At 33.3% G+C, this 72,089-nt stretch overlaps 4 protein-coding genes, 1 long non-coding RNA gene and 2 pseudogenes across 9 annotated transcripts; 3 read left to right on the top strand and 4 right to left on the bottom strand.

The window, feature by feature from the left end:
- Window positions 1-1,410: 1,410 nt before the first annotated feature.
- Window positions 1,411-4,094, bottom strand: LOC120211182 (annotated as a pseudogene).
- A 15,630-nt stretch (window positions 4,095-19,724) lies between these two features.
- Window positions 19,725-20,901, top strand: LOC120211192 (cyclin-dependent kinase inhibitor 7-like). Of its 2 annotated transcripts, none has more exons than XM_039209794.1 (4): window positions 19,725-20,097; window positions 20,289-20,341; window positions 20,474-20,623; window positions 20,734-20,901. In XM_039209794.1, exons 1-4 carry the CDS (start codon window positions 19,759-19,761, stop codon window positions 20,807-20,809), a joined length of 618 nt encoding a protein of 205 aa, XP_039065725.1. In that variant the 5' UTR covers window positions 19,725-19,758; the 3' UTR covers window positions 20,810-20,901. The 2 variants fall into 2 exon arrangements, with proteins under 2 accessions (XP_039065725.1, XP_039065726.1); XM_039209795.1 differs by having other exon boundaries at window positions 20,477-20,623; window positions 20,734-20,897.
- Window positions 20,902-29,828: 8,927 nt separating this feature from the next.
- LOC120211199 (B3 domain-containing protein At3g19184-like) lies at window positions 29,829-31,005 on the top strand. The gene is made up of 5 exons (XM_039209797.1): window positions 29,829-29,895; window positions 29,998-30,172; window positions 30,280-30,486; window positions 30,627-30,765; window positions 30,998-31,005. The coding sequence occupies exons 2-5, from the start codon at window positions 30,137-30,139 to the stop codon at window positions 31,003-31,005; spliced, it is 390 nt and encodes a 129-aa protein (XP_039065728.1). The 5' UTR covers window positions 29,829-29,895; window positions 29,998-30,136.
- A 247-nt stretch (window positions 31,006-31,252) lies between these two features.
- On the bottom strand, window positions 31,253-44,700 carry LOC120211198 (annotated as a pseudogene).
- A 2,391-nt stretch (window positions 44,701-47,091) lies between these two features.
- Window positions 47,092-49,304, top strand: LOC120211219 (pentatricopeptide repeat-containing protein At2g15690, mitochondrial-like). The gene has a single exon (XM_039209814.1). It carries the CDS (start codon window positions 47,177-47,179, stop codon window positions 48,992-48,994), a length of 1,818 nt encoding a protein of 605 aa, XP_039065745.1. The 5' UTR covers window positions 47,092-47,176; the 3' UTR covers window positions 48,995-49,304.
- Window positions 49,305-50,727: 1,423 nt separating this feature from the next.
- Window positions 50,728-52,627, bottom strand: LOC120211188 (protein disulfide-isomerase SCO2-like). The gene is made up of 3 exons (XM_039209792.1): window positions 52,131-52,627; window positions 51,912-52,038; window positions 50,728-50,804 (listed from the first exon to the last, which is right to left on the bottom strand). The coding sequence occupies exons 1-3, from the start codon at window positions 52,599-52,601 to the stop codon at window positions 50,731-50,733; spliced, it is 672 nt and encodes a 223-aa protein (XP_039065723.1). The 5' UTR covers window positions 52,602-52,627; the 3' UTR covers window positions 50,728-50,730.
- A 15,459-nt stretch (window positions 52,628-68,086) lies between these two features.
- On the bottom strand, window positions 68,087-70,387 carry LOC120211205. Of its 4 annotated transcripts, none has more exons than XR_005524582.1 (7): window positions 70,169-70,387; window positions 70,019-70,081; window positions 69,885-69,936; window positions 69,212-69,320; window positions 68,936-69,015; window positions 68,623-68,697; window positions 68,087-68,495 (listed from the first exon to the last, which is right to left on the bottom strand). It is a non-coding gene; the product is annotated as an uncharacterized LOC120211205 (long non-coding RNA). The 4 variants fall into 4 exon arrangements; XR_005524584.1 differs by having other exon boundaries at window positions 68,087-68,276; XR_005524583.1 differs by having other exon boundaries at window positions 68,087-68,697; window positions 70,019-70,095.
- Window positions 70,388-72,089: the final 1,702 nt, after the last annotated feature.

Raw genomic sequence — 72,089 nt, 5'->3', positions numbered from 1 at the left:
TTTTATTTTGGTCCTCCTACAATGATTAATATACGTGTCTTATTTTTTACAATGCCAATATTAGTGCAACTTTTTAATAGAAAATCCTTCAACATAAAATAAATCACTTCAACATTATTTAGGATAATATTAGTGAGTACATAATTGATTAAATTAATTAATGATATTATAAAACAATGATCAAATTTTATCAAATTAAAATATAAACCATTAAGTATTAATTGATTGAACTAACTAATGAGAGGCTAGATAATATTGAGACCAAATTTTTAATTTGAAACAAAAGAAGAGGGCCAAAAGCAGAATTTGACCCCGTATTGCCGTGCCGTGCCGTGAGTTGAGGCGGGAGGCCACTTGGTTGTCGTGTGGGGTCATATCATGCCGTCTAAATAGATGTGTTTTATTTTTATTTTTTTTACTTAATCTTTTATATCTCATTTATTGACCGATTAATTCAGATTGGATACAGCAGAGATGAGTGCGTCCCTCTCAACCAAGTTTGCTCCATTCGTAAACGCCAGAATTCGAACTTCTGACCTTTCATAAAAGATCTAATGTCTTATCTCACTAGATCAACTGTCTTATCTCACTAGATCAACTTATTGTTAATATCTACTTTTTATTATTTAGAATACTAACAAATAATGATTAGTTTAAGTAACATAATTTACACCACTTGCAATTATAAAATCCACATTGTAAACTTTATCATTTTCAATAAAGCATTAGATTTAAAGGTTTGATCAAGTCAAGCTCGGAGTAATATAGACATGGACTTCTTTAGTTGTTAACCTTAGTTTGACCATTTTTAGGTCCAATCTTTATAATATATTTTAATTTACTTATTTATTTATTAAAGATCTTAATATAAATGATAAAATAATTAAATTATTATAATAATTTTTTTTTAAAAAAAAACTGAATTTATGGTTTATGTAGGGGTTATTATTTCATTTTAATCCTAAATCTCACAATCTAAAACCCTAAATAAAACTTATAAATCTTAAAATAGGCATTTATATATTAGATATTTTTTGCTTATATAACTAAATAACAGAATTTTTTTATTGGAGCAAGCAAGCCCTTTTAAAGTAGTTGCGTATATTAGAATCATAATTATTTTAGAGAAAATGATAAAGTTGAGGAGCTGGTGGTCAAAAAGGAGGGCTGTGGGAAAAATAAAGAGACCCAATTCCCCAACCAAGAGGCTGCAAACCCAACCCTGGAAATGGAATGTCAGACGCGTTAATAACGTGTTTCCACGTTCTTATTTGTTTACCAAATACATGATGGTTACGAGTTATCAACATATGCATTGCACTTCTTTTTCCTCTGATTGAAAACATACAGCATAGTTGATGTGTTGAGAGGCCAATGAATGAATAGAATAGTCCGTGTGAACCTAATTTTAAACAATATGGCCAAAATTCCAAGAGGGTGGCTTGATGGGTTACCCTACCCTACCCCCCCCCCCACCTCCTGTTGGCTCCCGTCATTTCGAGATCGAAACCGAAAAGAGAAAAAAAAAGGGTCAAGAATAGAATGTACATCATGCTGATGCTTTACCTCCTGTAATCTCCATGTAGGTAACTTCCATAATGCGTTCCGTTGAGTGCTTTTTCTACATCGTTCCAGTTCTGGATGTGTTTCAATAACGATCCCTTGTGTATCTTTACCTGTCGACTCCTTAACTTCTGCATAACACCACAAGTAACAGAAAATAATTCTCTTAATAACCCTGGATTGGATCAATATTCACTAAGAAAATATCTCAATTTTTTTTTTTGGTATTTGTTTTCTTACAGTTCGGTTCTTAACTATGTCCTTGTAGTAAAGTATGATATGCCGGGTGCTTTTGATGTACTCCAAAGCTTTTTTAGTTGTCTCTTCAACCTGCCTTATATTTGGAAAGAGTGATGTTGCATTGATTACAGGCTTGTAAATAGCAAGTATCTCAGCCTGAAAATCGTTATGTAAGAGTGTTTAAACTTTTAGATAGGTGCATGAGTACAACAGAGAAAGAGAAGCAGAGGGATGAGAACCTCATGAGGCGAATGAACAAGAGACTTGTGGGTTCCATTCAGTAGCTTAGCATCCCGATCATAAGAATTTGTTAGTATTGAAATCATCCTCTGCAAAAGATTCCTTCGGAAGAGAAAAATAGCTGAAACACCCCGAGTATTAAAGTATTCCACTATTTGTTTATGGTGCTGCATCAGTCCCTGCAGTAAAGGTGATCATGAACACGTCAGAGACGAGCATAATCACAAATTTAAATTATGAATTCAATACTAAGAGCGATGTCTGTTCATAAAATACCATCTTTATAATGTTCTGAACATAAAGAAAACTGTTTTCATTAATGAATATTCACACCAGTGCCAATTGTTCTCAAGTCATGAAGAAGTTGATAATTCAAAGGCTCAGAAAAGAAATATGACTTTACTAAGAACATTGAATACATTTTCTCGAGTCCCCATCGTGTCAAATAAGGGGATAATCTCCTTTTGATACACATTTTCTCAACTTCCCAGCACAGATTTCAACTATCTGAGTCTGACAACCTCAGAATTGATTAACCTCTGCCATCGCTTCTTTCTTCTGTTTTCCTTACATGGTTTTGCTAATGTCTCCAATGCATTCATTCAAGATTACAAAATTTTATAGTTGCTCCCCATCAATACAATGGTAAATATTTTCCAATAATTGTGCTTCTCATTAGAAAATGAATAAAACCAAAAAGTACAAAGAGCTTATGCAACTTCTCTCTTTAGTGAGGCACTTAAGAGTTATTCCCTAAATTATTCTCAGATGTGAAATAATATATGGTATCTGATAATCATACCCAACTTCACGCAAAAAGAACTGGAACATGCTGTCCAAGTCAAAAAGAGTGTCTACATGCTAATAAGGCTCCAATTAGTGGCAGTTATACAGAAAGCCATTGGCTGGATTAGGAATGTATTTGATTGGTGGTATTTTGGAATAATAACAAAATGAATAGGATGAACGGTTTTTTTTTTTGGGAAAACAAGCTAGGGTGGTCATACTTTTGGGTAGCAACAGGGGCTGTGTTTCTAATTGCAGGGCAAATACATCTGAATGCTAAGAGAATTGCAAAAAAATGAAGCTAGAAACAAAGATTGTGGATAAATTTGAATAAGAAAAAAAAGAAACACGAAAAGAGATGATCAATTCAAGACAATGCTCTAGAAACCATTGAGTTTCAAAGTTGCAGTCACCAAAAGACTATAATACTATAAGCACAGGTGTAACTATGAATATAAAGGACGTTTTGGGTGTCTTCTGCTCATGCTCAACGAACTGAATGTAGAGTTCGCTTCAACCCACTATATTAGCCATTCCTAATATGAATCTAACTGTAATAAATACTGCTTTGTATAGCCAATACGGTAAACCATTTTTTAGTTTAAAAGGTTACTCAATTCCCGTTCGGACTCGTGAGGCAAAGAATGTAAAGGCATTTCAATAAGGACACAGATTTCTGTTATAACAATGTTAGCAAATTGCGACTAAACTTTAGAAGCTACATTTCTGCCATGAAAGAAAACTTAACTGATTAAGCATCTACTTCAAGCCAACTGCAGCTTTGCACTCATTTTTCGAGGCACTGCTCAACCAGTCCAAGTTATAAACTCTGTCCAAAGTCTCAAATATTGTCGACACATTACTCCTCCTAACTTTGACCGAGAATATCTCCCCATTCGAGCTTATGTTAGTATGATTGTTCAACAACTTTTCAAACCATCCACTCCCAGATCTCTGCATCGACATAATGGCAAAATACCGGACAGGATTGCGCACACTCAGCCCTAATCACACACAAGAAAGCTCATAATTAAGTCATAAAAAAACAAAACAAAACTCGGGAGCAATAAAATCAGTTTCGAACCTGCTAAAAGTTTCGGGGTTCGGATGGTGCACGTAAGGAATTTCCCATGGCTCGATATTAGGTTCCGGACACGGCTTTGGATCACTCCAATGTTCAAGAACTCAGACGTGCAGTTAGTGCTAATTTGCTTCAAACAAATCGAGCATATATAGACACCACAAACCATTACAAACAACACAACCATCCTCAACACCAACGGAGACTTCTTTGGCAATTTTAGGGCGAAAGAATCCTGAAATTTAAAGAATTACCCAGTTATTAAAAACAAAGAAAACATACCATTTCCTCACTGATGATAATCATTCAATGAGGCTCTTGGAAAGATATGGTCTGGGTACTTCTGTAGCACTAAAGCCTGATCTAATTTAGCTAGAAAATCTCAGCTGTGTGCTGAACAAGACACTAGTTTAATCAAATTTGAACATTAATTAATTGATTAATCACGTTTCACGTGAAAAAAAAAACACATCAACATCGAAACTACAAGAATAGAACACACATCTTTCATGAAAATGAAATCTGGGAGTTGCTTGTATCATAATGAAGCGATAAAAAGGAAACAAACCCCCCTAAAATCGTGCGTGTTTTAATTTAAAAAAAAAAAAGAGTTTTCGTTGTACAGAAAGCCAAATAAAGTATATTTCACATGGCACTCTAAAATAAAAAATAATAATAAAAGAATCTTCAATATCACTGGATACGAAAACAACGTAACCAGCTAAACATACCCAAAGGGGGAAAAAAGATACACTGACCTTGCTGAAGAAGAAACACAGATCGTCGGCCATGGCTCTAAACCTCAAAAACTAAAGCAATCAAAAGGGGCATTGGCAACTATTTCTTCTATGGGATTTTTCTCCTCTTTTCTTTTTGTTTCTCCAAACTGATTAATTCTGGTAAAGAACAAAATGATTAGGCTTCTTTTCTTCCTCCGAGAGACCGTTGCCGTTGATGGAGCAGACGCCCGTTCCTCTGTTTTCTTTTTATAATATTTTTTAATGATTAAATGTATGTATATTGTAAAAAGAATTGTGTTGGTGCTTCCCTGCATTTGCGTCGGAGAATTGCCTTTTTTGTATATATTATTCTTATTATGGTATTTTTTTTTTAGATAAGTAGAATTTATTATCCAAGTAAGAAAGGTTCAGCATACAACAATCATCCCAATTGGAATTATAAACACGTATTTACAACAACAACAAATGTTTAGTCTATACCCTAATAATTACATAGTCTAGAATTAACATAATTTATTCTATTAATTTTTCTGTCATTAAGTTTGATTCGAACAAGCTTCTGTATAGACTTGAGAACTTGATTTGCTGTTCTTGATCCTCTGTTGAAAATTCTTCTGTTTCTTTCCTCCCAAATGAATTACATAAAAGAAGTCCTAGATATCCTCAATATGGTGGAAAGTATAGGTTTACCCTTCCATTTTTTAGTAGCCCATTCAATCCTTGATTCCCAAGTCCTATGAGTATATTGCATGTTAGATAGATTCATAATAGAGTTCCAAAGAGAAGAGGCATTGATACAGTCAACAAACAAATGATTTCTAGATTCATGGTCCTCATTGCATAAGATACATCGTCTATCAGAAACTATTACCATTCTAAACAATCTATCAGGAGTAGGGAGGCGATCCAGGATAGCCATCCATGAGATCATGCTTAGCTTAGGAATGTGAAGGGGAAACCAGATCACTTTGTGCCATGAAACCTTGTCTCTATGAACTCTAATTTCTTCCCAAATGTCTTTGGTTTTCATGATTCCAGCAATAAGAATTGGGAGGGCTTCACTTCTTATTTTCAAGAGTTTTCTGATGGTCCAGCTGTAGGAAGAGCTAACATTGATGTCACTTAGGTCATTATTTTTAATAACATAGCAGTGAATCCATGCGACCCATAAAGATCCCTCTCCAGCAAGAATTTTCCGAATGAGTTGAATCATACAGGCTTTATTCCAAGATTTTATGTCCTTCAACCCGAGGCCTCCTTCAAATTTGGGACAACATAATCTTTCTCAGCTAATCATTGCACCCTTTGCAGCTTTGTCAGTTCCTTTCCAAAGAAATCATGAGCGTAGCTTGTCTAGACGATTAATAACTTTCTGGGGAATGATAAATTGCCTACACCAGAAGTTAGCTATACTGTGTAGAACAGTTTTAATAAGCTCAAGTCGCCCAGCATAGTTTAATAATTTTCCTGACCAGTGATGAAGCCTAAGTTTAGATTTATTATTGTATTACTAATTCATAAAGGTTAGATTTAGGTTGACAAAAGTTAGATTTATTTATAAGGTTGAATATGTAATATATTTAAGGGTAAACTATACAGGTGACCACTAAATTATTGTCTATTTTTATTTTAATCACCGACGTTTTAATTTGATCAATCAGACTATCCAAATATCTAAATGCTTCAATCATATCACTTACCGTTAATTTTTAGCATAGATGGTAACGTGTTAGTCAAGAAAATTGACATAATTATATATTTGGTCCTTAATATTTACACATCCTATCAATTTAATCACTATTCAAATTTAGTTAAATAAATTTAATATACAATTAGATGGTGACATGCGTCGTGAAATGATTGGAGGGTTTTTTTATTTTAATTTATTTAATCTAATTTATTTAGTTTCTAATAAGGTGACATGTCACAACCTTATAGAAAGAAAACAACCGAAAGAAATAATATGTTGATAGACGGACTTGAACCGGGCCGAGAAAATAGACGAACACATGAATAAATCATTCAACCAACTCTAATTCTTGGCATAATAAAACAATATAATTTATATATCATGTTACAATTTTTGAAAGGGAAAAAATGGTTAAAATGAAAATGGGCAATAGTCTGACGGTCACCGTGTAGTTTACCCTATATTTAATTAAGAATGTAATAAAGAAGTATTCCAAAATTTCCTTTTACAATTTGTCAAAACAAATTTTCTTTTAAAAAGAGTTGACTAAATTAATCAGTAGTGCTATTATGTAAGGTAATGGAGCAGATGAATTTAATGAGCTAAAAAGGGAATTTTTGAACCAAACCCAACAACAGTCCTTGGGCCTGTTTGCAACAACTCTTATTGGGCAACAACGACGTCCATTGACATTTCTAATGTCGATTCTTGAGAGTTTTTGGATAGCATTAATATTATTATTATAAAACTATACTATATATCGACATCTATCATTTCTAAAGACTTTCAATTATTTGAAAATGAACGTTTAATCTCCAAATATCCTGCAGTTGTTGGTACTTGAACTGAAACTTCTAAAGATAACAATTATCTTTTTAACCACTAAAGTCACTCATTGTATGGAAAAAAAAAATTAGACGAGAGATAATTTTTCCTTTTTATATATCACATGGCTGAAACTAATGGTTTATTTATTTTAAAATTTTACGGCCATAATAATAATTAGTTGTTTATTGTAAAATTTTAAGGCCATAATAGTAATTAGATAATAATAATAATAATAGTGTAATAGTGAATTACACTAATAGTGATTATTCTAAAATGAAACCAAAAAAAATTTTCTAACAGCAAGCGACCAAAATGAAACTAAAATGTAACGTTAGTGATTATTCTAAAAAAATAATCGAGTGACCAAAATGAAACCAAATTAATATTCGGGTGACTAAATACATAGTTTACTCATTTTTATAACAGCTAAATTAATTTTGTTCCAGACGTATTGGTGGTACGCCAGCTGGTTATCGTTTAAACTACAGTAGCAATTAACTAATTTTGTACTCTCTCTTTTTTTTTTTTTTTTGGTTACAAAAAATTGTACTTTTCACCTCTATCTATTTACTTCCAACCTAGTGTATAGGTGGAATTACCTCTTCGCCTTTCTCTCTCTTTAAGAAAAAAAAGGTATATGCTAATGAAGAACTAGTTTGAGTTAGATGGTTCATAAATGTGTGCATGCAAGGAGAGTGCTTGGCAACATGTGCAAGCTTTCAAAGCCTTACCTGATTTACCAGAGCTGTGACAGTTGATATGTCCATGGGACCAGTTGTGATTGCCTATCCAAAAAGTGGGTACATCTATTATGTATATTTGGTACTTTTTTTCATATTGGTGACCATCTTTTAACCTAAAACCTAGTCAATTTGTCTACTATCAATCATCTCTCTCATTCTATCCGAACATCTAGCTGGTCTACCCTGGAGTATGTTTCAGATGTTTAATATGTCATTCATCTGTATTTTATTTTCTGATTTAAGTTTCAATATAAAGAATCTGAAACTTAATATATTATGTTTAAAGGGTAATATTTTATGCGAGAACTAAATTATCTCAATGATTAAAGGAATCATTATTATTTTTAGACAACTCGAGTTTGAGCACCGGCGTCCGCAGTATAGATGATTAAGCATTCATTGTTAAATGGTTGAAAGTATTTAGAACATATTTATAATCATCTTAATTTAATAAAAAATGATATTTTATAAATTAAAGATTCGAGCCCTGACGTTTTTAATCTCATTTGTTCTATATCTGGCCCTGGTCTTGGAGTTTAAGCACTTGTATTTTTGCAGGCTGACTTGAGCTTTGGAATGGACTAACTATTTCTTTGTCTTGCTCCATCCACACATACGTACGCCCTATGAGTATAACCCTGTAGATATAGAACAATAGATAGATATATTTAGCTGTTTTGCAATCGTTTGAAAATCAGTCTGATTAACATTTGAATGGTCGATGAGCATGCATGCATGCATACAATACGATGCTAAGTTTCTAAGGCCTTTGTGTTTGTGATAGTTATTAATTATGTCTTTCTAGTTTTACGCAATGTAAAACTCTTAGTTTTACCCAAATTTAGGACTGTCGTATGAGTGAAAACAGATGATCGAGATTAAAAGTAGGAAATGAGAAGATATTTACTGGAAAAAAAGGAATCATTCTCAATCATCTATTTTCACTCATCCAACGGTTCTAAATATGTATAAATCCAAATAGTTTGACATTGTGTAAGTGAATCTTAACCTCTCTATATATAAGAGGAATCCACTTACATTAATATAAAAGTACTTCAATTTTACACATTTTAAAATTTTTTTATAATTAATTTTTTAACAATTTAATCATATTTCATACTCTATTCCTATCAAAATATATATTAAATAGAGACTATTTGATATAAAATAAAACTTACAACCCTTATATATCTTGAAAAATAATAAAATTTTCAGCCAATATAATGGAAACATCATATCATAATGAAACTTTACATGCAATGATAAATATAATATAATTATATTGAAAATATAAACAATTAAATTATTAAAATATAACTTGTATAAAAATAATAAAAATGTCTAAAATTAAATTGGTGTTATAATATGTAAATCCCCTCCAATATATATTTTCTGTCATCTCTGCTATCAATTCTGACAAAGGGCTTCACCTTCACGTTTAATTAAGGGACATTTATAGTCTTGTCTCGCCTCCTAACCCAAAAATAATTTGAGGTGTTAACGGTTTGAATTTATATAAACCTAATATGTTTTACAGAAATTAATTTACATCTCAAATTACTATTTAAAAACTAATGTATTAGGCCGGCTTGGGGTGGTTTTTCAAACACACTTTTAGTTAAAAAGTTCGTTTTGAACGTAAAAATAATATTAAATTACTAAAAAAAGAAAAAAATGTGTGGTGGAAACGATGGTTTTAAACCAACCGTAAAAGTTATGATTTGTAGCTTTTTCATTTTCAACTTTACGTTTGGGAGCAAGTTATTATTTTGCCCTTATTAATGCATAGACTCCACTCAATTATGTATTTATATTTAATTTTAATAAGTCAATATTAACATCTTTAAAATATATTATAGTTTAAAAATATTATTAATAAATTATCTTAAATATTTTTTATATTTTTATTATATTTTAAGTGATATATTTTATATATTATAGTATTAATAAGTGTAAATATAATTTAAATTCTATATTTTTAATTTACAATATAATGTCTATAATGAACATTTTATTTTTTCAAACTCACTTTTTAATAATAATCCCAAATAGTTAACTTTTAAACTGGACTTCTAAACATCACTTTTAAAAGTTATTTTCTATTGCACTTTTAAAAGTAACTTTTCAAAAATCCCGTCAAATTGGCACTTAATCAATTCGTCAAGCAGTATTATTAATAAAAGAGAAAATTGTTTTCATTACAAAATTTGAGTTAGTTTACGGGATGTATATACATTATTAATTGATTGAAAATATTCTCTTACATTTTAATTAACTCAGCATGTTCAAAAAAACAATGTATTAATAAATTATTAATATATTTTTTATATTTTTATGTTTAGGTTTGATGTTATTTCTCTTGTTATTTAAAATTTAAAAACATATTTTTTTAAATTATAATATGTTTTATGGCTGCATTGAACATTTGCTAGTATAAATTAATTTTAGAGTTATTGTATTTTTTGGTCCTTACTTTGGATTTGAGCTGCAAATTGGCCCTTGACTTTGACGGTTTCACGTAGAGTTGGAAGTTTGCCCTTAACTTTTACATTGAATTGAAATTTGACATTTAACTTCGATTTTAATATGTAATTTGGTTCTTGATTATAGTTTTTTTTTACAATTTCAAATAATGATTAGAATATCTTTTAAATAAAAAATATAAATTGATAAGATTTATATTTTAAAATTTAATTTAATATAAATTTCAAAAACAAGAGGTCAAATTACACATAACAAAAAGTTAAGGGTCAAGTTGCAAGAATCAAATTGCATATATATTGAAGCTAAAGTTAGGGGGAAGTCCATTAACACTTATTTTTACATCAATAATTTAATATTTTATAATTAATTCAAATAAAAAATAATTGAATTAATAAACAAAATGTCATTGGATTCAATTTATGTTTCACTGGTGAAGGTTTGTTTGGGAACAAATACAACTTGATTGGAGCATTCATTTTATGTATAAATTGCCATCTGCTACAATCCTAAATTCTTTTATGACGTCTTATCACTTTAACAACTCCAATAACTAGCCCACTTTGATATTTGCATAAAAACATACCCCACTCACATGCAATATATAGTATTTTAGATTATTCTATACATATACGAGATTAGACAATTAAAAGTTATTAAATTCATAGTTGTTACATGTCTCAAGGTTCCATCTACCGTCATTGATTGTATCATCTTATGTTATTCCTTACCATTTATGTGTCATCATATCCATCCAACATATTAGGTCCATTATTATAGGTTTCTCACATATCATGTTTTTTAATTGGAAAGAGCCTAAGACATTAGGTTAAGCTGATAGACAGGATTCTGCTATAATGAGGCAACGTCTAAGGTGAGAAGGTTGTCAACTTCTACGAGGCGAAACATGTTGCGTCAGGTTCAAGTGCTGGCCCGACACACGCTTGCTAATCCGATCAGCCACTCTACTTCCAGACCTTGAAATCCATTTGAAATTTTATTTCCCATGCAAGTATAACCCTACCATACCTAGTGTTACTATTAAACTATATATATATATATATTCATTGAACAATCTCAGTCATTAAATGATATTATTCTATTAAAGGTCAAGTTTAAACAGTTGTGTTTGTAAAGTTTGTATGTTGTCAATAATTAAGAAAATTGTTGAACAAATACTACCTTATCATTAGAGGTGTTCAAAAATATCAGACCAGGATGACTCGACCCGTTGACCCACCGACCTGAACCAAAAAAATCGACTAGTTCTCTAAAACATTTACCCGATTGGGTTGGGTATGTCACACCCCCAATTTAGGGGTCAAATTGTAAGTTTTTGAAATTATAGGCAGTTTTAGAAAGTAGCAGGAAATTTAGGGACTAAAATGCTTAATTTTGAAATATGATGGCTATTGTGCAAGCTTAACGATAATTGACCCCAACCCTAATTTAACCCATTTTTATTTGGTTAGTTAAAACCCGATTAACCCTCTAAATCCCTAAATTAGAAAACCCCAAATTTCATATACCAACCCTAGTCGCCATCTCTCCACCATGATTCGTTTCGGTCCTGCCGCCCTTGTCGCGCTTCGTTGCCACCAATCGAACTGGCGTCCTCCGATGTTTAGTCTCCAACCGTCAACGACCCCAATCGATCACCGAGAGTCGTTAATCGAATTGAGGAAATCTATTATGTTGTCGTCGCTTCTGTCCCCGATTTCGACCATTCCAGCTGTCGATGAACCTCACGTTATCCAGTGTTGTGTTCCCTGGTCAGTTCTGACCAAAACTTGACCAAAACCACCACCGATCGATGTGTCGTCGTCGATCATCGTTGGGGGTAAACTCAAGTTTATAGTTGGTTAATTTCCTTTCGGTTTTGGCATGGTTTTGGACCGATGTTTGGCTGAATATTACTTATAATTGGTTAATTGAAGTTGTAGGAGTAATCCGCCGATCACCCCGGGCCCGTCGTCACTGCCACGCGTCGCTGCGTACGCTTAGGGCTCCTCCTCAACCATGGTTTCTTTTAGAAATGGTCCAGGTGGACCGCACCACCCCGAATCGGTTTGAACCGTGTTTGTTTGACCCGACCGAGTCAACCCGAACTGAATCAACTCATCTGAGTAAACTCGTTTGAGTCAACTCGTACGAGTCAACTTGTTAACTTTGACCAACTAACTTTGACCGTTGACTTTGGCTATTTGACTAGCTATTGACTTTGACCAAAAAGTCAAATTTTTTGAAAAGTCATATTTTATGTTTTTCGATATCCCTAGTCTAAATCCGAAGTATATTTTACCAAATTCGCACTCGGTAAGCTATTTTTCAGTGTTTTATCTTTGGATTGAATTTGGTTTTTCGATTAAGTTAAGTTTCTGACGTAAATTCCTTTGTTATGTATTTGAGACATTGTGTGACATGTAATTAAAGTTCAAGGGCGACCGAACGGAGTTTAAATGGTCGATCGATATGGTTCTTAAATTGAGGTAATACATTACTACATTATCTATGCTTTATGGAGCATGTTGGCAATTGTTTATACATAGACGAATATGTTTGGATATCATTGATTGAGGTAAACCCGATATGATTACAATAAGAGGGTAGAAACTTTGATTTAATTTCGGTATAGGTTAAATGTCGGATAAACATGTTTAAGAAATTACGAAAATACCCTTAAGTTGTAAAAATGGTATATATGACCCTAATAGTGGAATTACCTCGAGAATATGTATTTTGACCCGATAAAATTTATGACGCACCTGTTAACCCCTAATTTATTTGGAGAATATCTTATAATCAATTTTAAACCTCAGAGAAAGCACAAGGCCTATAAACTCTGATTCTTGAATAAACACTTTAAGCTTAATTTATAGAAAGCAATGCTACTAATAGAATTGAATGTAATGACGATAATACCCTTAAAGTATAAAAATGACTATGTTAATGGAAACGACCTGAGAACTCATATTTTGATTCACTTGAACCTTGGAATCACCAATTAAATTCTCGATCTATTTGAAATGCCCCTGAAGTGTAAAATGACCCAAAGTACGTCTATGCCATGGAATAACTAATTACCCTCAAGCTCTGAAATGAATAAACAACCTCGAGACCTAGAATTTCTATTTCCTAAGCAAACACTCGGAGACATAATTACTGAAGGTACTTTACACGTTTGAATTTCTCGAATTAGTGGCACATAAGGTCGTGCCCACCATATGCACTACTTATACTTTAGTGCAATCTCGAATATGCATCCTGTTTGTTGGACTCTATGGCATGCCAACTATACCCTGTCCCTCAATGACTTAGTTGGACATATAGTCTATTTTTATTCCTCCATGACAATATATATTAATATATTTTAACCTTAGGCAATTCATACCCAAAATAACATTCACAACAAACATCATATATATTCATGATAAACATCATATATAATAATCAGTGATCAATGCATTTTATATTCAACCTTTGACATATTTACAATATGTCAAATATATGATAAATGGCATAAATATCATGCCAATATAAACAAGGTAGACTTATCGTAAGTCCACCCCAATGATGTATAAAACTTCCATGTATAATGTTATTCATGCATTGTACTCACTTTGAAGTTATACACAAGTCAAAATATAAGCCTCGCTAAGCTTTAACTTGATTATTTGCTTCTAATTTGGTTAAATCCCAACATTTTTCCTAATTTCATATCATGGTCTGCACTACCTTTAAAGAAATATTATTATGTATTAATCTACGTATTCAAAAAATCATTTTATTTATACAACTAGAAACTATACTCAAATACGAATCTAATCATATAAAGCAATTCTTCTAGTTAAATATTTAAAATTTATAATGAATTTTAAAAATTGACCGACAAAATTTGTTTTGAGCAGAATCTACTGCCCTATTTTCTGACCTATTCTTCGTTAAAAATTCATATCTTTTTTTATATATACATCAAAATCAATTTCTGTTTGTTCTAAACAAAACTATACTGATATAATAATCCAACGATATAAAAACAGTCCTCTAATATTTTTTTTATAGAATTTATGGTGATTTTCTAAACTTACTGTCCAAAACTAAATTTATAAGCAGACTTCACCAATTTGCATTTTCAGCATGTCACTAATTCTATTAGCTCACCAAATGCACATACATACATGCATCAAAAATCAAATAACATTTTAAGAGTCACTCCTTACTATAGTAACTTCGTCACTGGCTCATTGCAATCCAATATTTGTTCAATAGCATAAGTACAAATTAAATTTGCACTCACATGGTGTCCTTAGCTTGCAAACTTCCCTTAGGATTTCACATTTCATCCTTAAGCTTTTCTTTAGTTTTAATATTGTTTGATCTTGATTTAAAGCACACAATCTAAATTAGCATCATTACAAACATATTCAAATTTAAACCACGTGTTAGAATTTTACTAACATAGGCACACAATAGAAAATAATTTCCTAAAAAATAATTTGATGCACATTCGATACTAATTCAATGTCACAACATAATTATTAACCATAACACTTTGAAATTTACCATTCAATGCCATTTTTATCCAAATTTCACATAACATTTTCACTTAAGCTCCCAACTTTTACATATTTGTGATTTAAGCCTCAAATTTTACCAACTTCCCAAAATAGTCTAATTTCACATTTTAACATCAATTTCAACAATCAAAAATTAATTTACAGCATTGTACCTCAACTATTGAACCATTACACAACAACCTACAACTTTTCCATAATTATCAATTAGGTCCCCTAACTTTCATAAAATTATAAAATGGTCCCCGATTTTTTATAAGGCTTGTAGAATATTTCCTACATTATTTCAAGTCCCTAAAAATTTTCAATAATTTTTCTCATCCTTGATAGTCAAGGCTGAATGATTTGTATGTTCAAGATTAGGGTTTTCATGATTTTACTCGATTTTTTATCCGATTCGAGTGTGAAATCAACATCTATTCAACCTTATAAAATCTATAAAATCAAAGTCCTAACTTAATTTCATCAAATAACTATATTTCCCCAAATCTAGGGTTAGGCTAACATCAACTAACCATGTATAGACATGTACAGGTGATTTTAATCGACAATCAAACTTGTAAACGATTCTACAACCTCAATAACATCAAAACCCATCATCAATTCAATAAACACTAATATGAACATAAACCCTAGAATTTAGGATCTTTGAACTCAAGCAAGATTAGCATGCAATAATGGTACCAAATGATAGCATTTTTCGAATAGAACAATTTTCTTTTTCACGGCTTAATCCAAAAACCAAAGAAAATTACTCAAAAATGAAAAATAAAATTTCTCTTACCTTGGTCATGGGGAGTACGAAATGGAGCTGAAAAATGAACAAACTTTATTAATTTTTTCCTTTCATTTCATGTTAATTTATCTTTTATTTAAGCTTAAATAAATAAAATATTCATTTAATAAGAAATGTCTATTTTACCCTTAATGGAACTTGATATTTACCTTATTACCAAGCCACATAACCCTTATCATCTTTACAAAGTCGAATATAAACAAATTATATTTCCCTTTAAAACTTTGCCCATGCCATTTTCCAAAAATTTCAATCTTGCCATTTTTCATCAAACGATCCAAATTGAACATGGAAATAAATTCTTAAATCCAATGCTCCATATTATTTTTCCATCATTTTAACATGTGGAAATAATATTATAATATTAAATTTAATTCCTTTCAAATTTTCCTAAAATTTCTATTCGATCCGATTTAATGAAATTTTTACCAGACTTTAATACTTTCTAGTTTTTAACATAATTTCCAGATGAAGAATATGATTTCAATAAAACCCCACTTTCAAGAGTAAACTATCCATTTATAGGATAAAAGTATTTTTTGGGAAAATTATCACTTTGGTCCCTGAACTTTTTCCAACTTTACACTTTGGCTACTAAACTTTCAAATTTTATATTTTGGTCACTAACCAAAATTTTGGGTATTACATAATCTTTGATTTTAATTTTCCTTATGTACCAAGATATTGTATGTTCTTCATAAATTGTTTTATGAAAAGTTATTTTGGGATAAATGTCTTTTGCATACATTCATTTTGTATTGTATATGTGTTGTTTATGTATTTTAAAATTGCAAATTAAAAAAATCATTCATTTAATAAAACACCAAATAATAAGAAGATATTTTTTATCTTCTAGAGAGATCCTGGCTGCTACTAATAGTAATAACACTCTGCATATACGGTACAAGAAAGATGACCAAGGAAATAGGTGACATGCTTACCAAGGTCGAGGAAGAGCAGAGAGAAATTTAGGAAGATGTAAGGAATAGTATGAAAATGATCGAGGCTGATATCACTAATTCTCATCTTGATTTACTAAAGAAGATAGAGGATATGTTCAAGAAACATGTTACATCTAGGAAGAATATCGTTGAAGACTATACGTATTATTCATGTTTCACATCCATCCACATCTCGGTGCACCGAGAGATGTGATAACCAACTTTCTTTGTTACCGAGAATCCTCCACTTCATCAAGCTGGAACTTCTTTCCACATTAACTACCTTATTACCTCTAGGGAGAAGCCGAGGGATTTTCATGTTGATAATGAGGTCCAAGATTTTAATGAGATATTTGAGAATGAGAGATCAAATGAAGAATTCACTCAAAACCTGAAGAAGTTATAAGAAATGATGATGTATGTGGAGGTGGTCAAGCCAGTCTATAGGTTCGATGCTAATGAGCTAAGTCTGGTCCTTGACCTTTTTCTCTAGAAAAGGTTCAAGGCATCTGACTTTGAGAAGTATGATGAGACCACCTGCCCCTCATCTCACATTACTATTTTCTATCGTAGGATGGTCGGTCACATAGAAAATGAGAAGTTGTTAGTCCATGTAGATTGGTGCATATTGTAGGAAATTATATTCCCAAATATCTAACTACTAACATTGAGGGACTTGACAAATATTGTAACTGTTGATTTTGTGTAATTAGCTAATTTTATGTGGTTTTTTCTAGATTAGAATCTCTTTGTAACCTATAAAAAGTGCAATTTTTATCAATGAAATATCAAGAAATACAAAGAAATATGATCTTCTTTTCTATACATACCACTATTCTACATGGTATTAGTTTAGGTTAGCCGATCTTTTAAAACCTAGCCAAATGACTACCAAAACCTTCCCCGAGACTACTAATTCCAATTTGGCTTTCACACCCCATGAATATATATATTTTTCCTTTACCTCTATGATTAATAGAAATGGCTTGGGAACATGGATTGTTGGTTCTGGGGCATTCGATCATATGACATGAGATATTACCCTGCTCCAAAACTTTGCAAAGTCACTTTCTCATTCTCATGTTAAGACAATAGATGGGTCATTATCACCAGTTGAAGGGAGTGGTTCAGTCTGGATTAACCAGAATTTTTATTTAAACTTCGTCCTATATGTTCCATCACTTTCTTGCAATATTTTATCGGTTAGTAAAATCACTAATGAAATGAAAAGTGCAACTAACTTTATTATGAATGGTTGTGAATTTCAGGAACTGGATTCAGGGGAAGTGATTGGCAATGCAAGGCTGTTTTATGGCCTCTACAGCATTCAAGGACAATTACCTCCTATAAGACAAGCCAACTCAAGTTTACCTTTTCATTCCATTATTGTTAAATATGATTTTCTTCTACTGTTAGCTAGATTATGTTATCACATTTTAGGTTAGGGGACACCCCAATTTTTTCTATCTTGCAAAATTGTTCCCTCAATTAATCATTAAGACAAAACCTAATTCTTTTACTTGTGTCGTCTGCCAACTTGTAAAACATACAAAACACACTTATCTTCCTTCAACTTACAAATCATTTAAACCTTTTTCAGTTATCCAGTGACATTTGGGGTCATTCACCAATTAAGAATACTAATGGTTGTAGGTGGTTTTTTTCTTTATAGATGATCATTCAAGAGCTTCTTGGACCTTTTCATGAAAGAGAAATCTGAAACAGAAGAGAATATAAGATGTTACGTAGTATGATTGAAAATCAATTTCAATGTAAAATAAAAATTCTTTATAGGTCGTCACACCTTAAAGTAATCAAGTCTCATATGAGAGAAAGGAACTCAATATTTACATGAGAAGATAAAAGCAAAAGTTCATCTCATAGGCCATCACACAACCTGGAATATGCCAAGAGCTGGGCTTGAGTCCAATTCATCATAAAAGAACTAAACATGTGAAGATTGATCGAAATTTCATCTCAGGAAATGTTAATAGTGGAATAGTAAAGTTGAACTTTGTTACTACGAAAAATCAGTTAGCTAATATCCTAACTAAAGCACTGTCGAGAGTCATCTATGATAAAATCACATTCAAGCTGGTAATCTACAATGTATACTCAACAGCTAGAGGAGGAGTGCATATTGGTGCAAATTGATAAAGATTTAAAATGTTATTAAATCAAAAAAATTTAAGAGGATCAAGAGTTATACTCTAAATCTAAAAATATTTTTTAGGGTGAACATATTTGTATTAATAACATATTTTTTGTATGAGATGTACATAAATAAAATTCTAAAGTGAACGCTTTTAGTAAAATGGATAATTAACATAAAAATTTCAGATTTCAATGTCTACTCGAAACTACACTAACATCAACCATTGTCTTCGTCTTTGTATGTACCTTATCATATCATCGATATTTATCGTTCACACGTTAACTGTGTTGATGTCATTGAATATATTAAATTACATTCTAGACCTACCTAAAATATTTTATAAAAACAAAACATTTATAAAAACAAACTATTTACAAAGGGTTTTCCATTAATCCCAAATATATATGTAACACTTCAAAAACATAAAAAATACATCCTTAAATTCCCACATAAACCACTAAACAATACATTTAACACTTTTTCTCCCCACTATCAACTGTGCATCAGTGCATGGACAACAGTATACTTCCATGTTTATCACCCAGAATTAATAATAAAATATTTTAAAATGCTAATATACTGTCAATTTCAAAGGCTTTGCAAAATTGTTTTTAGGGTTTTTTTTCACGTGCAAGTAAAAGAGTTAGGTGATAACGGCGTCGTTGGGGTCCCCGGTTACGGTGACACAAATAACGGAGTAAGGACTACGTACATCCCACACAGTAACAGAAGAAAAAAGAGGGAAAAATCAAATCTCAACCGTTTAGAATATCAACGGCTGAGAATGCTTCATCTTCTCTCTCGATGCCCTTTTTAATATTCTCTCCTTCGTTTAAACCCCAGAAATTGTAAAACCAACACGCACAAAAAGAAAGTAAACTCAGAGTATTGAAGAAAAAAATGGGTGATTCATTGAGGAACTGTAAACGAAGTGCAGAAACAGCTGAACTGGAAGCTTCAAGCACGAGCTTATCATTATCAAAGAGAAGAAAAGCCGTTGGTCCTCGTGAATTGCAAGAATTGGAGTTAATATCACCGGACATTGAACTCGAAAACCCTCGTATTCCTTCAAATTCGCAGAACCAGCCTATTAACTTGGCCACTTCCTCGGATTCTTGTGGGGTACAGGCCGGAGATATGTGTTCCAATCTCTTCTCCGGCGATTCATCAGCTTCTCGTTGTTCGAGCAATGAGTCATGTGATATTCTCAAGGATAACTTGAGAATTGTAGATCTAGAGGTGAATTTCGAACTTATATTTCGTTCATTTTTTCCTTTTTTTTCTCGTTTCCTCGTTTGGTTGCTGAGAAGAGAAAAATGAAGGAAAATATTGTCGTTCCGCGTGAGTTTTCAATTGATCGCTTTTAAACATTCGTTATATATGCAAAATAATTACCTAATCATAGTTCATGAATGCGTTTTTTTTTGCAGCCAAAGAGTTTTGAAACTGAAATCTCAACGTGCACCAACATCAACAAGTTCAGGTTAATTTTCACTAATTCTTCCATTAATTACTACAACGTTTCTATTCATTAAGAGGTCAAAAACCGAATCGTTTCCCTTAACTCTCCGTTTTTATAATCTCCTCTCTTTTGCTTTCTTCTTTTCTTTTTCAGCAGAGAAGCAACTCCCTTAAGCGAGCTTTGTGGCGACTCAGACGAAATGGAATCGCCTGCGAAAAAGCCGCCGAAGATGCCTTCGCAAGCCGAGATCGACGAGTTTTTCTCCGTCTCCGAAAAGTACGAGCAAAAACGGTTTGCAGAGAAGTAAGCTTGTTGTCTCATTCTCTTCCGTTAGGTGCGCAGGATAAGGACATTATCAACAAGAATCTCAATATCTAACAAACAAACATATTCAATATCTGTAATTTCCACAGGTACAATTACGATATCGTCAAGGATGTGCCTCTCGACGGCCGATACCAGTGGCTTCGTCTAAAGCCAAAACCCTGAAGAAGACAGACACAGGAGGAGGACGATGACGTGGCGGTATCTGATTGGCTTTAAGTCGCTAGTTTTGTACATTTCTAGCCACTGTTTAATTCAAGAATATCCCAAAGAAGCTTATTGTGAGAATCCTTCGGCAAAAAATAAAGAATTTACTACTACTTTTTTACCTTTATTTGATTTTGTCATAGTAACTGTCAGTAATAGTTTCCTTGTTTAGGAATTGGCGGCCATTTATGAGGATTTTTGGTTATATAACTAAAATGTGTTTTTTGTTTGAGCTTTCATTGGCTTCTTTAGCCTTTCCCTTTTCTGCAGCTTTCTTTTGTTATATAAATACTACTTTTATATAAATAGTGAAAACTATTTTGGTAAACAAGAAATTGTCCAATAAAATGGAGGACATGATCCCTTCACGTTACCCAGCTGGGACCATTAAGAAGCACTTTATTGTATAATAAAGAACAGGTTATTCTTTTGAGATTTAAACTTTATGGTAATCTTTTTTAAGTATTGGTTAACCTTCGGTCGTGAGATAGAGTCTCACGAAAAATATTTTATAATTCGGAGGTCTCTTACGAAAGTTATTCTGAATCTGTCGTTGGGAGCAGTCTATTATTCTATCTCCGCCTTACTCCCATTACATATGAGAATAAAGGTAAACTAATTTTGATTCTACACAAATGAGTGAACTTTCATGTCAATCGATTGAAGTTTCTGTATGCGGAAAATCACATAGAAAACTTTCACCTTTAATAGGCTAAAATCTTGTACCTTTCCTTTTAAAAGAAAGTGAACACCTTTAGCTTCTCATTTTATGTTAATTTTTTATTCATTTTATTAATAAAAGATAATTTTTTTAATGCAACTGAACAGACGATGGTTATCATTGGTGTTATTGATTACATGAAATGGGTGCAAAATAATACATTAGAAAAAGCTAGGGAAAAGTCGATTCTTTTGATGAGGGGGATAAAAGGAAATACCAAGGGGGTTTCATGATTGCATGTTCCGTATATAAATATTAGCTTTTCGCGAATGGCGACCGAATATGTATAAACATATATGCATCTAAACATATTTGAGGATTAACACGTATATAATAATAGTATAAATAAAAATTTTAAGATTAATACAATTAATAAAATAAAAAATAACATAAATAAATTTAAATTTCACGGTTGACATGTGCCCATGTTAAGGTACATATATATTTGTCACTAGAACCGGAATATTTTTAAATTGAGATATCTTATTTATTACATTAAGACTCTATATTAATTAATTTTCCAATACATAAAACATGTCAATCACACAACGTACATTTAGACAAAGATAGTATATGCATAAATATTTTCATTAATTGTCTTAATTAAATTTATACTAGAACTCTCAATTATGTACTTTTTAAAAATATTTCTGCATGTTAAGTAAGAGTGGCGCGTAAAACGAAAACGTGTTTTATCAATCACCCTTTTTAAAATCGCAAATAACAAGATGAAACTCTCATTGTGCGTTTGATTCACGGAATGTAAGATTATCAGTGAGAATAAAAGATTACTAGGGAATATGATTACTGGGAATGTTGTATTTTGTGTTTGGTTGGTTTAGCAGGAATATAAGATTACTGTGTTTGGTTAAAGGAATAAAAGATTATTAGAATGTATATTTGACTAAATTGTCCTTATTATATATTTGTATAATATTACAAATTGTAAAATATTTATATATTTTCTTTAAAAAATTAAATTCATAATATTTATATAATTTTTTTTACAAAATTAAAAATATAAAAAAGATTTAATGAAAGGGTAAAAAAAATTTAACCCTGAACTTCATATAAAATTTTAATTATAGATTTTTTTTGTAAATCTAAAATAATTTAAGGATAAATTTGTAATTTAACCTTCGTAGAATTTTTATTATTCAATGACAGAAGAATGATATTTTTGAAAAAAAATAAAAATTTAAGGGCATTTTAGTCCAAAATGCCGATAATGTTACAATACCTAAGGGAAGAGAGGTAATGACATTCCCGATAATATATCCAAAAAAATCTATTATTAGTAATAAAACATTACCGGGAATGAGATTTCCGACCAACCAAAAATGGGAATGTGAGATTCCCATGGGAATCCCACAATTCTTGAACCAAACACCCCCTTATTATCTAGGATGATATAATATAAGTAATATTTTTAAAATAATTTAGAGAATGATCTCGTCCATATAAAAGAAGCAGCCATAGCCGATGATTAAAGAAAAGCAAGAGTGGAGGAGAAAGTGCCGGAAACAAAGCAAACAGGTACAATGTATATAGGGATGGACATGGTACGGGTTTGGGTCAACTTGACCTAATCCGAAAATTTTATATCCTTTCTTTGATCTGACCCGAACCGAAAATATATACCCTTCACCCGACTCAAACCGATCTGATTTTTTTAAATAAAATCTGAATCTGATCCGACCCGACCCAAAATAATAATAAATATTATTTTTATTTAATCAAAACAGTGATTTAATTGAAAAAAATAATATATAGAAGGGTATTATTGTAATTATTTTTAAATATATAAGGTAAAAAAATCCGGGTCAGGTCGGGTCGGATATTTTTTTCCCTAAACCCGAATCTAACCCGACTCGAACATCACATTTTAAAAAAATCCAACCTGACCTGACCCAAACCCAATTATTTTTTTAAACCCGATCTAATCGGATCAAGTCGGATCATAATCTGTCGGGTTCGGTGCTATGCCCATCCCTAAGCTGGCATTTGATTAAATAGAATCCCTTGGAATTGGGGGGAATTAGAATCCAATTCCACCACTTTCCCATGTTTGGTTCAAGTTTTCCAATGGAATTGGAATCTCTCGTGGCTTCAACTTTCCATCAAATTAGGGAAAGTGAATTCCATGCAAGAATGGATAGAATTCAATTCCCTTGTTGGAGGGAATTCAAATTTGACTATACTACCCTCATCAATCTTTTGGTAACTTATACATATATTGAATAAAAATATTTTTTTTATTTCGGGTCGGGTCGGGTTTCTAATTCATATATTCGGGTCGGGTCGGGTGAAACTTTATTTTGGTTGGGTCGGATCGGTTTTTTTAAGTGTGATATTCGGGTCGGGTCGAGTTCGGGTTTAGGGTGAAAAATACCCGACCCGAAAATATATATAATTTTACCTTATATATTTATGAATAATTACAATAATACCCCTCTATATATATTTTTTTCAATTAAGTCAATGTTTTTATTGAATAAAAATAATTTTTTATTATTTCGGGTCGGGTCGGATTTCTAATTCATATATTCGGGTCGGGTCGGGTGAAACTTTATTTTGTTCGGGTCGGGTCGAGTTTTTTAAGTGCGATATTCGGGTTAAGTCGGGTCCGGTTTTTTTAAGTGTGATATTCGGGTTCGGGTTTAGGGTGAAAAAACCTGACCGACCCGAAAAAATATATAATTTTACCTTATATATTTAGGAATAATTACAATAATACCCATCTATATATTTTTTTTCAATAAAGTTAATATTTTTATTGAATAAAAATAATTTTTTTATTATTTTATGTCGTGTTGGGTCGGGTTTCTAATTTATATATTAAATAAAAATAGTTTTTGATATATTTTTTGGTAACTAATTAACATACTCCGATTGGAATGTTTCGAAATATTGCTCTATCTTTTGGTAACTTATTAACATATTTTAATTGCGATGATTTTAACTTATAATGTTTATTAACATGATTTTTATAATTTATTGAAATGAATAATCAATCAATAAAATAAATATTTAATATTTAATATTTTTAATTTTTTATAATATATTACTACATGTAAGTTGTAAAACAAACTAAAATAAAGTAAAAAAACAAGAAGGGTAATTATGTCATTTTATATTACTGAAATCAAATTCATCTAACATGTCTGCGAATCAAATAAATATGACAGATTCTAATTCATTCACAGATTTCAATTCCTTCATAAATATTCCAACGAATCAAACGTCACCTAAATATAGACATAATTAGAGTAAATTCCCCTAATGGTTTTTTCTGACGTACAGTCGTGTCAAAATAATAGCCTACCCTTTGGGTACTGGAAGGTTGAAGAAATATAAGCGAATAAAATACAAGATAACGCAACAATTTATTAATTAGAGGGAGGGAGGGTTGCACGTGCGATGGTGGAGTAAAGGTTGTTTGCTTTGGATCTGACGCGCCTTAATTTTTGTGGCAGCCAGTGTGAAGAGTGATTATTGTGGGATGTTAAGGTACCACAATTTTAATATACAATTAAGATAAACCGTTGTTGAAAATATTAATATTTTTAAATTTTTTTTATAATACATTATTTAAAATATTATTTTTTGATCGAAAATATTAATATTGGACGTTACTTAAAATATTTAATATTTTCGATAAAATACTACTTAAAACATTATTTTTTCTAGGCGCTACTTAAAATGTTATTTTTTATACCGAAAATTAAGTAGAGAAATTAATATTTCTGATAAAAAAATAATGTTTTAGGTAACACTTTACCGAAAATGTTAAACAAATATTAATATTTTCGATAAGGTTTTTCTTATTCGTATATTAAGGTTGACGTACAACAGAACTACCGATTATGATAGTGGTATGGGGATACAAAGAATGTTGCCAATTAATGAAAAAGGGAATTTCTTCCCTTTCCATGTGTTTCTTTCCCCCTTTTCTATGATTTCTCTATTTTCTATTAGTTTCATCAAATATTTTGATATTTGTTGATAAAAATATTTCGATTATTGATGATTCATGGTTTGAATGAAAAATCGTAATTGATGATTATGATGAAAAGAAGAAAATGATGTCTAATGTAAGGGGAGAAGTTAATAACGAGAGTTCAACATTCATTTTTTTTATCTATATATGATGACTTATTTAATGACTCATAATATTGGTGTAAAATTTAAGATTATAATGACTATATGTAGACTGACATATCAAATAGATACAACTGTCATGTAATAGATTTGTTTATGATAAATTACGCAAGTTTATTAGAGTCCACTTTAAAAGATTGCGACTAGTCGAAAGATACAAATCACTAAAGACTTTTATGAATTTAGAAACTTCAAATCAATAGAAGAATTCCTCTTGAGATTTCGTTAAGTGGAGTGACATTAAAGGTACGATTTACAAAGAAAATTTAAGGGTGCGTTTGGTTCACGGAATGTAAGATTATCAGGGAATATGATTACTGAGAATGTTGTATTTTGTGTTTGGTTGGTTTAACAGGAATGTAAGATTATTGTATTTGGTTAAAGGAATAAAAGATTATTGGAATGTATATTTGACCAAATTATCCTTATTATATATTTGTTTTTTTAACAAATTGGAAAATATTTATATATTTTCTTTAAAAAATTTAAATTCATAAAATTTATATAATTTTTTACAAAATTGAAAATATAAAAAGGTTTAATGAAAACATAAAATTTTATTTTAACCCTGAACTTCATATAAAATTTTAATTATAGATTTTTTTTTTGTAAATCTAAAATAGTTTAAGGATAAATTTGTAATTTAACATTCGTAGAATTTTTATTATTTAACGACAGAAAAAAGATATTTTAAAGAAAAAAAGTAAGGGCATTTTAGTCCAAAATACCGGTAATCCAACAATACTTAAGAAAAATGAGGTAATGACATTCCCGATAATATACATTCACTGTTAGTAATGTTACATTACCGGGAATGAGATTCCCAGCTAACCAAACGAGGGTAATGTGGATTCCATTGCCATGTGAATCCCACATTCTCCCATCCAAACTCCCCCTAAAAGAGATAATAATATCATCTATCTTCTAAAACATATGACAATATGATATATATATATATATATATATATATATATATATATATATATATAAATCAAGATTAATAAAATTATAATAGAGATTACATTTTTTTATTAAAACGTATCTGATTAAAAACTAATTTTATTTATTTTTATTAAGGTAAGAGGATTATAAAGTAGTATATGTTCTGAGTGTTTTTAACAATTTGATAATAAACACTCACTCAATCACCCTTTAGGTCGCTGGTAATTGTACCTGTGACCTTTAAGAATTACAACGATTCAATACTTATTTTAAAGAACGAAAATGGGAACATGTGAAATTAAATCTAAAATATTTTTATTATTTTCCTTAAAAAATTAACAAAAAATAAAATGATCGTAGTATATTTCATTATCACTTCGATACTTTTTTTTAACTTTAATCTTTAAAATTTTCAACCGTAATACACGCCTCTTATAAAATGTTTGTTCCATAAAATTAGAATGTTAAACTCTAATTTTTTTTATTTAACTAATTACGTGGCAATTGGAAAATTTAGAATAGTATTTGACATCAATAATATGAAACAAACAAAGTGTCCTTTGTCTCAAATTTTTCATGGAAGTATGAAATTTGTGACGACACTATTCTTTTGTTTCCACTTTCTCCACAAATATCTTATCCATAACTTTCTAAACAAATGCAGCAGACACTTGTTAATCGAGTCCCCCTCTTTTACACTTTTTTCTAGGTTAAACTAAACATTTAGTGCTTCGACCATCACTTTTGTTACATTTTAGTCACCTAATTATTTTTATTAAAATCATACCAAATGTTTAGTTTTTGTTTCACTTTGGTCACCATCATAAAAATTTTAACGATGATATTGATGTCTCATCATAAGATAATGCAACGTAATCATCGAAAAAGAAATGTCATGTCAGTAGTTCTGTTAATTTTTTAACCGTGGGTGACCATAATAAAACAAAAACGTGACATTAAGTATGATTTTGAAATAAGTAGTTAAGTGACTAAAACGGATCAAAAATGATAGTTGAGGTACTAAACATGTATTGCCCTTTTTTATTTACAAGCATATAAAAATAGTTTTTTATTAGTGTTTTAAACGTTTTAATTAACATTTTTTGGGTTTAGATAAGTGCAAATAATAAATTTAAAATCTAATATTTTGAACATGAATTTAATTTGAAGGTGTAATTTGATAGTATTTAAATGTTTAATTCAATTAGGTATCTGAATTGAACTTTGGGTGGCTGTTTGAATGACCGATCCATATTTCTGTTTGCTGTTGTATCATCTGATTTTGCTGCAGGGATTAATTTTCTCTTCAAATCCGGCCTGATTTAGCCCAGTAAGGGTTTAGGGTTTTTTTTATTTAGCCCATTAGGACAAGTCAATATTTATTTTGTGATCTATGGTCTTTTCTACAGTGACATGAAACTCGTCACGTCGGTGTGAAGAGTTTAAATAAAAATATTTTTTTATTATAACTTTTTACCTTGATGTGATAAATTTTTTAAAAAAAATATTTTTTATTCGAACTCATCACATCAGTGTGACGAGTTCGAATAATTTTTTTTGGAACTGTCACCTCGGCGTGATGAGTTCCAATAACACTATAGAAAATGACGTAGATCCCAAAATAAATATTGACTTACCCTAATGAGCTAAATAAAAAAACCCTAAATTCTTGTTGGGATACATGCATACCTTGTGATTAATTGTTAAGTCAAGCTTTCGTTAATGAGTTAATGAGAATTAATGGTCGATGGAGTAAAATCGTACGGACCGATAATGTGAAGGATCAAAATGACTCTTTTTTCTAAATCAACAACCAAAATCAGACAGACCGAAAAACATAAAAAATACCATATAATTTATCCTTAATTATTTTCGGTATCTTTTTACTTATGTCTTAGGTCAATATGAATAGCATGTTAGCAAACGTGAATTGCCACATCAGCATCATAACATACCCATTATTTTAGATTAGTTAGTAAATATAGTTCAATATATTAAGGAAAGAAAGAATAAAAAATTTTACATACCTATCATGTTGAAAAATTAGTTTAAAACTTTTGACTTCCATTTATAAATTTATGGACCATCATTGATTATAAAGGTCAAAAGAATCAAGTTGAATTTGAGGATCATATTAAATACAATAATAGTTCGAGTGCCACATTAGATTTTTTAATAAAGAATTTCAGGACCTCACATACCATTGAGTCCGAGTCATATAATAATAAGGGCAAAGTATACAAATGGTTTATCGACCATACAATACTGTCATATTAAGTCATTCGACTATTAAAAATTATAAATAGTCTCTCGATTATAGAGTGTTATTTTCTTAGTCCACTGAATGATGCAGGGGAAGCCTTGGAAGCTTCGAAAGTGTGCGGAGCTAACAGCGGTGAGAAGGTCTAGTCGCGTTGCAGACAATCCCAAATCAAACTACAAAGACGTAAGCTATCTCTGAGATGCGATTTACAAAATTACCTTCAAGGTTTTTGTCAACTGTCGTAAACTAGTGATGAATGATACTAATTCATACATTTACGTAGCGGTCTGCTATCAAAATAAGGATCGCTATATAATAGTAGTAGCACTGCTACATAGCAGTAGTAGCATTGTTCGAAATTGTTATTTTTTAAAATAGCAGAATAAAGTAGAATCACATCCAAAATGGTGGATTGTAGCCGCAATATAATGGTAACGGCTAATAACAGTCCCTATTCTTGCTATTGTTCTGTCACGGTAAAATTGGAAAAAAATTCAACAATTCACTGCTACAATTAAATTTATTACGACCGAGATATTCGTAATGATCACAATATCATCCGTTAAGTTTGTGACCACAATAAATAAAATACAGCTAAAATGTTGCCGCAACTGTAATTTAAATCTTTGATTTCTATTATCCATTTCCAAAAATGCTTTTATCGGTGTACAAGGGTATTTTACAATGTTTTTCTTTGTTGCTACTTGAATTCAATATGATAAGTTCAGAATTTGAAATGTTCCGAGCCTGCAATGAACTGGATTGATGAATCAAGCCTTAAACCCTAATTGATTTGACTCAAAACTAATCCAACCTATGCGGCTATGCAATTTGCAAGTCTATGTAGCCTATTGTTAATGTTTGAATGACAATGTGGCATAACTGATGACACAATTTCTTTATGGTTGGCATGGCAGGTCCCTATTGAAGTATTGAACCTTTGGAGAGACTTGGAAGGTTAAGCTATGACCGGATAATTCATATATATTATTGTGTGTGTTTGAGTGGAGTTTCTTACTTTGTTAGATTATTTCAGCCTTATATTGTTTATTATTTCAGAAGCATCAGCCGAGGACACAGCCGGAGAGATTTGTTTAATCGAGTTTATGCTTCTGCTGAAGAAAGAGCTTATGCGATTGAAAGAGCAGACCAACTTGAATCTTCTTTAGAATCCCAGTATCCGAGTTTTGTGAAGCCCATGCTCCAATCACATGTAACTGGAGGGTTTTGGCTAGTAAGATCGTAGCATTGCATTCCAACTCTTTCATTTTTTTCTTAATCCTTTGGTTTTTGTTAAATAAGGAAATGAAACAACATTTTGGATTGTGACATATTGAATAGGGTTTCCCACTCCAATTCTGCAAGAAAAACCTGCCTCATCATGACGTGACAGTGACTTTGGTGGATGAAGAAGGGGAGGAGTTTGAAGCCAAATACCTTGGTGGAAAGAATGGTCTTAGCGCTGGTAGGAGAGGGTTTGCAGTTGACCATAATCTAGTAGATGGGGATGCTTTAGTATTCCAGATGGTAGCTCCCACTGAATTTAAGGTGAACATCTATTTCGTGCTTGAACACCGATCAGCTCCTATAAGACTACCATAATTTCTTACTCTATTCTTGAATATTGTCTTTCAGCTCACGATTACAGGGTAGAAGTTGTTAACTATGCTCACACTTTTGTTCCATAGGTGTATATTCTCAGGGCATATGGGTCAAAAGAAGATAGAAGAGGACAAGGTAATGAAGATGCAGCAGTAGATGAAGATAACAAGGAAGTAGATGGTGAGCCAGACGTCCAAAACAGAGGATCTAAACGAATTCGTGCAAGTAATTCCTTTCCACTCAACTTTCATGTTTCAATTTACTAGCATGTTCTTCACTTTATTTATCAACCAAGTTGTTCATATAAAATGGGAAAATTTTGATTGATTGAATACTAGAAAGTCGTTGATTGCTTTAAGTATGTTTAGATTAACATTTTTTTTTTCAAAACACAGTCCGTGGTCTTGCATTTTGATATTTTTAAGTTTAAACTCTGATTCATAAATGATTTTTGCAGGGAAATAGCGAAGCCAAGCCATGAAACAAAACTGATTTCTTTCACTTTTAGTTAAGAGGGTAAAGGAAACGCAGACATTTAGCTGATGATATACGAATTGTCATCTTAGGTTCTGTACTTCATTTGTCAACAGAATGTCTGATTTCAAAACATGGAATGAATGTGTTCCCCTACTTATCCTAAACCCTTTTATTCAAACCAACCAACCATCTTCCATATAACTTGGTTGTTTGAGGTTGGAATTCCATCTTCAAATCATAACTTGGCCATCTGCTGTTTGATTGTTGGATCGATGCAAACCGTAACCTGTAATGTTAAATGGAAATTAAGACCTAATTGTGGATCAAGTGAATGAATTAGCAGAGCAAACACTTGATGCAAATTTTAGGCTCACCTTGCCACTACTTTTATCCTAATGGAGATGCTGAACAGCATCCGCAACAGAATGCAGACCTAAAAATCTTTTTGGATCTAGTTCAACCTATTACAATTGAACTTCAGCATGTTAGGAACTCAATTCACAACATCAATATTCAAAAGTGTTGATATCTAATGTATTCTAAATAGAAAATTTGTATCATTAAGATCGAAGGGTATATGTAGTTGTACCTTAAGCTTTCCTGAAGAGTAAAGGTCAAATAGCCTATGCAGATGTTCTTTCCATAAATAGCTATATTGTGGCAGGAAAAAGCCAGCCTGAAAGCAAAAGCATTTGCAAAACAACAAAACCGCAATAAATCCTGAAACAACCTGAGAGATCATTCCTATAACAATGAGTCGCCCACGGATAGCCAAAGCATTCAAGCACAAATCCAACATGCCACCACCAACAGATTCGCAGACAATGTCAACTCCTTTTGGAAACTCCTCTTCGAGAACCTGGCAAACCAAAAAGCGTTGGATTCCATTTGTAAAACCAACCGAATGTATAACTCATCACACAGGCCATTATGCATGGCAATCAAAATCTTAGTCAGGCAAACAGTACTTAGATCAATATCTGACGTTGTGGCATAGACGATGATTAAAGGATGGCTACTAATATCTATATTCACGGAAGAGGTGTCGAGATTATCTCAGTTGGAAAAGCAGTCGAGTAGACTACAATCCCTCTGATCAAATTTAGCTAATTTTTAAAAGAATCATATTTCAAAGTATTGAGAAAAACATCAGCAAATATGATCAAATTTTATGCAGTAAAAAATAATTTGTATCAAATCAATGAAGTCGAGAATCCCCCCCCCCCAACAACCAACCAACCAAAAAAAGAGAGTTTACAAGAATTTCAGACATGCAGTTTTGATATCTTCAGTTTTACAGTCTATGACTCGATCGGCCCCCAATTCTTTCAAAAGCCTCGCCTTTTCTTTCCCTCCGCAAGTGGCAACAACTTTATTTCCTGCTAGTTTTGCAAGCTGCACATATAGTTCTGATTAATATTTTTGTTTACTTCCCGGAAAAAGGAAGGATATGACATAGGAGTATATAAAAATAATATGTATAATGTTGAAGCGATAAAATGAATACAGCCATAAAATAGAACTACTAGCAGTAGAGGAAGAAATAATGAATGATTATATAAATATAAATTATATCTTTGAAGCTATTTGGGTAAATAAATAAATATCAAAAGTCATTATGTATAAAACTAAGACAGGAATGAAACAAAAGTACAATAAGGTAAATGATAGATAGAACTCACCAAGCTTGACTTTGTTCAACAAACAATAGGGAAAGCATGTATCCATCATATTAAAGTCGACCACTATCGTATAAAGTTTGGACAAATTCAAGTAATAAATAAATGTAATTTAATTTAGGACAAACCTGAACCGCAAATTGTCCAGTCCCTCCAGCAGCAGCAGTTACGAGGACGACTTTCCCAGATTCCATCAGACCAACCTACAAGGTCAAAAGGGGGGGGGGGGAGATAGAAACATATTCAGAGAAAATAGAAAACAGTCTGAATGGAGGACTACATTGTACACCAAGAAAACGTGACAAAAGAAGATATATGGACAAGAAAAGTTACGGGGAGAATTCAGGCAAATACGACGTAAGGTGATGGGTGAAAAGTTCAAGAGTGACAAGGGATTGGGGAGAAAGAACCTTTTCCAAAGAGATTGATGCTGTTAATCCTGAAGTATGCATAGCAACAACTTCTGGATCAGGTCTTCCAATGGGAAGTATGTGCTTTGAAGGGACCTAGTTTTGTTCAAAATTCAATATTTATTCTCTTATCAATTTATATATGATTTAGTAGAGAAGGAATAAAAAAATTGAAATAAAAGATGAAACAAGATGCTTATAAACATAATAAATAATAAAACATATCATACCGTCAAAAATTCAGCATAACTTCCATAAACCATGATTGCAGCAGGAGTTCCAACTTCCAAATTACTTACAGAATCTCCAACTGCGGCAATTATTCCCACTGCCTGGAACAGCAAAAAAACCATAAGAGAATAAATATCACATGTTTGGCCAAAAAAAGCCTAATATCAGATGCAGTGATAATTTTACAACTAAAACCATAAGATATCAGCATAACTGAACTATATTACCGCATGTTGGCATTTAGTTACTATTTTTTCCGCACCTCAAATCCAGCATCAAATGGGAGAAGGGAACTGATGTCTTTCTTGTTTCCTAGGAAATAACGACCTGAGCTAAAGTTCACCTGGGTGTAACATGTTATTCAATAACATAGACATAAGTGCGTAAGTTTGTAATTACACATTGTAAATGTATTGAGAAAAGGAAGAAAACTGCCTAGGAATAATTATTACAGAATGAACATTAAGATCAACAAAACAATAAACAATAAATCATTATACTTGTTCTCTTTCTTACCTCCACACCCTTACTATCTTTGTAGGGAAAAGAAAGACAAACCAAATTGATTTTTTTAATAGTAAAAAAATTATAAATAGGCATTTCCCAACCAGTTCCCTTCTTACTATCCAAAATTTTCATCCTACAAATGGAAAGAACCTACAGCCAGTAGTTGCAAGTGATAACCTTTTCTCCCCTTGGCTTGAAGGTGTCCTGAAATTAAAACACAAAGAAGGAATTCCTTTCTTCGATCAATCTCTTATATTTTATGTCTATCTACCTCCGGTCTTTCTTCCTGTCAATACATATCCTACATTCTTAAACTCAATTAATCCTTCTCTTTGTTCCAGTCTTTATGATTTTTGGTTATAATCCAAGCCTTTGCAACCATTTGCACCTCTCTTATTCAACTTGGCAATATCACATCGTTTTTTGTGCTTGTCCTAGCCATCTAAGCAAATCTTACTCATCCACACATAAAAGTGAAAAGGTCGAATGCAAAAATTAATTAATTAAGATTACTCAAAACCAAATTATTCATTAACGGATACTAGAAAACTTACATCACTTGTGTTTACACCGGCATATATGATTTTCAAAAGAACATGGCCTGCTTCAATTGGTAGTTTCAATGGCGCACGTATTATCTGAGTAGCATCACGAAAATTGTGACTCAATTTATGCACAACTCTGAAGAAGAAGAGAAAAAATGGCAATAGTCAGCAGCTATATGAAACCAATAAACATCCTCCGTCTATGACGGTTATTTGCAGCAACTAATACAAAAGAAAGTTGACTTGAAAATATTCATGTACGCTTGCTTCTATGAGTTTAGAGTTTGAGATTAATGAGCAGAAATGGAACTACAAAGTAGAAAACAAAAAAGAAAATATATGTTATTGTATCAGTTAATTAACAAAAGCCAAGGTCATAAATGCTATAAAAGCAGTTCACCATATCTACATTTTGTGAAGTATGAAGGACCTATTTATTATATACTGTACTGGTTCTGCCCCAATATTTATTTCACTTCACCTATTCAACTATCTTTTTCTTTCTTATATATTTTCTATTTCATTATTGTTTTATCTTTTTTCTGCCTTTCTACTAGATTGGGGGTAGACTAACAAAATGAGAAGATATAAGATTTCAGAATGAACTGGAGGCAATAGTTAGAATTTTTTTGTTCAAGTACTGAAGCAGATCTTAACACCAGCAAAGGTAATCAAGTTCAAAAATGTCTGCTGAATAAAACCTTTTAGATCCATTCATGTTGTCCCAAATTTGTAGTTTTATGAAACTGTGCAAGAACTCAATCTAGAGTTTATGCTGGCCAACCCAAAAATTGTACCCGTTCCTCCACTCATATGATTCTACTTAAAGTCTTAAACTTCTCAAAACTGAGGCAGTACTTTGACATTTTACTTACACTTTCTCGAAACTCTGAGGAAGTTGGGTGCTTAAAGGAGCTCGCAATGGAATTTTTTTCCCGGAATTTGAGGAAGAACGCACGTATTTTGTTATTTTTAAATAAAACTAACCGTTAAAGATCGTTGGGTTTGACAGTATCAATACTATTGTGTAAAGTAGTATCAATACTACTGTGTAAAGTAGTATCAGTACCCTTTGGGTATCGGTACTTCTTTTGCATTTTAGAATTTGAGCCGTTGGAAAACTAGTGGTAGTATCAATACTACCTATAGAGAATCGATACTTCTCTTACATTTGGTATCGGTACCACATGAACAATATTGATACTGTTCGTATAGTATTGATATTGTAAGAATAGTATAAGAATAGTATCGGCACTACTTGTCCAGAAAAACATTTTGTGCTCAAATTCTTGTTTAATAGACTTTGAATTATTTTCGAAAACTTTGAATAAATTCAATCAAGTCTAAAAACATTTTCCCTTTATTTGTTATATCAAAATATTATAAAACATGGTTCAACAATCTCCCACTTTTTGATATAATAAAACATTTGAAAAAATTATTTTTGACAAAACTCTCCCTTAATAAAACATTTAATGAAAAAGAGACATATTTTAGAAAACATTAAAGCCCTCCTTTTTTTATTTATAAATTGAATTTTTCAAACTAACTTCTCCCCTTTTTGTTATATAAAAATTAATTCAACTTTAAGGTTAAAAAATAACAAATAAAGAGTAAGTGGTAAATTTTATTATAAAATCATTTAAAAAATCAAAAGCTCCCTCTCAATAAAAGCATTCCAAACAAAGATTTAACTTTAAAAACTCGACATTTAAAAAATTTGAATTTCAACAAAGATGAACAAACATGTTAGTAGCATATGAAATTCAATATATCCAAGTCTAATAAAATTTATGCAATACCAATTGTTGAAATTAAGTGCATGTGCATAAAGTTATTCAAAAAACTTATGCATTTGAAAAATTGATATCAATTGTTAGAGAGATATCATTTGAAATAAGTCACATGCATAAACATTTAAATTAAGGTCAAAAATTTAAAATTAATAAAAAAAACAAAGCAATAAAACCAATTTTGACCAAAATTCATTATGATGAGCTAGAAATTATGAAAAATCATTAAAACTTAAAAATGTCCATAATAATACACTTTTCAACATACATGAGATGAAAAACCATTCATAATCATTTAAGATCAAAACTCATGCATGCTTAAAACAAACAGGCAACCAATTAATCAAAACAAAAGCATTAAGCTTAGAGGTTACCCATTCATTTTCAAGTGTGACTAGAGCATTTGAATATATTCATTTTCATCAGCATTGCTGCCACACACCTACAAGAGACATTTAATTGGATTTTGGGTATCCAAATTGCTTTGGATCCTTGAACATTAGTTTCAATGCCCCTTGTTCCCTTAGGAACACATACTTGTCTAATTTTAAAACTTTTTCCTTTCTTTAAAGGACAAGTATGTTCCAAATGACCATGAAAATGACAATGCAAACATTTTGCCATTTTTAACATAGATTAATTGTTTTTAGAAATGATTTATTTTTCTTTTGTTAATCATTGAAGCTTAACTTTCAAATCAAGATTTTCTTTTTCCAAATCATTGATTTTGATTTTTGAAAGCTCAAAATCATTTTTCAAAATTCCATTTTGCTTTTCAAAATCCAATTTTGCTTTTGAAAGAAAATAATTTTCAATTTTGAATTTTGAAATCAATTTCTTATATTTGGAATTCATGGTCTCAAATTCCAAAAACAATTCATCATAAGCAACTTGTAACTCATCAAAAGAACAAGAATTTAATTCACTAGAGTTAGAAGTTACTGTTGAATCTTCTTTGATGGTCATAAGGCATAGGTTGGCTACTTCATCTTCATCATCAGAGTTATTTTCATCACTCCAAGCTGCCACAAATGCCTTCTTCTTACTTGATTCATTTTTCTTTTGTAGGGGACAATCATACTTGATATGCCCCATTTTTTGACATTCGAAGCACACTAAGGGACCCTTCTTTTTGCTTGATCCATCGTTCGCTTATTTAAAAGTCATGAATCTCTTGAATCTTTTGAAGAGTTTGGTCATCTCTTCTTCTTCTTCATCATCTTCATCCACCTCTTCATTTGAGTCTTGATTGCTCTCATTGGTGGATTTGAAGGCAATGCCTATTTCCTTCTTCTTATTTTTCTTTTCTTCATCATCTTTTTATTCCTTTACCATCAACTTACGAGTGAGAATAGAGCCGATAAGCTCATTAAGAGTCAGTGACTTTAGGTTCTTAGCTTCGATAATCATCGTCTTATTCGATTGCCAAGACTTTGGAAGAGAGTAGATCATCTTCCTCACAAGCTTCTCATTAAGGATCACTTCTCCAAATCCCTTGAGACCATTGATAATCACGGAAAATTTATTCGTTATAGCTTTGATGTCTTCATCTGATTTCATATTGAAATTCTCATAGCTATGGTTGAGAAAACTGATTTTGGCTTCCCTCACTTCATTGGTTCCTTTATGAGTGAATTGGAGCTTATCCCAAATCTCCTTGGCATTTGAACAAGAAGAGACTCTTCCATATTCATCCGAGCCTAATGCACAAAATAGAATGTGGATTGCCTTTGCATTGAGTTGGAACTTCTTGTTCCTTCCATCACTCCAATCATATATCTAATCGGTTAGCTTGAATTAAGAGCGTCATTCTATTCTTCAATAGACATAATTTACTCTATTGAAATAAGGTGGCTTGTTGACCGATTGAGAGTCTTCAATGTAGTAAAAGCAGAAGTCGAAGCCATCTTCTTGGTTGCATTCAAAAATTGATAGAACTTCTTCAAGGATCGTCTCAATATTGTTAAACCTTCTAATGAGTCAAGCTTTGATACCAATTGTTGGAATTTCAAAGAAGCTCGATTGACAACAGAAAATATTGACAAGAGGGGGTGAATTGGCTTTTTTAGAATTTTAGGGAGTTAAAGGGATAGAAAATTGTTACACAAGGATTTATAGTGGTTCAACTTTCTCAACCAAAGTCTATATCCACTAACTAAGCTCCTCACTTAGGATTTTCCAACAAATTCACTAATTTTTTCTTTCTTTTTCAATGACAAAGAGATAACCTTTACAAACTCCCTAGCTTTTCAAATGATTAGCTAGAACCAAAACCCCTTTACAAAAGGAAAAGAAAGTAAAGAAAGAAACCTCTAAGAGGAAGGTGTTTACATATCATACCCCAATTTAGGGGCTAAAAATTTATTAATTTTAAAGTATTGAATTAAAGTCGTAATAAAGGGGAAAATTGAGGACTCAATTGTAAAATTTTAAAAGTTGCAGCTCTATTTTAAAATATGTGGAAATTTCAAGGACTTACACCTGAATTATTCCATTTTCATAGAGTAGTGAAAAATAAACCCCCCGATCGTCTTCTCCAGTTGAAGCTTTAACCCAAAACTTTCTAAGCCCCGTCGCATCTACCTTGAAATTGTGATCCTCCGACTAGCGTCTTGTGCACCGCTGATACCATTGTGACCGACGTCCACCCACAAACAAAACCCCTCAATTTTACATCGATTACTTCGACAAAAACCATTACCGCCTCACAATTTTACATCGATTCCGTTCGCTTTGGCCATCTTCTCGCCTTACCGCCATCACCAACGTGTTCCCTAGTTGGTTCCGCTCAAAACCAGACAAGTGGGTCACGTCAACGTCGCTGGCGTGGGTAAGTTATGAATATTTTTGATTATTTTTTTAGCTTGGTTGGTTGATGTTTTTGTATTGATGGTTAGCTTGATTGGTGTTTAGCTGCCCAAAGAGTAATCGGCCGATCACCCTGAGGTCGTCGCCGCCGCCACACGCCACCACGTGCCTCCATGTACACGTGGGTTTCCTCCCTTTCTCTGGAAACGTTCTAGTATCGGTCCAGCCGATCCGAACTGATCAACCCTGTTGAACCGACCGAGTCAACTCAATCTGAGTCAACTCGGTTGAGTCAACTTGTTGACTTTGACCTAGTAAACCCATTGATTGTTGACTGGTTTAATCGTTGACTTTGACCGTTCAGACCGTTGACCGTTGACTTTGACCAAAAAGTTATCTTATTCGAAAATGTCCTATTTTATGTTTTTCGACATCCTGAGTCTGAATTCGAAGTCTGTTTTTCCAAATTTGCACTCAGTAAGCTATTTTTCAGTGATTTATCTTCAGATTCAAGTTGGGTTTTCAGATTAAGTTCAGTTTAAATGGTCGATCGTTATGGCATGAAAATTGAAGTAATACTCTATTACCTTTTGTATGCTATTTGGAACACATTGATAATTGGTAAATGCATGAATGTAAATGATTGGTCAATACGGTATATTTTATTATCATTGGACTTAAATTGAATATGGAATAAAGGCATAACATTGTAGAAGACTCAAACTGCTCGAAAAAGAGAAATTAATAGACTGATCAGAAATAAATCCTAGTTTAATGATTTAATCAGTAAATCAATCAATCTCAGAACTCGTAAATTCTTATTAATTTTGTTAAAGGTTAAATGTTGGGAATAATTGGATAAGAAATTACCAAAAATATCACTATGGGGTAAAATTATAAAAATACCCTTATGAGGTAAAAATGACCAAAATACCCTTGAAGTATAAAATGACTATATTATAGAACCAAGTTGAACTAAGTGGAAGTATTGTATGTATTCAAATTGTGGAAACGACTGAATTACTCTGGAAATTCCAAAGTGACCAGGATAAACTTGACTATTAGATAACCTAAGTACTCTCAATGACATATAATTAAATGAATGACTTGGATAAGTCTAGAACCTTGATGAGCTTATATATTGTATATCCATAAGGGTTTTGAACCACGAAATAATCATGTTGACATTTCAGAATAACGTTGCAACACATAAATGAAATAAATACCATTGAAATACTCGTTCGTCTCCCTATGAACCATTCAACGATGATCCTGATATTGATCAGTTCAGCTAGTGCATTCGGTGTTAATAAATGAATAATAGTGAATTATCATGGTACGAATGATTGACAAGTATCGTAGTGTTGGGACTTGTAGCTCAAATGGGACTTGAAATCCTGATAATTCAAAATTATTAAATCTTGAAATTTCAAATAACTCTGAACGGATATATCTGTCAAATTACCAGAAAAGATACATAGGATTGGATTGAAAAGAAATTACTGAAATATCGTCGAGCTGTGGAATATAAAAGTAACTCTGATATAAAAATGATTGAAATACCCCAAAAAGATTAAAATACTTGGAGCTTCAAGGTGAATGTAGTAATCTCGAGTATGAAAATGATCCAAATACCTTCATGACCTAGAAATAAGTGAACGTTATTGGATAAATTCTGGAAACACTAAGAAAAACCTGAATATTGTATCTCCCATAAAAGGTTGGGAGTACGACTCAAGTACGTTGGTCATCTTGAAGATTGTTGAAATTCATAAGTTGAACCAATACCATCAGAATAAGTAGAGTTCTTCAAGCTCAGGTCAACGATGGTTCTAAAGATTATCAGTTCGACTAGTGATGTCGGTATTAAAGTGGTTGATAGGTATCACAATGTTGGGAATTGATCAGTTTTAGTTGACTCGATATTATGATAAATTGACATGAATATTAAATACCATGAATTATCATTACTCCCTTATTGGATTAAATTACTAATAATTCTCTAAGAACCAAATGTCTAAAATGCCCTTGATTTGCCTAAATAATAGGAACACTCATGTTATGTCTAAATCTTCAATATTTTGATGTAAAAGATTATGAATACTTTCCTGATACGAAATTGTCTACGAAAAATATATGAATATTGTATAATCTTGATAAACCACTTCTCGAATGAGTGATAATTTAGTTAGCTATCAAACCCTCTTTTTATAGGGATATTAATTCTAAAATCCTATTAAATTACCAAAGTTTCATGATCCCTTACATGATAAATACCAAGTATCTCCGAACAATAATATATAGATCCTCTAGTGTGTTCCTTATATGATATGTAAATGTTTTACCTATTTTAAATGCGATTTTCTAAAATAATTGATTTCCTGGTTTATGAACTATGGTTACTTGAAATTTGTTCTCTGGTTACCTGTTTTCATTATAAAATATGATTGTCCCTGATTTATAGAATCATGTAATTTATTGGTTTTATGAACCATGGTTTTTTGTTTTCAACGGTTACTACTTAAATGGTTTTATTGGGACATTATCTGGGTAGGCTGAAGGTTTAGCTCTGATCAAGTTGGTAAAACCTTACGGACCTAAGGTCCCAAGAAACTTTCTTGGGTAGGCTTTCAGGCCCCAAGGCACTCCATTGGGTTAATCATGGGACTAAATATGGTGTACAGGTGGAGGGCAATTATACGATTTATTTTATTGTCAAATTAATGAGATTTTACTGAATCACGATCCAGATATTACGGTTTACTATTAAAACTGAATTCTACTGGATTTTGTATGGGTAGAATTCTGAAGTATGGAGGTTTAGCCCTGATCCAGTTGGTAAATCCTTACAGACTTAAGGTGACCTTTGGGTAGGCCCTGAGGCCCCGAGATTTTTCTTGGGTAGGCCCTGCGGCCCCGAGATCTTTCTTGGGTAGGCCCTGCGGTCCCGAGTAACCTTCTTGGGTAGGCTCTCGGGCCCCAAGGCATTCCCTAAGGTTCGCTCATTTTGCTGTGTGCTTAGGGTAAGCCCTTATGAATGCAGTTCGGAGGAACTGCATAATGGTGTTCGGTTGGACGGTTCCACTATGGTTTTGAAAATATGTTTTAAACAGTTTCTGTTTTAAAAAGATCTATATATTTTCATTGGTTTTAGTTGAAACACACAAGACATCCTATTTCAATCTCATGAAAACATGGTACTCTCAATGTTTCCTATGAACTGAGATTTTCATGACTTTTACTTGATGAAATACTAGTGAAACCGCAACTCATTCTTGAAACCTGTATACTTCTGATTCAACAAGGGAATTTTATGGCTTTCCATTTATCTTCATATTCTTCAGCATCATCTGGTAGTTTTGTATGACTGAGCTTTCCAAAGCTCACTCTGTTACTCACCATTTTAGGTTAAAAGGATCAAACCAACGCAGTTTTCGACATCAGTAAAGGAGTTCCACCGGTGTTGCTTGCAGAGTACGGTGCATGCGATTAGGGGGTATGTAAATTGTATTTTATTTTATATACGAATCTGAAATTTGTTTTATTTTCGAATATTGATAAAATTTACTTTTATATTTATAAATTGTTTTTATGATTTTACATGTTTTAACAAAAATTTTAATATTTTCGGGATTTTTACGGTGGGTCACTCCGGTGGCCCTAATGTGACACCCCGAATTGGATCGAGCCACCCGCGTCGGTATGAGGGGGTTACATTACAAATTTAAATCTCACAAAAACACACTATTTACAAGAGAAATGAAAATAAGAGTGAAAGGACTTTTCTCTTGATGATCAATACTTGGATAGGTCTTGGTAACCTTTTTCCAGTGTCTTGAACTTTTATTTATAAGTTGGAATAAAGTTGTGACTGTTTCTAGCCGATGGGGATGATTTGAATCTGTTTGGGGATAATTTCTCTGCAAAATAAACTGCCAGGACAGGGAGTATCGATACTCCTTTAATGATTATCGGTATTTCCTTGGTAATTTTTAAATAAAACTAACCATTAAAGATCGTTAGGCTTGATGGTATTGGTAATATGCTTGTGGTATCGGGGGTATCAGTACTTATTTTGTATTCTGGAATTTGAGCTGTTGGAAAACAACTAGTAGTATCGATACTACCTATAGAGTATCAATACTTTTATTACCTTTGGTATCGCTACCACATGAACAATATTGGTACTATTCATATAGTATCTATACTGTAAGAACATTATCGGTACTACTTGTCTAGAAAAAAGTTTTTTGCTCAAATTCTTGTTTAATAAACTTTGAATTATTTTTGAAAACTTTGAATAAATTCAATCAAGTAAAAAACATTTTACCTTTATTTGTTATATCAAAATATTATAAAACATGGTTCAACATTTTCATTTCCCCTAGCTTTGGAGCTTTCTCCAACTCCTCTCAGTAGAAAAAATAAGCATAAATGTCACCAACATTTTTAGGAAACTTAGAAAGGAGTTTTAGAATGTTTCTAGAGTGTGGAATCTCTAAAAAATGAGCTAATTTCACTTAGGCTTCTAAACCCCCCATTAAACTCATATTTGCTAACCATGGCCAAAACTTGCAAAGGAGGGCTTGAAATGAAGCTTGGAAGGAAAAGGTTATGATTCTTACCTTATAATTATCTTGTTATAATTAGAAGACCTCAAAGTTTCTACATTTTCTATCTTGAGCTTAGGAAGAATATTAAGAGAAATGTGAAGTCTTTGGGAGAATGAAATGACTAAATGAGGGGAAAAGAGAAGAAATCAGACGTGAGACCATCTCTCATTAAGAGATATTAGCCTTTGAAAATAAAAAGGGTATAATTAATTCCTTGGCCTCCCTTTTACACAAATTAGGCCCCAAACAAGCCCAATCCTACACTCATTTTGGTTGAACTTTCAAACAAGGCTAAGGGCTTAATGTAAAACGCTCTCAGGTCAACTCAAACCTACTAACCCGATTTTCAGTCCATTACATACACTCTCTTAAATGATCGGTCTAAACCCAATCGGACAACATTTAACCTATCCAAGATCGAACCCGATGAGGTATCTCAAAGGTGACACACTTCTGGTTTGCACGATTCCTCTAACAGCCAAGAAGACTCAAACTCTAAATGACATTGCCTTACATTACGCTCTCCGTGATTTGTATTTAGGGGTAAGGGACAATGGTCTGGCATGGAATGCATTAAATGACTTAAGGAATATTGAGGGAACTGCTCAAGCCACATAGCAGTAGCCACCCCTCTATCCAATCTCTCAGGAATATTGGTTTTCATTATTCTCACCCTTTCTCACGTAAACCAAGAACCAGTACAACCAATATCTTTTAGCCTACAATCAAACAAATAGTTGTGAAAGTCCTCCATTTGGCGCTCATTGTGCAACAATCCATCATTCTTTTCCTAAGAGAGCATAATCTCATTAAAGTCCCCAATAACCAACAAAGGAATATCTGGTTGATCATCTAAACAACACAACAACTCCAGGGAATCATGTCTTTGACTTTCTTTTGGAGCCTCGTAGAAGCTCGTACATTGCCATAAAACCCCATCCTCCTCTAGTAATCAATACATTAATGTGCCTTACCGAGTATAACCACAAATTCACGTCCTTATCACCCGACCAAGCTAAACATAATCCCCCACTACTCCCAAAAGCACCAACATCAAAACCATTCAGAAATCCACAAGACCTACGCACTATCCCCATATTTACACTAAGTAGTTTTGTTTCAATTAGGAAAACTACAATTGGGTTAGTCTCTCAGTAGATGCTTGAGATGCATCGTCGCGCCTGAGGTTGACCCAAACCTCGGACGTTCCGACTTAAAAGCTTCATTGTGATTGACTGGCCTGGTTTGCAGGCCTACCGCTAGTACATTTTGGTCCCCATTCCCACTCAACTCAATAACACTTCCACCAAAGTTTAAGGCGTTTCTCTAGCGCTTACCTTCATCCTCTCTCCACCGGATTATCTATTTCCGCTGCCACAATGACCATATTCATGAAAGTCTTTTACGCCATCAAATGATTCTTATCGAGGATGATTAAAGGAAAATTACCCTCTAGACTTTAACCAGTTACACCTTTACCTCCATAGGAAGTCCTAGTGTCCCTGTACACCCCATCACCCATCCCCTTTGAACCTGAATGATCCGTAACATCAACCATTTCCTCCTTTAACCAAGGGCAATGGGCCAGACCATGTTGTCATAGAGGGGCGTGTAGCGATACTTCCCATTGAAACACCAACTTTTTCTTCTCCCACAATACTCGAAGAGGGCAAAACCCTTCATCGTGTCCCAACTTTTCACATAGGAAATAGAAAAGCCTTAATTTTTCATACTGAAACAAAGCATAAACAACTTTCCCACCCGATGATGCTAATTTGTTCTTCTTCTTCAACGGGTATCTCACGTTAACTTGCAAACGAGCCCTAATACATCCCTATACCCTAGAGCAATTACAGAAGAATTATATTCCAGAAACTTTCCCACAAAATTCCCCAAAAGATTCGCCACTGATTCAGAGATAAACCCAACAGGGAGATCATTAAACCACGTCCAGAAATCATCCGTGTGTAAGGGACACTCATGCGATTTCCGCCTTCGCACAAATGGTGAAAAAACAAAGAGGTGTGCATTGAAATACCACATGTCATCCCTGATGATTCTTTCCATGTCAACAACATGATATAAGCGAAATAAAAACCTCCCATCACAGATATCTGAGATCGATATACCCTCAATAGGGTGCAAACGCTCGTTAGAGTAGTTCGTATAATTTGAAAATTAATCATACTAGACGTGAGAAAATAACCCACAAGACAATTCTTAAAAGAAATTACCGACCCGTTTCCCCCCGACTCTAGAATCAGAATTTCCTCTTCCTCATCACCTAACTGCAAACCATCCAATCTTTTTTCAATATCACCCATAAGGAAACCAGTAGAACAACACTCGTGATCAAAAGAGATCGTGTTACAAGAGCTGTCGAAAGCCAAACAGGGCAAAAACCATAAAAACTATCAAAAAATAAAGAGAGAAATGGCAAAACCCTAGATTGAGTTTAGGATTTAAATTAAATAAATTAAATTCATTAAAATTAACATAATATTGTTTGAAAAATAAAAAATTACCAAATTAATATTAATTTTGTTTTAGTAGGAAAATGTTACCAAATATTAGCAATACTATGCACTATACGATCCAGATCTTCAATAAAAATTGTATATTTATTATTATTTATTGTTGTGGCAAATTGTACATTTTTTTTCTTCTCAAATTTATAATGCTCATAAATTTGAACTATTTTTTTAAAATGTTATATATCATTCTTTTTCAACACAAAATCCTTTTTTGTTTGATTTAATTAATACATTTTTATCAGTAACGTCATCATCTGACACATAAAAAAAATAACAATTGCATCATCTTGAACCTTATAGAACATAAGACTTGACAATGTTTATTTTTTTCCTTTCATCATAATGAGAGAGCTTTTGCAAATTTCATGCCTTCAACTTTATTATTCACAAATTTTAAAAATAAATTACATTATCAAATGTGCAAACAATCTCATTGAACAATTTAAGTGTGATTGTGTCAATATTTGCGATCTTACAAAATTCATTATTCCAAAAAAATAGCACTTGTTTATAGTTTTATATGTCGCAAACTATTTTTAATTAATAATCATATAAAAACTAATATCAAAATTAAAAAAAATCATATTTTTTTTATAGAATCTTTATCAGAAGCAACTAGAAGTGCACCATAATCATACTACGTTAGCTGACCTAGATTTCTCTTATTGTTATCCCTTGTAATATATAACATCCTTTTGATTTATATTATTAGAAGCATAATCTTATTAAAAATTTCTATTATTTTGAGATATAGTTTAGACGCTAATAAATGTATTTAGCGTTAAAATATAAGAGAAAGTATATCGAAATCTCTAAATAAAAGTTGGGATATTTAACTTTATATTTTCAAGAACATTCATCATTTGTCTAATTTAACCTTAAAAAAGTGGAGCCCTAAAACCCGAAAATAAAGTCGACCCGGTACCCAATTGAAAACCCAAAAACACACGCTAGTCTTCTTCTATAGTTTATCCCCTTCCTTTTCTTTTAGGGTTTATCAGAGGTTCTTCTTATTCGAAAAGCAGCGAAAGCAAAGCAAATGGGGTCTCTAAGGGCTATACGTCGTGTACGGAACCCAACACCAATTCTCACTTATATCTTCTCCAAGGTACGCCTTAACTCCTCTCCCTTCATTTTCGATCGCCACTTCTATAGAACCCAGATTTTATCCCAGGGCGCAAAGTCTCTTAGCACATCCACTATCCCAAACAACTACGGGGGACCACCGCCTCCGCCGCACAACCAAAACCAGCAACCGCCACTTTCATCTGATCCCAGGGATTTTCGTGGCCAACGAAACCCTAATTTCAATAACCAACGGTCCCCTCAAAACCAGGGCTACCATCATCCGCAACAACAGGCCGGAGTTCATGGTAACAATCAATGGAATACACGCCAGAATCAGGGCCACGGTTATTCTCAACGAGAAATTCCTAATCAGTGGAATCCTCAACAGAATCAGGACCAGGGTTATTCTCAACGAGAAAGGCCTAATCAGTGGAATCCACAGCAGAATCGAAGCTATCCTCAGTACCCAAATGCTAATCCGATGAATACACAAATGCCCAGAAGTCCAAATCAGTGGAATAATCAGGATCAAAGCCAGGGGTACCCTGAAGGTAGAAATTATAATGAAAGAGCTCCACAAAGTCAAAACCCTAATCAGTCGGGCAGCTTGAGAGGGAATCAAGGGCAAATGGTGGAGCATGTGCAGACTGAGCCGGTTCCTTCATTGATAGATTTAACGCGGTTGTGTCATGAGGGGAAAGTTAAAGAAGCTATTGAATTGATGGGTAAAGGTGTTAAAGCTGATGCTAATTGTTTTTCGTCTTTGTTTGAGTTAATTGGAAATCCCAAATCACTTGAGGATGCGAAGAAAGTTCATGATTACTTCTTGCAATCGACCTGTCGAGGTGACCCTAGATTGAACAATAAAGTGATTGAAATGTATGCAAAATGTGCTAGCATGACTGACGCACGAAGAGTTTTCGATCACATGCCTGATAGGAATATGGATACTTGGCATTTGATGATAAATGGCTATGCAGACAATGGCTTGGGAGATGATGGGTTGCAGTTGTTTGAGCAGATGAGGAATTTTGGATTGAAACCGACTGAACAGACTTTCCTTGCAGTTCTTTCAGCTTGTGGTAGTGCAGAAGCTATAGAAGAAGGGTTTTTACATTTTCAATCGATGGATGGAGAGTATGGGATTTCTCCCGGGGTCGAGCATTATATGGGGCTTATAGGTGTTCTTGCAAAATCTGGTCATCTTTATGAAGCTAAAGAGTATATCGAGAAAAAACTGCCTTTCGAGCCAACTGTTGAAGTCTGGGAGGCATTGAGAAATTATGCTCAAATTCATGGAGATGTTGATCTTGAAGATTATGTTGAGGAGTTGATTGTTGATCTAGACTCATCAAAGGTTGATGCTAATAAAATCCCTACCCCACCACCGAAGAAACGTACTGCAATCAGCATGCTTGATGGAAAGAACAGAATTGGTGAATTTCGTAATCCAACCCTTTTCAAGGATGATGAGAAACTGAAAGCCTTGAAAGCAATGAAAGAAGGAAGTTATGTGCCTGACACAAGATATGTTCTTCATGACATTGACCAAGAGGCAAAAGAGCAAGCACTGCTGTACCACAGTGAGCGATTGGCAATTGCGTTTGGTCTAATCAGTACCCCAGCTAGGCAAACTCTTAGGATCATCAAGAACCTCCGTGTATGCGGTGACTGTCACAATGCTATCAAGATCATATCGAGGATTGTTGGGAGGGAATTGATTATTAGAGACAACAAGCGGTTTCATCATTTCAAGGATGGCTTATGTTCTTGTGGGGATTACTGGTGAAGGGGCCTCACATCATTTCAAGGATGGCTTATTAGAGAGATCACGTGGTTCCATCATTTCTAGGATGGCTTATATTCTTGCAGTGGTTACTGGTAAAAGGCCTCACATCAGTTTCGTGAATTCTTTCTATTTAGATTTTGATATGTAATGTTTTAGAGTTGGGAATAAGCATTGCTGTGAATGGAACTGTTGTTGACTCGCTGCTTGTTTTTTCAAGTGAATGGCTCATTATTAGGCGATATGTATATGTTTTTGCTTGTTCTGATGCTTAACTAGTAGTATTTTACTAAGTTTTTAGTGTCTGCTCTTCTGCATGGCCTTTTTTTTGCTGAATTAAACCTTCTTTATTCCGTTTTCTTGTTTTCCTATAGATTTAGGAGCTAAGTGTGGAAACTTTGAATAAATGGTGATTAGTTCATTAGAGATATGTCATGTGACTTTGGCTCCATACTACATGCATAATTCGTTGCATGGCAGCTATTAATGAAAATGACAAAATCACTATTGTGTTCATAAGATGTTTGAATGACTTGAAGATTCATGAAAATGATGTTAAAGTTACAAATGATGCCCATGTTTTGGATCAAAACAGAGATAACTATTAATTTGACAGTAGCGCAAACTGTTTTATTCTTTGAAATATAAAAACCGCTTCTTTAACCAGAGGAATCAATGTTACATTGGCATACATTAAGGGAAGAAGCTTCCAGATCCAAACAGAAAATGAAATTCCCTTTTAATCTTCATAGCCCAAGTCACCATGTTCATGAATTCATCCATGTCAATCATACCGTTGCTGCTGTCCATTGCTCTTCCCATTTTCTTACAGCAACTCCATAACAGTTGAGGTCGGATGTGCTGACAGCGTTCTCAATTTCCATCGTCGTCACCCCACCGCTCTTGTGTACTTCCACAAAATACCTGAAATTGTTCTCAATTTCCATTGTCGTCACTCCATTGCTCCTCGTGTACTTCCACAGAGTAGTTGAAACTGATAAACCCATCTCCATCAAAATCGGCCACCCAAAAGATCTTGGGTACATCTTGAGCCATCTTTCCTTGCCCTAGAGTCCTCAACATGACCTTGTACTCCATCTGAGAAATCTTCCCATTTTTAATGGAATCCAGTTCATTTAGATCAGGCTGGAAAGCAGTTAACAACCCAGAGTTCTGCTAGTCTCCAGAAAACAAGCACAACGATTTGCACAAGAACTTGTTCAACATTCGACATATTTGCTGGTATTGTTGATCTGACCATAGCAAGAAACAAAAACCGTGCAAGTATAATCAGGTTTCAAGTCTCAATGTTCGATTTTTGCAACTTGAGCACCTTACAAATTTATAGGTTATTCATGGCAGATGAGAAAATGATACTCTAATTCTTAAACAATAGATGAGTTGCATTTAAGGCTACTGTTTCATGCTTTATCAGCCTGCAAGCCATCAATGAAGAAAAAGGTTACAAAGTGACGAAGTAGGATTAGAACAGAGACGTGGCAGGGATGAGAGGAGGATAATCATAAGAATACATTATTTAATAAAGTTACAAGTGGTTCCTTTTCCCTCTTTCAAATCTCAATCAGAAAATTTTCTTAATTCATTTTTCTTTTTTGGCTCTCTTTCACCCTCTGCACATGTAAAGAATAGTCTACGTAAAATGTTCAACAAAAGGTGTTAGAAAAATACAACTCTGGAATGTTGTTAACAAATTATCCCAAAGAAATGTTCGAAAAAGTTCAAGGTGGCTTTCCATTATCCACATCCACCATCACTTCAATATCTTTCCTAGCTGTTATCTTCTGCACGTAACCTGCAACGAATGATGAGCGTTACATTGCGATCGCTATGTGGAACAAACGCAAAAAAAGTAGTTCCTCTAGTCATCAAACAATCAAGGAGAATGACTCATCACTCTTCATATTGACATATTCATCATCTTTGTTCAGTGTCTACGTTCAAAACCAATGTTAAAGAAACAAACAACCATAACAGGTGTTAGTCAAGATTTTTCTAAAAGCAATAAACAGTTAGAAATTTGGGAAGCCAAAACCAATAAACATCTGTCTGAATGAAGAGCCTAGAACAAAATTCTGGAATCTGAAAATTAATCTGATAATTGATTCAATAAAAAGGCATCAAAGCATATGTAAAAGAGGTTAGCCTTAACTATTAAAGACATGATCAAAATAGCAGCAAAATCTCTGATAACAGACACATAAGATTAAATTTCTCAAAAAACATCTCAATACATTTTCTTTATACAATGTCTAAACTACTCATAATCCTCTAAACGCCTAATTGGACAAAATGGCACATTTAAGCGAACTCAAAATCATGTCCTCTTGGTAGTTGCAACTTGCAACAGTAACGTGCCAACCAAACTAAGACTAAGTTGATATCTCAATACATATTAGATGTACTAAACTAAGACTAAGTTGCATTCAGATTTCTACTAAATAAGTGACTAACGCTTAAGTGGCAAGTGGCAACTCACTGTTGAAGTCTAAACCATGATGAGCCATATGTTTACTTGAGGGAATCTACATATATTCTTTTCACCAATATAGACTTCGAATAGATTCCGCTACTCTTTACATGTTGGACTATGCTTCCAAGTAAAGTTAATCGAGTTACACTTACAACATAATTGCAATCTATGTTGCTTGATTCTACATTTTTCTTGAAGCATCCATATTAGATAGGGGTATTAGAATATGACCTAAAAGAACCTCCAAAGACATGAATATTTTCGGGGAAAGAATTGAATATACGCATGTTGGACATATCCATTTCCAATACTCGGACTAGAGTCCCAGCAACACGCATTGCAGTCCTAAGAAGAGGCAGATAGCTAGATATTCTTCCAAATTGAAAATTGATATCAATAACATGATGACAAATAATAAGAAGAAAATACCAATTCCAAGGCAAGGTATACATTTGCAAATAATCTCTTTTCCTCTTTTATTATAGTAGCTAACAAGTCCAGTCCCCTGGCAACTCCTGCACTCTCCAGTCCATTCGTAAACCACTTCCTTACAATCCTACAAACAAAACCCATCGAAGATCAACCAATTCTAATATCTAAAACCCAACACTTTACTCTTTGAAACGAGCTATAAACAAAGAAACAAACCTCGATTTCGGGGTCACATTGGAGTCGCTTATCGATTTCTACAGGGGCAACAGGGGAAGAATCAGGGTAGGTCATAGGAAGAGGAAGAGGTTCATCGTCATCAGTCAAATAGCTCTCCCGATTCCTCGACCATTTTTTTACCTTGATGCTACTCCCAGGTGGAGCTTCGTAGTTGTCTTGTCCGATTCTCACACCACCTCCGTAAATATCGGAGACGGTCGGGAAATGGAACCACTTACGGGATGTGGGACCGGCGGGAATATCGCCGGCGGAGGCGAAGCACCGGGTTGAGGTTCGTGGAAGGATGGGAAGGAGTAGGGATGGGCTGGCGTGCAAAAGGCTAGGGTTTGGAGGTAACATTCGAGTAAAAACTGAGAACGAAATGAAAGGGAAAATGGGGAGAAGATTGCGAAGCTCTGCAGTTTTGGCTATGGAGTTTGGAAAGAGGATTTTAGCGACCCACTTTGTCATTTTCTTCCAACATTTTTTTTGTAATCTTAAAACCACAGCATTATCATCCCAACAAAGACTGATGAACGTTATAATATATGAGAATGTAACGAATTTGTCTTCGGTACCATCTTTCTCTTGTCAAAGTCCAGCACAAATGTCCTCTTTGTTTGTTTAGCATTATATAAGTTTGGGTAAACTACGTTAACAGTCTTCTTTATTTTCGGTACGATTTGATCATCAATTTTAAAATTAAGAGTAAATGATCCGTAATATTATTGATTCGTTCGATTTTAGTCTCAATCTTTAAATTCCGTTAACCTCTTAAAGGAAGTATTAACTGATAATTAATTTTTTTTTTAAAAAAAAAGTCATGTGCTTTTCCTCTTTTTCCCCTTTAACCCACTTCCTTCACAATGATGATTTGCTCATGAGGTAAGTTTTTTTCCAAATCCATTGAACAATATTTTTTAATCCACTCCTTTTTCTCTTTCTAATTCATCCCATTATTTAGCCTCTGTAAATTCATATGCTCACAAACTCCAAGCTTTTCACATATTTTTCTAGAGTTGAACATTTTTCAGTGTTGATCATGGAAGGCCTTGTAAAGTCTCAAAGTTGTTTGCAGGGAAGTCATATTGACAAATCAATATCCCCCATTACACTTAATGCTGGAAAATTTCAATTATATCAATAAATATGTGCAAATTCAACGAAAAGAAAAGGAAATGAAAGAAAATTACTTAAAATCAATGGGAGGTAGAGAAATCATAAGAAAATAAAGATTAATCATCATCGATATAAGCAATTTGCTCGTTGTAGTGAATACAATGATTATAGAGCATGTTCAACAACAATTTTTCACTGTAAAATGCCGAAAACTAAATATAACAAAACAAATGCAATCATGTTAAGAGTTGGCGAAAATGACAAACCTATTAGGTATGTTCTTAACCATGGTAGTGGTCCTTGAATCTTTACCATTAGATTTTGATATGGCTTATTCTCTTATTAAGAAACAAGGATCAAATGTCCTCTCTTGTTTACCTTTTCACAATCTTCCCTATTAGCAATATTGTGCACGTGTTAGTGTATGACAGTTGAGGTTGTTAGAGTGGTTGGGGAGTATTTAAGGCTTATAACATACTATATGAGTTCTATATAAACAACTAGCACTGTGTACTCAAATTAGCATTGTTTTCATTAATAAAAAGTTGTTATATTCTTATTCTTCCTGATATCTTAACATGGTATCTTTCGTTACTGGTATTGGGATTCTTTGTTTTCGCTTTCGTTCGTGAAAATAGTGTTTCTGTTTCGCTCTTTGCTCATGGATCTCTCTTTTGGTGCTTCTTGAGGGTTTGCCAACAAGAAAGTAAATGTGATTCTTGATGAATCCAACTTCTTGCTTTGGAAACAACAGATCTTGCTCACGATTCGGAATCATTGTCTAGAGCAGCTGCTGACCCGTGATGTTTCTCCTCCACCGATGATTGTTGTTGATGCAAATGGTGAGATCCATGCAAATGAGGCGTATGAAGACTTCATTGCACATGATAGTGCACTCGCATCCTGGTTGCTATCTACGGTTAGTCCACATTTTCTGCCTCAATTTGTTGGAGTCGAAACTGTTGCTGCGATTTGGGAGGCGGTGCTCAAGTTTTTTTGCAAACCGCTCTACCATGGCCGTTATGAGTATTCACTATAAGTTGCAGACCATGAGGAAGGGAAATGACAACATGCGTATTTATCTTACGTATATTAAGGAGGTATGTGATGTTCTCGCTTCGTGTGGAAGTGTTGTTCCTCCAGTCGAACAAATTGTGAGCATTTTGAAAGGTCCTCATCGTGAATATCGGTCGTTCATGGCTGTTATCTCTACCATGAAAGAGGCTCTCTCGTTAGATAACATCTATGCTATGTTAATGGATGTTGAGGTGCAGTTGGCCAGATTTGATGAACAACAGGAGACTTTGCCCATGGTTGCTAATTTTTCTCAGAGTGATGTTGGTCGTGGTTTGTCTAACCGTCAGGATCACAGATTTGGTTGCGTGTCATCCGGATCTGATGCAAGAAATGGTGGTCGGGGGTGAGGTTGGACGCGTGTGCAGTGTCAACTTTGTGGGAAGCTTGGCCACTTGGTTGACCATTATTGGCATCGATTTGATGAAGATTTCTCTTGTGTTTCGGCCAACAATCATACTATTTCCAAGGATAATTCAACCAGTGTACTCCTCTCCTAGTTCTGCCTCTAGTGGTGGCAGTCAAGGTTGTGAGTGTTACTCTCGTGGGAGGTTGGACTCTCAAGGGACCACGCAATCTCAAGTGAATGTTGTTGCTGCATCTCCTAAGCGTTGGGCAGTGGACTCGGGTGCCACTTATCATGTAACTCCAAATAGGACAAACCTGGTAAATCCTTCTGATTTTCATGGTCCAGGTAAACTTACAGTGTGTAATGGTATTTCTCTTGATATTATAATGGTTGGTGATTCGATATTACCTGCTTCGTCTAGAGTTTTTTTGTTGCATGATTTATTGCATGTTCCTCACATAACGAAGTACTTGTTTTCAGTCTCTAAGCTTGTTAGGGAAAACAATATATTCTTTGAGTTCCATTCCAATATCTGTTGTGTACGTGATGAGATTACTAGACAAGTGTTGTTGACTGGTGAGGAAACTGGTGGACTTTACTCTTTTGTGACAAATAAAGTTGGAAGTGAAGGTTGGCGTGCTGGTGCTGATGTTAACCTTACCTCCAAATCTTTACATAGTGAAATGGATGAACTGTGGTATCGAAGGTTTGATCATCCCTCTAGTGATACTTTAGTTCAGATTGCTAGAGAACTTGATGTAAAGATTACTACGGGTATTAATAAAACTTGTATTGCTTGTCATATGGGAAAAAGTCACAAATTACCTTTTGTGAAATCAAATACAGTTTATGATACTCCTTTCCAGCTTATTTATAATGATTTGTGGGGACCACCACATGTCTCCTTTAATGGGTTTCAATTCGATGTTATTTTGTCGACGTGTGTACTCAACATACATGGATATATCTCTTGAAAAATAAGTCTCAGACCACAGCAGTATTTCAATTGTTTCAGAAAATGGTGGCTACTCAGTTTGGTGCTTTGGTTAAAGCGATCCAGAGTGACTGGGGTGGTGAATTTCGTAGCCTCTTGTCAGTGCTAGTTAGGGCAGTTATTATTCATAGGGTGTCATGCCCTCACACGTCCGAGCAGAACGATGTTGTTGAGCAGAAGCATCGACACTTAGTTGAATTGGCCCTTGTATTGTTGGCACAAGCATCTCTACCAATTGAGTACTGGTCCTATGCCATTATTGTTGTGATTCAATTGATTAAAAAGATGCCCACCAAGGTACTGCAAGAGGTCTCTCCTGTTAAGAAATTATTGGGGAAGAAATCGAATTATAGTGAACTAGGTTTTGGTTGTTAGTGTTTTCTTCACTTGCGACCTTTTCAAGCTCACAAACTTGCGTTTCGGTCTTAACCATGCATGTATTTGGGTGTTAGCCCCCAACACAAGGGTTTTCAATGCTTAGCAACTGATAGGAGAGTCTATATTTCTAGACACATTACTTTTAATGAGGGTATATTTCCTTTAGTAGGGAAATCTGCTTCAGTCAAGTCACATGTGGTCAATGACCAACAATCACAAGCAATTGATATTGTGACCAATATTTAACAGCTGCCTGGTCTTAGTGCACAATGCAGTTCTGGGCAGGTTCATCGTGTAGTACGGCTAGTATCCCAAGTTCTGTGTCAGGTTCATCGGTGCAGTCTAGTCGTATTGTTGTTCCTTGTATGCCTAGTGATAACACTGTTACACCTGCAAGAAATAATAATGTGAATTCCTTAGAGGAAGCTACAGTTGAGCCTTCTAGTTTACCTGCTCCTACCGATGTTGTTGTCGAATCTAGTGCCAATACTGAAGTTTTGCCTGAGATTGGTGCATCCCACACAAACTATCATCCGATGCTTACAAGGAGCAAGTGTGGTATTTTTAAGCCTAAAGCTTACTCAAGTCTTTTTGATGAAGAAGTTCCTTCAATGGTTAGTGAAGCGCTGCAGTTTCTAAACTGGGCTGATGCAGTTTAGGATGAATTTGATACTTTGAAGAAGAATGGAACTTGGACGCTTGTTAAGTTGCCACCAGGACGAGTTATAGTGGGTTATAAGTGGCTGTTCAAGTTGAAGCGTAATCCAGATGGCTCAATTCATCGATATAAGACATGACTAGTTGTAAAGGGGTTATCTCAGGTTCCTGGACATGACTATCTCGACACGTTTAGCCATGTTGTAAGGTTTTCAACACTTAATGTTGTTCTCTCTCTTGCTATGTCTAATAAATGGTAATTGAGGCCTGTTGATATCAACAACGCATTCCTTAATGTAGATTTGAAGGAAACCATTTTTATACAACAACCTCCAGGTTTTGAACATATGACAGCTGATGATACACCTCTTGTGTGAAAGATGTGTTGGTTCAAATAGGGTTTTAAGTTTCTCGAGTTGACGTTTCTTTGTTTTTCACTAATACCGACGTTGAGCATGTTTATCTTCTGGTATACGTCGATGATATTGTTATTACTAGATCATCATCTTCTGCAATTGTTGGTGTTGTGCTCATGTTGCGCAACATGTTTTCCCTTAAGGATTTAGGATCTCTCAGTTATTTCTTAGGGATTGAAGCAAAATGACTTAATGACTCATTGATTCTCAGTCAAAACAAGTTCATTTTGGAGCTTTTTGAGAAGGCGAACATGAAGAGTTCTTCACCATGTGTTATGCCATGGTTCTTGCGTCCAAATTGGCTGAGAATGATGATATTGTTATTACCAGTTCATCATCTTCTGCAATTGTTGGTGTTGTGCTCTTGTTGCACAACATGTTTTCCCTTAAGGATTTAGGATCTCTACGTTATTTCTTAGGGATTGAAGCGAAATGATTTAATGGTTCATTGATGCTCAGTCAAAACAAGTTCATATTTTTGAGAAGGCAAACATGAAGAGTTATGCACCATGTGCTATGCCTATGGTTATTGCGTCCAAATTGGCTGACGATGATGAGTTACTTTCTGATTCTAGTATATATAGAAACATTGTTGGGTCATTGCTTTATGTGTGTCATAGCAGACCTGATATTGCATTCAGTGTTGGAAAGGTAGCTCGTTTAATGCATGCACCTCGCAAAAGTCATTTAGTTGTAGTGAAATGTATTCTTTGCTAGTACTGTGGATTATGGGTTATTGTTCTCTCTATCTGATTCAGGGTTGACAATTTCAACATTTACTGATGCTGATTGGGGTGCAAGTGTCACTAATTGGCGATCAATTTCTGGTTATGGTGTGTTTCTTAGTAAACATTTGGTTGTATGGAGTTCCAAGAAACATAAGTTTGTTTCTCAATCAACAATGGAGGCTGAATATAAGAGTTTAACTGGTGCTACAACAGAAGTTACTTGGGTGAGTAAATTGTTAGTTGATCTCGGGTTGATGTAGCATGGGAAATCAGTGATATGGTGTGATAATACTGGAGCAGTGACGATGAGTGCCAATCATGTTTTTCATGCACAATCAAAACATGTAGATCTTGATGTGCATTTCGTTCGTCAAAAGGTGGATGTTGAGCAATTGTGTGTGAATTATGTGCCTACAACTCATAAAGTTGCAAATGGTTTTACCAAACCCTTGTCCAAAGCAGCGTTTGAAGTGTTTCGCTAGAGAATCGGGGTGCATTTGTGTTCAAGACTAGAAGAACAGATGAAGTAGAGGGAATATTAGTAATTTGTGCACGTGTTAGTGTATGACGGTTGAGGTTGTTAGAGTGGTTAGGGAGTCTGTTAGGCTTATAACAGACTGTATGAGCTGTATATAAACAGCTAGCACTATGTACTAAAAGGAACATTGTTTTCATTAATAAAAAGTTTTTATATTCTTCTTCTTCCTGATATCTTAACATTCCCCTACATTGATGTTTAATCTCATTGTTATTCCTCTCTGTCAACTAGTTATTTTTGTTCTTTGCATTCTATTTAACAACAGTAGCACCGGCTGCCGACGTACCAACTGAGCTCCTGTTTTTGTTATTCTTGTTAGGATTTCCTTTGCTAGAATTAGTCTCTTTCTTGGTAGGTGATTGACTTTGATAAATAAAAGAAGGAAGAATGTTGAGAGAATATTTATTCGAGAATCTGAGTTAATAACGACAATTGCGGAGAATGAGAAGGAGAAGGTGGGTTATTATATTTGTTGTCGGCCAATGATATATTATGAGTGCAAGTATTGAAGAACTTCCTATTATAACCTATGATTTGACTGGATTTAATATCAACCTTTTTTCCATTGATTTTTTTCCATTCATTTCCCGTAAAGCTTTAGCTGCATCTACTACATCGTAGAACTTGAAGAACTTTTGATGTTTTTCTGTCGCCGCCACAACTAGAACCTGCAAGAAAGACTATGAACGCCGTTGAAGCTTGCAATTCCATTGCTTTAGATTTTTTCTAACTTGGAGGAAGAAGAAGAAGACACGTGGGTTTGATTTTTGATTTTTTTTAATTGCCACATCAGACTTTCGTTTAACAGTTAACGAAAATTAATGACGGAAAGACTTAAACCGGACGGACCGATAATATTAGGGACTATTTATCCTTAATTTTTAAATTAATGACTAAAGTCGGCCATACTAAAAACAAATGGGACTATTCGCATAGTTTACCCTATTAGTTTTGATAGCCAGAAAATGAGGCTGGCAATTTAGGTCCAACCTAAGATTAGGTCACTACCTTTTCCTTTACTCACTTTAGTCGAATTTGGTACTTGAGATATGATCGTAAAACATTTTTACATATTTAAAATAGTTGAATGAGTGAAAATATACGGTTAAGATTAACTCTTTATTTTATTTTTTTCAGTAAATATTTTTTCATTTCCTATTGTAAATCTTACTCGCCTATTTTTACTCATATAACAATACTAAATTAATATAAAATTAAAAAAATTACAATTCATGGAACACGTAAGTTAATAAATACATTATTTCAACTTACCATTTTTAAAACTTAAATACTCATAATATGTCATGTCAAACCATTAAAAATAAAATTTAGATGACAAAACATATATAAATCAATGGATAAATAAAAACCTTGAATCTTGATGTTAAAATTTTGAATTGTTGGCCTTGATGTTTCAAATTAGCAAAAAGTATTTTTAGAGTTTACATTCTCATTATTTTGATGACCAGATATCATGAAAATCAACTCATTTATAATTTGGGGATAATAACCCAAATAAATAACCTAACATATTAATTACTTTAATTTCTAATCAGTTGGATCATAAATTAGAAATTAGTTATACATTATTTTACAAAAGTCCAATAAACTTTAATTGTATTAGATCATTCTAATATAGATTAATCTTTATGATGGTAAATAGCATACAATTATTTCATATTCATGTTATCCAACAATGACATTTTATCAACCATCTCTTTTATTTTTGTTCTTTATCCTGGAAGAAGGGGTACGCCTCGGTGCATTCTGGTTGCTTGAGAGTGCAAATCCTGTCATTCTTTGAGAAAGTTGTTAGAGGGAAGGCGCATTTCAAGTTTTGTCTGCTGTATGTAGGCGATCGCTTGCAGTCTGGTTCTTTGCATGTGCCTAAGCCGCCGTTGAATGTTTCGTATATGTATTTGAGAATGTTACCTGTGAATCGTGATAGTTGTTGATTTCCTTCTAAGTTCATTCAAGTGACAAGCTTATTTCCTTGTTTCTGCAACTTTAAGCGGTGTTTCGACCATTGTCAATGCCAAATGAGAATGCGTTTAATTGAAGCTCAACTTGAACTTTGCTTCAATGCAGAATACTACATTGTACTATCGAATTTGATATCCAGTAGCAGTGTGAATGCCTTTTTTAAAATAATTTTTTCCCCTTCAATTTTCAGTATATCCTTGACAGCTACAACTCGTGGAATTCTTCTAAATTTTGCAATGGGAACCTTATTCAGAAATATAATGAATAATGCAGGTTTGAGGTAATCTTCCGCTGCCTCTGCAAACAATTTGTATTCAGCAAATTCATCTTGGAAGCTGATAGACTGATGAAATAATCAGTTGTTGCTGACATTTAGGAACTTTCTTTTTGGTGACCTACAATCAAATAGGGTCAATGTTAATACACCCATTGTTGTCTTCGTGTCGTCGTAATCTATATATATTTATTTTGACCTATACATAACAATCATAACTATAGACTTGATACAAACATGTAAAGAGAGTCAATATATAAACCCTAATATCATACAAGAAAAGGAACTTCAACTATTTCCTTCTTCCACCCTTGACCCTAGAGCACTCCATCTGGTACTTTGCCTCCATATATATAATCTATAACCTCTAAATAATCGGTCGATTCTTGACTAGTAATTATGTCCAAATCAAAAAGGTTGTCCGTCAACACTCGACTTAACCAATTTGTTCCATCAACATACTTCAATGACTGACCTCGATTTCCTGTTTCATAAGCACTTGATCATAGTGTGAAAATCGAAATGGATAATTTATGTATTTAGTAACTAAATTATCAGTTTTAGTATCTAAATATCAAATTTTTTAAAAATAATTAGTAACGTTTAATTTATATTTCATTTTAGTACCCACCATTAAAAACTTAACGTGTTTAGTACCTAAACTATCAATTTTAGTCCGTTTTAATACCTAAACTTTCAAAAAAAAATTCAAAAACTTGATGGGTACTAAAATGAAACAAAAACTAAATATTAAGTATGATTTAAAAAAATAAAAGTTAGATACTAAAACATATAAAACTGATAGTTTATGTACTAAACAATTAACTTATCCAATCTAAAGTGAGCAGGGTACGGGTAACTTGTTTCGGTTTAAGGTTTTTTTTTCACTAGAAGTACATGAATATAATATTTATTACAGCCAGTCAACTAAACAATAAATTTAACCTATTTAAAGTAAAACTAATTAACCAACCTAGGCTGAAACCATTTAAACTAAGGTCTATTGATTTTTGATGAGACTAGATAGTAGCTTTGATGCATTCTCATTGGTTAATAAAATATATTAAAATTATATTTGTTGTAACCGGTTTTCGTCCGGGCACGAATTTTCTTGGCGAAAAAGTATGTGAATAAATAAATGGTTTTTAATGAAATGTTTTGGAGTCGTCATCGACTTTTTGGGTTAGGTAAGTCGAATACCTTAAAATCATCTTTTAAAAGAGTTTTTAAGAAAGCATCATTTAAAAGATAAATCGGTCTGCGTATAATCAAAAATTCATTCTTTTTAGTAATAAAAAGGAATTCGTGGTCGATTACGTTTGAGGAATGATTAACACCCCACAACTCCCAAATTGGTACACGTTGATTATAAATTGTCTCTGGTAATAGAAATTTAAGAATTCAAATATAAATTTAATTTACAATCCTATTATTCCTAATTCAATCGCAGAATTTTAACAGTAAATTCTAAGGAAAAATAGGAAATATTCCAATATTTTCAATCAAAGAGAAAATAATCCCTAAAATACTTTAAGACAAATATTTCTCTTTCCGACTGAAATAATAAGAATATGATAATTCATCCCCGAGAATTTTAGATTGAAATAACTTTATTCGACTAAATAGGCATATTTGATTTTTTAGGTTTTATAAATAGGGTATTTATTTATTTAAAATATCAGAATAGGACATCTAGTTACTTTAAGACATATATTTCTTAATATTTAAAAATAAATAAATATTATCCTTTCATATTATAAAATCGGTCAAATTATACTTATGAGTCTTTCATGTAAATGTGACTAATTAATAAAAAAAATTAAAGCTATAGGATTATATTAAAAAGCAATAAAACATATGGTCAAAAATGAAAATTATTAATATATCAGGGATTAAATTGTAAAATATCAAAGTTAATAGACATAATTCTAAATAGTATTAAATATAGGTACTATTAGTGTAATTTAACCATAAATACCAATACATGATTAAAATATAAATTATTAAAATTTATGGGCTAAATATGTTATTTACCGAAATATATATATATACATAACAGAGACTAAAATATAATAAAATAAAATTCGAAGACTAAATTAGAAGGCACGAAAATTGATTTTCAGTGACAAGAATGCAAAGTTATAAACCAGAGGGACTACTGGCATAATTTACCCATATGCGAAATTACACAGACAACCCTCCCCAAAACGACGCCATTCGGGGAGGGGTATTTAAACATGAAAATCGGCCCTAAGGGCCAATCTCTCTTCATTTTTTCATTTTGCTTCTCTCACTTCTCTCAACAATTCCCTCGCCGGAGGGAATTCGACCATCGTCGGCTGTCGTGCTCCAGCGCCGACGGTGGATGAAATTTACAAAATTACCCCCAAACCATAGATCGAGACACCCCAAACTCATATTTGAACTCATTTTCTCTAAATAAATCCATCACAAACCTTATATCTAAGTATTTTACCTTCGTATTTTCATTTTTTCGGTGGCGTGTGGAGGCTCTGATGACGGTGCAGTTTCCTCGGTAAGTTTCTTTCTTCTTTGGTTTTTTGTTTGGGTGCTGTGGGTTGCTTGCTCTCTGTTTTTTCTATTTTTCTCATTTTTTGTTCATATTCTATTCTCTTACAGGCTCGTTGGATTTTATAGCCACCACGGAGCTCATTTCGGACCGGTTAAAGAGCGGTCCTCGGTGAGTCACCGAAGCTACGATGGTGACTCACCTTAGGGCTGTGACGTGTGCAACCATCTTTGCATCTTCTGGAGTCTTCGATTGAGGCGGTTGAGGCGTGACAGTGACTGGAGTGAAGCGTTAGAGGCGGCGGCCGGAATAGACCCTAGGGTGTTAATGATACCCTAGGGTTTCTGCTGGATCATTTGTGGACCGTTGGATCTCAGCAGATCCAACGATTGATAGAGCTAGCGGTTGGAGATAGGGTTTAGAAACCCTAGTTGTATTCAGGTCTGGATCGAGTCTGTTGTGATGGGTCTAGACTAGATCGGGTCTGGACTAGGTTTAGGCCTGGACTTTGTATTTTGTTTATGTTGGGCCTCTGGGTTCTTTGTAAATGGGCCTGTAATATTTGTAATTATTTGATAATAATAATATAATAATATAGTAATAAAAAAATAAAACTGGACAAAAAATTAGGGTATACAACTGCCCCTCTTTTCTCATTCTTGTGTTAACAAGAATAGGCCAAAGACAATAAGTGTTTTTGTCAAGTTGACTTATTTTGATTAAGACGGAAATGTTGAACAAGTTCTTATTATTATGAACTATTCCACTGAAAATGTTGATGTCTCAAGTGAGGTGTCGCTGATTCAACTCCATATACGATGAATTGAACTAAGGTTGAACAAGTTCTTCTTATTATGAACTTCTTCCTCTTCATATGAGTTTTCCTTATCATGAACTCTCTATTGGACATGATGATCCTATCTTCTTCTGGGATGGATTCGAATCTTTGCTGAAATCCAAGTTTTTCAAAGATTGAAAAGTAGACTGATTCTTTGCTGAAATCTTTGTTAACTTTGGAATTCTTGTCAAATGTTCAATATCTAGATAAAAATGTGAAACAAAATTTAATGAACGAAAAGAAATTTGTTTGAAGAGGAACTATCTCAGGTGAGATAAAATTTGTTTTAAGAAAAACTATCTCGAGTGAGATAAAATTTCTGTTTTAAATAAGACATCGCTGATTTAAAATGTCGTGAATCAAGCAACGAAAATGTTGAAAACATTCTACCCGAAGGTCTTATGGATGGCCCGAATGACTTATAATTTTGCTCGAAAGGCTTATAGATGACCAGAAAGATTTAAGCATCATGCTCGAAAGACTTACTGATGACCCGAAGGATTTACAAATCAAGAAACCCTTGAAAATCAAGTTTAATTTCTTAGTTGTCAAGGAACCCCTTAAAATTAGGCTTAGATTCTTTTAACAACTCTTTTGAGATAATCATCAAGAAAACCCTGAAAATCAGGCTTAGTTTCTAAAATCTCATTTTAAAACATCCAGTCTAAAGGTTTTATGGATGGCCCGAAGGACTTATCATCTTGCTCGAAAGGCTTACAGATGACCTGAAGGATTTAAGCATTGTGCTCGAAAGACTTACTGATGACCCAAAGGATTTACAAATCAAGAAACCCTTGAAAATCAAGTTTAGTTTCTTAGTTGTCAAGGAACCCCTTAAAATTAGGCTTAACTTCCTTGAACAACTCTTTTGAGATAATCATAAAGAAACCCCTGAAAATCAGGCTTAGTTTCTAAAATCTCATTTGAAAACATCCTGCCTGAAGGCCTTATGGATTGCCCGAAGGACTTATCATCTTGCTCGAAAGGCTTACAGATGGCCCGAAGGATTTAAGCATCATACTCGAAAGACTTACTGATGACCCGAAGGATTTACAAATCAAGAAACCCTTGAAAATCAAGCTTAGTTTCTTAGTTGTCAAGAAACCCCTTAAAATTAGGCTTAGCTTCCTTTAACAACTCTTTTGAGATAATCATCAAGAAACCCTTGAAAATCAGGCTTAGTTTCTAAAATCTCATTTGAAAACATCCTGCCCGAGGGACTTATCATCTTGCTAAAAAAGCTTACAGATGGCACGAAGGATTTAAGTATCATGCTCGAAAGACTTACTGATGACCCAAGGATTTACAAATCAAGAAACCCTTGAAAATCAAGCTTAGTTTATTAGTTGTCAATGAACCCCTTAAAATTAGGCTTAGCTTCCTTTAATAACTTTTTTGAGATAATAATCAAGAAACCCCTAAAAATAAGGCTTAGTTTATAAAATCTCATTTGAAAACATCCTGCCCGAAGGTCTTATGGATGGCCCGAAGGACTTATCATCTTACTCGAAAGGCTTACAGATGACCCGAAGGATTTAAGCATCATTCTCGAAAGACTTACTGATAACCCGACGGATTTACAAATTTGGGAAATAGTTTACTAAGTAAGAAACTTTGGAAATCGTTTTATTACTATTCAACAATTTCATTTTCAGAAAAGATTAAATAAGAAACTTTGGAAATCATTTTTTTTCATTTTTTTTCCGAAACAACTTGTTAGTTGGGTAACATGCCCTCTCTTCAAAATAATGCTTCATTTATGGATTACGACCATATATTTTCAGATATTTTCCTCTTCTGACGTGATTCCTGCATTTGAGGTTTGAATTCTACCTTCTACTTGTAGAGTATTTTTCATCATGAATCTTCTTTTTCATACGAAGATTTGTAAAAACCTCATGTTTGAATACAATCAAATGTATCAATGTAATGTATTTTTTATTATGCAAATGGTGTTCTTATGAATTCAAAAATGTTGAATCCATCTTCATTTAACTCCAAAGTGGCGAATTCAATCTTTTTCCACTTGATCATTCCTTTTCTGGTTTTACTTCAAATATCAGTGTAGCGAATTATGCTATCAGGCTTGCATTTCTGAAGAATCATCCAATCAACTTGGATCTTTGTGTCTTCTTCATTTGCATTAAAGTCTCAGAAGAAATGTTTTATTTATGTAACTCTTGCCGCAGTCAGAATTATGACGTTTTTGCCTCTTTTATCCCTGAACTTGTGTGAAAAATCTAATAAAGCTTTTATCTTTGAAAAGAGAATATATCATCTTTGAAGAATGTATATCTAAATATGCCAAACTCAGCAGAGATTAATTATGAAAGCAGCGTCTGTTCAACTCTTGAAACACATCACAAGGAGGATTTATCCTAATTCCTTTCATGTCTCCATATCTAATTGGATCTCGAACAAGGCTATTTAGGCCATATTATGTCGAGATGTTTAACAACAACCTATCATTCAACCTTAGTTGGCTCCACTAGTTTCTTGCAGTTAAAATTTCAGCGTCTCTTTATGAAAATAAATCTTCATAATTTCTTATTTCTAACCTTGAGGTTTTGGAATACAACCTTCATTTTGGATCGACAAATTGAAACTATATGATCACAACATTGGTTCAGCATCATAATAACTGGTTCGTAAAACATTGACAATACATTCATCATTTTCTGTGTCTTCTGCCTAGATTTCTCAATCATTGAACCCTTTGCATAGTGTTTAGAGCTTTTGTATGACGTCACAAGGAAACTTAAGAACAAAACTCAGTGGGAATATAAGTAGGACGCTTTGGCTTGCCAGCATCTATGTAGGTGAAATTACCAGGATAATGTTAATGTATGATGGACAAAGTGATCTTATATGATAAGCTCAACTATCACTGTTTTATCATTTTCATTCTTCGTATCTTTCTATCTCATTGAAAATATTTTCTCAAATAAATGATCTTATATTCCTGTATGATATGGGCCTTCATCATGCCCCATTATTTGCTTCTTGTTGATATGAGCCTTCAAAATGCCCTAACATTTTCATACTGATGCGAGCCTTTAAAATGCCTCACATGAATCATTTCTGTATGAATTGGGCATTTAAAATGCCTCAACATTTTATTTCTGGTTGAAATAGGCCTTTAAGATGTCCCAACATTCTAAATTGTAAGGCTTACTCTCAATGTTTGTTTGATTTGAATCTTTATGATCCCCACGAGATCCAACTTTAATAATGCCCCATTGTGGGTACTTGTGTCTCTTTTGTTGCCCAAATCTCTTAATCTTGAATACTCTCATTCTAGTGTCACTAAACAATAGTGTTGTCAAGTAATTTGTGGGATTCTCTTCATGTAATCACAAACTTAAGAAGTTATCAGAAATGTCTGAGATATGTGCCTCTTCTAAATGAGGTGATCATCTTCTTCTTGATTGGTCGCATTCTTGCCTTTTTTGCTATGTATTAGGATATGTACCCTTTTGAAAAGGGTAATCATCTTCTTCTTATCAATTTGCTGAAAATGTCACAAAAGAGTGTTACATGGTCTCACATCCAGCCCTTATGATCTTTCAGACCACTTGCTTTCAAGAATGTGAAGTACTTAATCATTTTGGCATCGCTCATTCTTTTTCTCCAATAGAGGTAGAATAGGCGTCAACTTGTTTCAAAGACCTTCCTTATTTGAGACTGTCCTAGGGGTGTAAACAACCCGAGTCAAGCTCGAGTATTGCTGAGCTTGACTCGAACTCGAAAACTTTAAACGCAGGCTCGGCTCAACTCGAAAACTCGCGAACTAAAAATTATGAAGCTTAGCTCGAAATATATTATTGAAACTCGACTCAAACTCAAAAAGGCTCGAACTCTAAAAATATTTAGGAGCTCGATTGAAGCTCGATTCAAGCTCAATTCAAGCTCGAACTCAAACTCGAGTTTGAACCTACAAAAATCTTATATTACATTTAAAATATATAAATAATTTTCCCTTTAATCAACTATCACCAATACATTATAATATGAATGTATGAACTATAAAAAATCTAAAAAATAAAAATACAATTACAAGAAATTTAGGATAATTAATATAAGCTTTGAAGTTTTTTTATAATAATTATTAGTATTATTATCACTCATGTTTATTATATTAACATGTGCAAATCCACCAGGAGGAAGCCCGGGACAGTGCACCATCCACGTGAACCCACCGAAGAAGACCCATGCTGGTCGGCTATCCACTAAAACCAATGCTCATTGGCCATGCTCGAATCCATGCCCTGCAGACACACAAAACAAGAGACAGAGCTCCAAGCACAACAAGACAGAGAAAATATCAAGGATATAGTCTCAATCATCATCAGAAAAGGGGGGAGAGGTCAACCATAAAAAAACCCATGGAGGAATCAACAACAGGAGGTAGTGTTCTTCTACTCCATATGTATACCATATTGTTGAAGGATTTCTCGGGGTATTTTAATTATTGGTTCTATAACTACCTGAAGTATCAGCAATAAGAAAAATAATGGATACAGTTTTGGCTCCAAATAAATAATAGAACAGTTTGGATATAACAAGCAGATGCCTCAATCATAAGTCCTGAGATGGAAACATGAAAAACACTACCTCTTCTACAATATTTTCCTGGTTCTGGAAGAGTGCAGCCATAATTGTTTTCCCATTTTCCTTTTTTAGCGATACCTACAAAAGAACATTGATTAAGAGTATATTTAAAGACAATACCAAAAAATGTGCAGGAAAAAAAATCTAAGATGTCATTTAGAATTCAAGAGCACAACCGTTGAACAAAGCTTGATTCAAAAAGAGAAAAACGGGAGGGAAGATAACGAGTTCAAAATCAAATGCAGCAAAATTGCACACTTTATGTAAACTTTTGCATTAACAAAAAGAAACAAATATGTAATGAACAATTACTTACATCTCAACTTTATCATTAACTGTCTGGAAAGTATAAAGGAAAATCATGATGCATTCTACCAATAATCTTTCCCTGAATCCCTGTACCAAAATTTTCTGTGGTCAGGTTGAGAACCTTTCAACAATGTTGGTGATTATTGTACCCCTCACACTAAACAATCACATACAAGTATCATCTTCAGAGGACATGAATTTTATATAATAAACTATGACAACATTAGTCTACTGAAACTATTACATAATTATAATAAATTCCATTTTGAGAAAGTGAATATACCTGGAAACGGTGTGTAAGCTCTGAAATAAGAGGATATTGCTCCATATCAAAAAAAGTTCTGTAGGACCTCTGGAGATACTAAACCAAGGTCCAATCCTTTTTGAAGATTCTGTTACAATATTTTTGCACAATTAATCTTCACGAGCAGAGGAGAGTTTTGTCCTTAGTAATTAGTTAAAAGATAATTTTATAATAAACAAACAATACAGTAGGAGGAGAGGAAAACGAAAGAGAAACCTGAAAAAGATACCATGTCAAAGTACTAAACCTACCATAAGCATACAATAATTTCATGGAAATATTCTTTGCAGGGGCTTTATACCTTAGCCCCAAAACATAAATCTCAGCTGATGCTGAACGACTAGCATTCGTATTACCATATACTAAGTTATACTTATGAATCAAGTCATAAAACCCAGAAAATGCATCACAGTCTTCTTTTCAAGGATTCATCAAAGTGCAAAAGAACGTATTACCGTATACACCCGTTTTTGACCGGGCTTGAAAAATATTATAAATATTTATTATTATTATTATTATTATTATTATTAATACAAACAGAAGAACGCTGTGAGTTTTTTTTCTAATTCTTGCACATCAATTTTTTGGTTTAGTCTTCATCCATCGAGATTTCAAGTATAAAAATAGAAATAAATAGGGATTATGAGCTTACCAATTTGAGCCACTAGGTTTGAGACTGAAACATTGAAGGTTGCTCGGGAAACCTTGCATATGAGTTAGGGGTTAGTTTATCGGTTCAGATTCTAAAATAAAAACGAAATAGAAACGAGAGAGAGATCTATTTACCTTTGTTGTGTTTGGATCTTCACCGGAGTCGAGAAGAGAGAAACGATGTAGAGGATTTCAAAACTTTCGGTGAAGATCTTCACCGGGTTAGTTCATCGGTTCAGATTCTAAAATAAAAATGAAATAGAAACGAGAGAGAGATCTATTTACCTTTGTTGTGTTTGGATCTTTACCGAAAGGTTAAGAGAAAGGCATCAACTTAAGGCTTTATAAGGGTTGTTTTCATTCGCATATGGAGGCCACTTGGGTGGTGGTCACGCGTCGGTCATGGTGGCCGATGGTGCGAGTGGCGATGTGGTTAGCCTTTGAGGCTCTCGGTTGTGGGAAGAAGAAGAAAATAATAGAGGGAAGAGAGCAAAACGGCTGAAGAGGATAGTTTTAGTTCATATTAGTTTTAGTTTATAATTAGGTTTTTATATATTAAATGTAGGGTAAATAACTCTCATACCCCTAGACTTAGCCGTATATTTATACTTTAGTCACTGGTAAGGATTTTTTTTAAATTTATTCATTTATATTTGTCCCGATTTTATTATTTTCCCAATTTTAATTGTAATTTTTGGGTTATTTAAGTTTAAGTCCCTTATATTTATGTGTGCTTTTTATTTTAAACCCTGTTTATTTATTGATTTATGAGTTTAATTTTCACTTTATTTAAATTTAGTCCTTAGTTAAATTTGTGAATATTTCAAACTTAATCCTTGGTTGATTTAAATTTTCTTATTTGTTTTAAATGTTCAGATGTCATTTATGCTATTTTTCATATTATTTTAACTTAAACCGAATAGGATCAATTGCATATAAGACCATGTAAGTTTAATTGTACATTTACGTGAATTTAATCATCATTTTAAAGTTAGTATATTTAGCTTAAATTAGTCCTCACATTTAGGTTTCACTTAATTTAGTCTCTGTTTAGGATTATTTTCTTTAATTAGTTGTGTATATTTATTTTGCATGTTGATATGTTTATGTGTGAGTATGCGAATGATTTATTTAGGAGTCACATAACATCATTTTGCATAATTTGTATGTTACCTTCATGTGCATTACTCAACCCCTATCATATAATCAAATTAAGGGTTTAGAGTTTAGGGTTTATAGTTTATGATTTAGGGTTTAGGGTTCATTGTAAATACATTAATTAATCGACTTGGTACCGATTTTTGAGGCAAGTACAATATAGTATCTTGATATTAAATGCTCAAACCATTGATATTTATGATAGTTGAGCCCGAAACCTCAAAATATAACAACAATTTAAAAAATAGTTATTAAAAATATTATCATTAGAAATATATTAAATATTTGTAGATAAATAATTTTTTATTAATTTAAAATAAATATAAGAATATTTCTTCAAAAATAATTTTTAACAATTTTCAAATTTTCTATTGTTTGACTGTTTTTTCTTATTTTTTATTTTATTTTTCTACGTTGTCAAGTACTTGTGCAGTAAAAAGTTAAAAAAGAAAGAAAAATCAACCAAACACGTGTAATCTAACTTGTGCTTAATTAAATGAGCTTTTATTTTTCTTTTAGTAATATACAATGTAACAATTGGACTTGGGCTAGTTAATTAAAAAAATTAAAATTTGAGGGTAGTTGTATTATAGAATTTTTAATATATTTTTAAAATTTTATAATCATCATTAGTGTATTTTTAATATATTTTTTAATAATGTAATTTTAATAAATCTAAAATTATAATATAACATTTTTTTTCGAGCTTTTCGAGTCGAATATCGAGTAGCTCGTTTCGGCTCGTTAAGAACTCGAGTCGAGCTCGAGTCGAGTCCATTCGATCCGAGTATTTTTCGAGCCTTTATCGAGTCGATCTCGAGTAGCTCGCGATCTGTCTCGTCTCATTTACAGCCCTAGACTGTCCTATTTGAAATGTTTTTCCTCCATTCTTTATCAAATAATGAAAGAATTTTGTAAAGTATTACTCCTTACAGGTTCACAATAGAATAAAATCATAAGCATAAGTTCAAAGAATATCAAAAGAATCAACACCTCTTTAATGTTTGAGAGTTATAGTTCTTTGACAAGTATCAAAATTTGGGTCGGT

The sequence above is a fragment of the Hibiscus syriacus genome, unplaced genomic scaffold (assembly GCF_006381635.1).
Source record: "Hibiscus syriacus cultivar Baekdansim isolate YM2019G1 unplaced genomic scaffold, ASM638163v2 tig00109971_pilon, whole genome shotgun sequence".
Taxonomy (NCBI): domain Eukaryota; kingdom Viridiplantae; phylum Streptophyta; class Magnoliopsida; order Malvales; family Malvaceae; genus Hibiscus; species Hibiscus syriacus.
This window is presented reverse-complemented; position numbering and strand designations above follow the sequence as displayed.

Coding starts and splice junctions, on each gene's coding strand:
- LOC120211192 (XM_039209794.1), top strand. CDS start 19,759: ATGGGTGATTCATTGAGGAACTGTAAACGAAGTGCAGAAACAGCTGAA. Junction 20,098..20,288: donor TGAGAATTGTAGATCTAGAG/GTGAATTTCGAA, acceptor TTTTTTTTGCAG/CCAAAGAGTTTTGAAACTGA. Junction 20,624..20,733: donor CAAAAACGGTTTGCAGAGAA/GTAAGCTTGTTG, acceptor TAATTTCCACAG/GTACAATTACGATATCGTCA.
- LOC120211199 (XM_039209797.1), top strand. CDS start 30,137: ATGCTCCAATCACATGTAACTGGAGGGTTTTGGCTA. Junction 30,173..30,279: donor TAACTGGAGGGTTTTGGCTA/GTAAGATCGTAG, acceptor CATATTGAATAG/GGTTTCCCACTCCAATTCTG. Junction 30,487..30,626: donor TAGCTCCCACTGAATTTAAG/GTGAACATCTAT, acceptor TTTGTTCCATAG/GTGTATATTCTCAGGGCATA.
- LOC120211219 (XM_039209814.1), top strand. CDS start 47,177: ATGGGGTCTCTAAGGGCTATACGTCGTGTACGGAACCCAACACCAATT.
- LOC120211188 (XM_039209792.1), bottom strand. CDS start 52,601: ATGACAAAGTGGGTCGCTAAAATCCTCTTTCCAAACTCCATAGCCAAA. Junction 52,039..52,130: donor AATGTGACCCCGAAATCGAG/GTTTGTTTCTTT, acceptor TTTTGTTTGTAG/GATTGTAAGGAAGTGGTTTA. Junction 50,805..51,911: donor TATACCTTGCCTTGGAATTG/GTATTTTCTTCT, acceptor CATTCGTTGCAG/GTTACGTGCAGAAGATAACA.